Source organism: Lolium perenne, chromosome 3, assembly GCF_019359855.2.
Source record: "Lolium perenne isolate Kyuss_39 chromosome 3, Kyuss_2.0, whole genome shotgun sequence".
Classification (NCBI taxonomy): domain Eukaryota; kingdom Viridiplantae; phylum Streptophyta; class Magnoliopsida; order Poales; family Poaceae; genus Lolium; species Lolium perenne.
The window spans coordinates 324,376,444-324,448,532 of NC_067246.2; the positions used below are offsets into that span (position 1 = coordinate 324,376,444).

The following is a 72,089-nucleotide window of genomic DNA, read 5'->3' on the forward strand; positions in this document are numbered from 1 at the left end:
CTAAACTATTGCAAATATATGTTGTAGAGATGGCGTCCCCAATCAATTTTAATCAGTTCCTAGAGAAAGAGAAACTTAAGAGCAACGGTAGCAACTTCACCGACTGGTTCCGTCATGTGAGGATCTTCCTCTCTGGCGGAAATCTGCAATTTGTGCTTGATGCACCGCTAGGTGACCCTCCTGCAGAAGATGAATCCGATGAAGTAAAAGCTGTTTACGCAACTCGGAAAACTCGGTACTCTCAAGTTCAGTGTGCCATCTGTGCGATCTGGAATCCGATCTTCAAAAACATTTTGAGCACCATGATCCTCATGAGTTGATGAATGAGCTGAAAGCTATATTCGAGACTCATGCGGCGATGGAATGCTATGAAGCATCGAAACATTTCTTCATTGTATGATGGAAGAAGGCAGCTCCGTTAGTGAGCACATGCTCGCCATGACCGGGCATGCGAAGAAACTCGATGACTTGGGAATAGTGATTCCTAACAGACTGGGGATTAATCGTGTCCTTCAATCACTTCCACCAAGTTACAAGAACTTTGTGATGAACTACAATATGCAGAACATGAACAAGGAGTTACCTGAACTCTTTGGCATGCTAAAAGCTGCTGAGATTGAGATCAAGAAAGAGCACCAAGTGTTGATGGTCAACAAGACCACCAGTTTCAAGAAACAGGGCAAGTCTAAGGGAAAATTCAAGAAGGGTGGCAAGAAAGCTGCCACGCCTCCTTTGAAACCTAAGAACGGCCCTAAGCACGATGCTTGAGTGCTATTATCGCAAGGAGAAGGGACACCGGAAGCGTAATTGCTCCAAGTATCCGGCTGATCTGAAGAGCGGCCTTGTCAAGAAGAAGAAAGAAGGTATATACGATATACATGTTATAGATGTTTATCTCACCGGTTCTCGTTCTAGTACTGGGTATTTGATACTGGTTCGGTTGCTCATATTTGTAACTCGAAACAGGAACTAAAGAATAAACGAAGACTACTGAAAGATGAAGTGACGATGCGCGTTGGAAATGGATCCAAAGTCGATGTGATCGCTGTCGGCACACTTCCTCTACATCTACCTTCGGGATTAGTTTTAAGCCTAAATAATTGCTATTTTGTACCTGCGTTGAGCATGAACATTATATCTGGATCTTGTTTAATGCAAGACGGTTATTCATTCAAGTCTGAGAATAATGGTTGTTCTATTTTTATGAATAATATCTTTTATGGTCGAGCACCACAAAAGAATGGCTTATTTCTATTAGATCTCGATAGTAGTGATACGCATATACATAACATTGATGCTAAGCGAATTAAACTTAATGATAATTCTACTTATATGTGGCACTGTCGTCTTGGTCATATTGGAGTGAAACGCATGAAGAAACTCCATAATGATGGATTACTTGAATCACTTGACTTTGAGTCACTTGATAGATGCGAAGCATGTCTAATGGGAAAAATGACAAAGACTCCATTTTCTGGTATGATGGAGCGAGCTACTGACTTATTGGAAATCATACATACCGATGTATGTGGACCAATGAGTGTAGCATCGCGCGGTGGTTATCGTTATGTTCTAACCTTCACAGATGATCTGAGTAGATATGGGTATATCTATTTCATGAAACATAAATCCGAAACTTTCGAGAAGTTTAAGGAATTTCAAAGTGAAGTAGAAAATCAACGTAACAAGAAGATCAAATTTCTACGATCTGATCGTGGAGGTGAATATCTGAGTTATGAATTTGGCATGCATTTAAAGAAATGCGGAATACTTTCACAATTGACACCGCCGGGAACACCACAACGAAATGGTGTGTCCGAACGTCGTAATCGAACTCTCTTAGATATGGTTCGTAGTATGATGTCTCTTACTGATTTGCCGTTATCATTTTGGAGTTATGCATTAGAGACAGCCGCATTCACTTTAAATAGAGCACCATCAAAATCCGTAGAAACGACACCGTATGAATTATGGTTTAATAAGAAACCTAAGCTGTCGTTCCTGAAAGTTTGGGGTTGCGAAGCCTATGTAAAGAAGTTACAACCGGACAAGCTAGAACCCAAAGCGGAGAAATGCGTCTTCATAGGATACCCTAAGGAAACTATAGGGTACACTTTCTATCACAAATCCGAAGGCAAAATCTTTGTTGCTAAGAACGGAACCTTTCTTGAGAAAGAATTTCTCACTAAAGAAGTATTTGGAAGAAAAGTAGAACTCGATGAGATTGATGAATCTATACTCGTTGATCAGAGTAGCGCGATGCGGAAGTTGTACCTGTACCGCCTACACCGGCAACAGAGGAAGCTAATGATAATGATCATGAAACTTCGAACGAGGAAACTACTGAACCTCGCAGATCGACAAGGGAACGTGCCACTCCTGATTGGTATGATGCTTGTCTAAATGTCATGATTGTAGATAACAATGATGAGGACCCTGCGACGTATGAAGAAGCGATGATGAGCCCAGATTCCAACAAATGGCAAGAAGCCATGAAATCCGAAATGGGATCCATGTATGATAACAAAGTATGGACTTTGGTAGACTTACCTGATAGCCGAAAGGCTGTCGAGAATAAATGGATCTTCAAGAGAAAAACAGATGCTGATGGTAATATTACTGTCTATAAAGCTCGACTTGTCGCAAAGGGTTTCCGACAAATTCAAGGAGTTGACTACGATGAGACTTTCTCACCTGTAGCGAAGCTAAAATCTGTGAGGATTTTGTTAGCAATAGCTACATTTTTCGATTATGAGATTTGGCAGATGGATGTCAAAACGGCGTTCCTTAATGGAGACATTGAGGAAGAGTTGTATATGGTACAACCCAAAGGTTTTGTCGATCCTAAAAATGCTGACAAAGTATGCAAACTTCAGCGTTCAATCTATGGACTGAAGCAAGCATCAAGAAGTTGGAACCGACGCTTTGATAAGGTGATCAAAGACTTCGGGTTTATACGGTGTCATGGAGAGGCTGTATTTACAAGAAAGTGAGTGGGAGCTACGTAGCATTCCTGATATTATATGTAGATGACATATTATTGATCGGGAATGATATAGAACTATTAAGCGATGTTAAGGGTTATTTGAATAATAGTTTTTCAATGAAAGACCTTGGTGAAGCATCGTATATATTAGGCATCAAGATTTATAGAGATAGATCAAGACGCCTAATAGGGCTATCACAGAGTACATATCTGGACAAGATTCTAAAGAAGTTTAGAATGGACGAAAGTAAGAAAGGGTTCTTACCTATGTTACCAGGCAAGGTATTGAGTAAAACTCAAGGACCGGCTACGGCAGAAGAAAGAGAAAGGATGAGTAACATCCCCTATGCCTCGGTAGTAGGATCTATCATGTATGCCATGCTATGTACTAGACCGGATATAGCACATGCTGTTAGTTTGACTAGCAGATATCAAAGTGATCCAGGAATGGAACACTGGACAGCGGTCAAGAATATCCTGAAGTACTTGAAAAAAACTAAGGATATGTTTCTTTGTTATGGAGGTGACCAAGAGCTCGTTGTAAACGGTTACACCGATGCAAGTTGGAACACTGATCCTGATGACTCTAAGTCACAATCTGGGTAAGTGTTTATATTGCATGGTGCTGCGATAAGCTGGGCAAGCTCGAAGCAGTGCACGGTGGCGAAGTCTTCAACAGAATCAGAGTACATAGCGGCTTCAGAGGCTTCATCAGAAGCGGTATGGATGAAGAGGTTCATTGTAGAGCTCGGTGTGGTTCCTAGTGCATTGGACCCATTAATCATTTACTGTGATAACATGGGTGCCATCGCCAATGCACAAGAGCCAAGGTCACACAAGAGGCTGAAGCATATCAAGCTGCGTTACCACTCGATTCGCGAGTACATCGAAGATGGAGAAGTAAAGATTTGCAAAGTACACACTGATCTGAATGTAGCAGATCCGTTGACTAAAGCTCTCCCTAGGGCAAAGCATGACCAACACCAGAATGCCATGGGTGTTAGGTATATTACAATGTAATCTAGATTATTGACTCTAGTGCAAGTGGGAGACTGAAGGAGATATGCCCTAGAGGCAATAATAAAGTGGTTATTATTTATATCTTTATGTTTATGATAAATGTTTATATATCATGCTAGAATTGTATTAACCGAAACATTAGTACATGTGTGATATGTAGACAAACAAGAAGTCCCTAGTATGCCTCTTAAACTAGCTTGTTGATTAATGGATGATTAGTTTCATAATCATGAACATTGGATGTTATTAATAACAAGGTTATGTCATTGTGTGAATGATATAATGGACACACCCAATTAAGCGTAGCATAAGATCTCGTCATTAAGTTATTTGCTATAAGCTTTCGATACATAGTTACCTAGTCCTTATGACCATGAGATCATGTAAATCACTTATACCGGAAAGGTACTTTGATTACACCAAACACCACTTTGCGTAAATGGGTGGCTATAAAGGTGGGATTAAGTATCCGGAAAGTATGAGTTGAGGCATATGGATCAACGGTGGGATTTGTCCATCCCGATGACGGATAGATATACTACGGGCCCTCTCGGTGGAATGTCGTCTAATGTCTTGCAAGCATATGAATGAGTTCATAAGAGACCACATACCACGGTACGAGTAAAGAGTACTTGTCAGGAGACGAGGTTGAACAAGGTATAGAGTGATACCGAAGATCGAACCTCGGACAAGTAAAATATCGCGAGACAAAGGGAATTGGTAATATATGTGTATGGTTCATTCGATCACTAAAGTCATCGTTGAATATGTGGGAGCCATTATGGATCTCATGATCCCGCTATTGGTTATTGGTCGGAGTGAGTACTCAACCATGTCCGCATAGTTCTCGAACCGTAGGGTGACACACTTAAAGTTGGATGTTGAAATGGTAGCACTTGAAATATGGAATGGAGTTCGAATATTTGTTCGGAGTCCCGGATGAGATCCCGGACATCACGAGGAGTTCCGGAATGGTCCGGAGAATAAGATTCATATATAGGATGTCATTTTATGTGAAATAAAATGTCACGGAAGGTTCTATGGAAGGTTCTAGAAGGTTCTAGAAAAGTCCGGAAGAAACCACCAAGGAAGGTGGAGTCCACATGGGACTCCACCACCATGGCCGGCCAGCCCTAGATGGGGTGGAGTCCCAAGTGGACTCCACCATAGGGGGCCGGCCACCCCCCACATGGGAGGTGGGAATCCCACCTTTGGGTGGGAGTCCTAGTTGGGCTAGGTTTCCCCCTCCTATGGAAGGTTTTGGTTTCGGGTCTTATTCGAAGACTTGGACACCAACACTTGGGATCCACCTATATAATGAGGGGCCAAGGGAGGGGGCCGGCCACCCCAAGACCACAAGCTGGCCGCCCCCCATAGAGTGGCCGGCCACCCCTCCCAAACCCTAGCCAAGCTCCTCCACTCCATATTGCCCGCGTAGCTTAGCGAAGCTCCGCCGGACTTCTACACCGCCACCGACACCACGCCGTCGTGCTGTCGGATTCAAGAGGAGCTACTACTTCCGCTGCCCGCTGGAACGGGGAGGTGGACGTCGTCTTCATCAACAACCGAACGTGTGACCGAGTACGGAGGTGCTGCCCGTTCGTGGCGCCGGAACCGATCGTGATCAAGATCTTCTACGCGCTTTTGCAAGCGGCAAGTGATCGTCTACCGCAGCAACAAGAGCCTCATCTTGTAGGCTTTGGAATCTCTTCAAGGGTGAGACTCGATACCCCCTCGTTGCTACCGTCTTCTAGATTGCATCTTGGCTTGGATTGCGTGTTCGCCGTAGGAAAATTTTTGTTTTCTATGCAACGTTATCCTACACCTCCGCAGTAATTCTGCTCTGCCGGATGCATCCTGGACGAATAAGATGTCCAAATTGTTCTATTTGAAATTCTCTACAACTTTGTAGTTTACGACTTTTCCATTGGACGTCGTTTTGATAGAGTTTCGAAGCGATCTTTGAAAAGTATTCAGCAGGGACAGATTCCGGGAAATTCCAGATTTCACCATAATGAGTTATTTCCTTCCATATTTGCCTATTTCCTGCACAACAAAGTTGAAACCAAGAACTTGTGCACTTTTGCAACTATTAATAGGTTAGTCCCTTAAAACATATAGTAATTGGTGTAAAACAAGCATGGAACATCAAAAATTATAGATACGTTTGCGACGTATCACGGCATAAGATCGAAAGAAAAATGCAAGTGACAAAATATCAGGAGCCAAAAATAATCCAAGAAAAGGAACTTTTATTGTACATAGAGGATGACATGCAGATCCTATTTTGCAGCAGCGGTCTCAACGTTTCAAAGGCGGCATGAGATCGAAAGAAAAAGACAAGTGACAAAATATCAGGATCCAAAAATAATCCAAGAAACAAACTGTTATTGTACATAGAGGATGACATGCAAGTCTCATTTTGCAGCAGCGGTCTCAACGTTTCAAAGGCGGCACGGGATCGAAAGAAAAAGGTAAGTGATCAAATATTAGGAGCCAAAAATAATCTAAGAAAAGAAACTTTTATTGTACATATAGGATGACATGTGGGTCCCATTTAGCAGCAGTGGCCTCAACGTTTCCAAGGGGGCACGAGATCGAGAAAAACAAGTGACCAAATATCAGGTGCCAAAAATAACTAAAGAAAGGAAAGGTTTATTATTCATAGAGGATGATATGCGGGTCCCATTTGCAGCATCGGTCTCAACATTTCCTAGGTGGCATGGGACCGAAAGAAAAAGGCAAGTAGCCAGAAATCAGGGGGTCAAAAAAATCAAAGAAAAGGAAGAATTTCCGTTCATAGAGGATGACATGCGGGACCCATGATCATGCATCGTAAACGGCTCGATCAGAGAACGTTGAACGAGATGGCGCGATCGAGAAAAAAACAATGCTAGAGAGTCTCTCATATGCAACATTTTCCACTTTTACGTCGGGCTAGATGGACTAAAAAACGAGAATTTTTTTTGACATGCACCACGGAGAGAGAGAAAATCGTCGGGCATGGTGCATCAGCAACCACGACATGACTTTCAGTTTGGCGGCCATGACAACTTTTCTTGTAGTGCTATTTGGAACTCCTCCCATACATATGCATAACAGAATGACTAAAACATTGTAATCTCTAACACTCCAAACATTAGTAGTGACCCCAAGATTCCCTAAGAACTCCTTAGCCTGAAGTCTCAAACACCTTTACAACACATTGTTATCCTTTCCATTAATTACATTAAACACTTTACTTTTACTGTTCAAAACAATCAATTGAATCCTTTTCACCTTTTACTTGGAATTATGTGCATCCTTGTGCAACCTTAAATAAGTTATAACAAAGAACAAACTGCTGACCATAGCCAATAGTCTCTTCGGGGACCGATACTCTTATCTCGAACCTAGCTACATCAACTTGTGCACTTGCAGTTATCAGCGCCATGGTTTGAACCATGCATGGTGACGAAGTTATGTGTCCAAGATTCCACCGCCACCATGAGGTGATTCTCTAGATCTTGTTCTCGTTTTTTGTTAGTTCGACTTTCCTCCATAAGTTCTACATAGTATGCCAAAAAAAATTTGTAAAACATTTATACCATTTGATTTATTCTCTGCGTAGAAACTATATCCTGTATTTCTAGGTGTACTTGTATGTAACTAGTAGTTTATAGTCAATTAATCAGATCAATATATGTTAGGTAAGATGTCAACAAGATCATATCGGTGGAGTAATATCTAAGCATCTAATTGTATCCTAACTATCCTTAAACTAAACTGATTCTATATGCTTCACTGATCACAAGACGATTAAGATTGTGTTTATATCAGTCTATGACTTGCTTGGTTACTAGCATTGTAAACACATCAACAATCTAGTCCTCCATAGAAATGAAACAAACATCTAGAGATTTCGAAGAGATTTTTCTTTGACACGAAGTGAAAGTCGACCTTGGTATGTTATGTGCAAGCATGAAATATTGAATTACGATCTAAGTATGTAGCTCCTAAAGTGCCACTCCAGGAAAAACTGCCAAACTCTACACAACGTAGTTCTCTATCAGAATAGGTTGTACCCATATTACTACGACCGTTCCATTTGACAAGGACTTATTGTGCTTCAATGTTGGATCTCAATACGTAATTTGCTTATTCGAACTTCGTGGCACAAGATTAGGGACATTAAAAAGTAAGAAAAGTCCACATGGGCTATGATCGTCAAAGCAACCCTCCCAGCTGACATTGAAAAAATAGCAAAAGTCACTAGGGCTACGGTCATAAAAAAAACTGGCCCAATTAACATCAGTTAACACACTAACACATGTGGACAAGGATCTCCTAATCTTCAAGACAATATCTTCAAAATATGGAGGTTGCCCCACATATACATTGCAGGAACACATTACTGACGCCAACTTGACAAAGACACCATCTCCAAGATACTTCGAAAGACAAGGCCAAGCATATGGTAGTTAGCTTCACAACCAGAATGAAAGTGTCCATGCAATCGATGCCATATTGTTGCGTAAATCCTCGGGAACCAAGACATCCTTTATGCTTGTTAATAGAGCCGTTAGTTTGTGCTTGGTCTTGAAAATCCACTTGCTTACTACATATTTTGTGACAAAAAGAAAGGCAGAAGAGTCCATGTTTGCTTCTTGCAAAGTGTGTCATATGGAGAGTGGCGTCGATTAGAACGTCCTCCCTTGTCATGTTATCTCAGAGATGTCTCGTCATCGTGTGTGCGAGATCATAAGCTCATGTCGAGGAATACACCATCAAGGTATAAACTGAGGTAGCAAGGCGATGACACAAGGTGATGCGGAAGGAAAGCTAAAATGGGACGACCCATGTATGGTGGAATATAAGGGCAAACCAGTTGTAGCCTCTGTGAGCTCAACCAGCCGAGGTGGTTACAGGGGAGGGAGGAGGGGCTCTAAAGCTCTAGAGGGAGCACTTCCTTGCATCCTATATACATCTATAAGCTAGGCCGAGAAGGGTATGGAGATCGGTGTTGTTCGGGCGTCCTATACATGTATAAAAATTGTTTTGAAATATGTTTGGGAATTTAAATAGACATATTGTAAATACGCACAAGACTCATATCCAGTTCATTGAGAGGAAAGCACATTTTATCTATAATTGAGATAAATTGGCTTGTACTATGGGTGTGGAATAGTGGAAAATTTCTCGTAAAAAACAACACCATGTGATATGTAGCCTCCTCTCCACTTATCCCTTTTCCAACCTTACGTGACTAGGCCATGCATGTCTCACCGGCACCACCCTAAATGTGGTCGCCGCCATCACTATTCTAACAAAGGCCTTCTCAATAGTATTTTTGTGTCCAAGTGCACTTAGGGGTGGAATCAAGCCGAGCCGGCTCGAGGCTCGGCTTGTGAAAATTCTTATGATAATAATGATACCATGTCCGGGGAAGAAGGATTTGGCGATGGTCATATTGAGATATCCGATCATGGAAATGATGGTGTAGCTTCTCAGAGAGGAAGAAGAGAAAAAAGGGAATGAAAGTTGGTCCGAAGGTTTCCGTTCAACCGAGTGACTAGTCAGGTTCGAAAGTTTGGGATCACTTTGGGAAGGTTTCGATCCCATCCACCACATAGTCTGGTGCCACAATGATTATGGCACAATGCAATTAATGCAAGAAGTTCTTATCCTAAGTACAAAACAAATCAAGGGGGTACCTGAACCACTACACATCTCACAAGACATTACACAAAATAATGTGCAGATTACAAGATCGCAGTGGCAAAGGTGGCTTCTCAAACTCTTCTCAACTTCCAGCCCTCTAATGCAAATGATACCGGTATTCCAGTCTTGCAATCTTCTAGGTAGTATAGTCAAAAGGAAGCTAAAAAGTTAATTTCTAAAATGGTGATATGTCATGATTATCCATTTAAGATGGTAGAGCACACATGGTTCACAATAGTGGTTCTTTTGTGGTTGAACGATCGAGGGAGACGTGACGATGGAGGGATGGTTCTTTTGACGTATGACACTATCTATTGAACGTTCGTCTTTAGAACTTGTGATGTATGCTATTATTCTCGTTATTGGTACTTTTTAAAACTCAGTAATGGATGTATGAACGTTCAATTGTTGTTTATAATTGTGAAACGTTACATTATTAGCAAAGTTCATGGCAATTTTTTTTATCACATCGAGACTTTGAGCCGGCTTGCGAGCTTCATCGAGTGGGCTTGTCAAACTTCGAGCCTTGATCGGAAGGTTTAGGCTTGGCTTTTCGGACCTTCGAGCCGAGTCGAGCATGAACCGAGCCTCGAGCTTCGAGCTTTGTGTGCACCCCTAGGTGCACTTAACTGTTGTTGATGAGGCTGTCATAATGCACCACCACTACTAGTGTGCCTCAATCCGTATTTTTTCCACGTGATTGCCTAATAGAAAGTTCAAAATCCTCACGCAGAAAGTATTCCTTGAGTCTACAATTGGAGCTGATTTAGTTTGGAAGTTTGAGAAATTTAATTCGGAAGTTCAAATTATGCATTAATTGTTCGTGGTATTTTGTTAAAAATATTGTCCCTATTAATCACAGAGAAACACCAGGTTGCAACGTCTAGAATATAAATGCACAACCAACCATCTATTAGTGTCTCCACGAATTACTTTAAGATCTGTAAAATTTCACGGCATGAAGCTATACTCTTATGTTTAGTTCTCTGCCGAAGTTTTAAATGACATTTTATGAATGTCGCATATCAAATGTATTTCCAACATATTTATGTTTCTTGATAGGAGATGTGACCATTGATAAATAGCAAATTAAATCTTCGAAAACCAATCCTGGGTCACCAAATTAAGTACTAGCATTTACCATCGTTCAAATCCATTTCCGTCCTGAGGTGGCAGTCTCCAAATGAACATTTTTTGAGGTGCCACATACTAGTATCAAATATATTTCCACTACATTTATGTTTCGAAATAGAATATGTAACCATAAATACAGAGCAAAATCTTCTAAAACTAATTCCAGGACCGCCAAATTAAGTAAAACCATTTACCACGTTCCATTAATGTAGAAGAGCCATGTCACCATTAATTTAGAGTATATACTAGTAGTAGATGAACTTGGAATTAATTAAGAGATAGAGTCAATCAAGGTAGAATGACAATTTTGACCTACGAACTGTGCGCCCTACACTAGTGTTTGTGTACTCTATCGTAATTTCCCGTATTGAGCATGAGTATAAATAGAGGGGTGCCGGCCGGTTGGTGATGTAGCACTGGTTGGATCAAATAGGTCTAATTGCTAACAAACCAAAAAAGAGCAGTTCAGGACCCTAGGATAGGATGCCGAGAATGCGAGACTTTGCTCTGGTGCATGCAGTGGCGTTGCTTTTCGGAGTCTTGATCGTCTCCGCCCCTGCAGGTACGGATGTATCGGTGTTTTTTCAGATGTATGCACAGTTTAATTTTGCCAATTTTGAGGGCAGAGGTTTCCTGGAAAAATATTTTGAAAATGTTCTGAATGATTATTTTTTGCATAGCGATGTATAAAGTCTGTAAAGCTTAGTTTTTTCGTTGGGTAATGTATCTCTGTTTTGTTTGTAAAATGGGGTTTCTTTTCGTTGAATTTTTTTAGATTCATTATTCTTGACGAACAGAGCATAAAATAATGTCTTGCTTCTGTCGAAACGAAACGGAGCATGTCTACGGGTGGCCTTTCAGTAACTTACTATAATTTTTTAATGCTCTTCAACTCCGCTATGCAAAAACGAAACGAAACGAAACGGAGTATATGTGTATCGGCTACATTAATGACCGAGCATCGGTTTTTCTTATACTACTCGTACTCCGTATTAACTAGTACTACCGATGCATGTAGACACCTAATTACGATACTTACTAATGTTAGATATTACTGCACCTTATTAATTGTTATATGGTGCATGCAGGCGTGCAGTCCATTGGCGTGTGCTACGGGATCATCGGCAGCAACCTCCCTTCGCCGCTTGACGTGGTGCAGCTCTACCGCACCTTCGGGATCTCGGGCATGCGCGTCTACTCCGTCGTGCCCCCTACCCTCAACTTGCTCCGCAACACCGGCATCGGCCTCATCCTCGGCACCACCAACGACGATGTTATTCGCCTCGCCGCCAGCGGCTCCAACGCGGCCTCCTGGGTCCAAACCAACGTCAAGCCCTACTACCCGGGAGTCCAAATCAAGTACATCGCCGTCGGCAATGAGCTCACGGGCGGCGCCACACAGAGCATCATCGCCGCCATGCGGAACCTCAACAACGCCCTCGGTGCCGCGGGGTTAGGCGCTATCAAGGTGTCCACGGCGGTGAGGATGGACGTGCTCGCCAACTCCTTCCCGCCCTCCGCCGCCGTGTTCGCGCAGTCCTATATGATCGACGTGGCGCACCTCCTGGCCACCACTGGCGCACCCCTTCTGGCCAATGTGTACCCCTACTTTGCGTATAAGGGCAACCTGGGCGACATCGACCTCCGGTACGCAACGTTCCAGCCCGGCGCGCGGCCGGTGAAGGACAGCGGGAATGGGCTCGTGTACAACAACCTCTTCCACGCTATGGTGGATGCCATGTACGCCGCACTGGAGAAGGCTGGGGCGCCGACGGTGAGGGTGGTCGTGTCTGAGAGCGGATGGCCGTCGGCGGGAGGGGTGGCGGCAACGATTGGGAACGCAAGGGCGTACAATCAAGGACTGATTGACCATGTAGCACACGGTACGCCCAAGAAACCTGGACCAATCGAGGCGTATCTGTTCGCCATGTTTAACGAGAACCAGAAGCCAGGGGACGCGACGGAGAGGAACTTTGGTCTCTTTAACCCGACCAACAAAGCGCCGGTGTATCCCATTACTTTTGCAGGATCAATGGCAGCGAACCGCACACGCTCGCATGTACTACTATCTGGTACTGGTACACATGGTTAGATTGATGTGTATGGATCTCAATCTGAAATGAAATCTGAATAATTTTTTATCTGTGTTTGTGCGTTGTACGTATAGGTTGATCCGTTGCAATATAATCCTGTACATAAATGCACAATATATGTGATGTCAAATGAGAGTATATATAAGATTTGTTGTATGATTAAATTTAAGGTTATGCTTCCATACATCCCCACACACCCACACCCCCAAGCTTAAAAGGTAATTTAGTCTTTTACCTATTAATTAGATAATTAATTATCTATTTTTAATTAGGCTGACTCTCTGAGATCCACATTCTATGTCATCACTTATAATTTTGATCCCAAGTGCATATGCTTCATTTACCCAAAAACGAATTTTAAATATTAAACAAATTGGAGTTTTTTAGCTTGTATATCTCCACATTCTATGTCATTACTTATACTTTCATAGTAAAATAATAATTTTTATGGCCTGTAAAAAAAGACAAACAAATACCTAGTAAAAAGCCTTATTTTACCATCGATTTTTGCACTTTTTTCTGAAAGGACTTCATGAACATGATGTTGAGATACACGGAACATTTTGTTTTGATTTTTTTTGATATTTCTTAATATTTTTTTAAATATATTTTAAGTAATATATAGGGGCGGCTCTCTTTCAGCTTTTGTACCGACTAGCAAAAGCACCATTTCCGCTCCTCTCTTTCAGCTTTTGTACGCCATATATATATATATATATATATGTACCTACTGCACCTATAAACGTATAACTTATAACTACTATATTAATCCTTAACAAACATCTTTTTTCTCCTAATTTTGGTTTTTTTTTTTGGATTAACCTGCAGCTGACACGTGGTGATTTTGTGGCTCAGTTTTTGTGTATGTACATTCCGGGTGCCATGTAGAAATTAAGTAAAGATGATTACTGATGTGTTGTTTTTGCACTGGTGAAGTTCTAGGTGCATGTAGCAAGTTGTTTCTGACAACACCACCACTTTGACTACTTCAGCCAGATACGAAGAATTTTCCTCGCCCTTCCGGAAGGCTCTATCTCCTCTTCCCAACCTTTTTTGGCGTTTCATCTCTCCTCCCCGCCTACCAATGCCTTCGCCGCCGGCCGGTGCACCGCCTGTGCGGTCGCCCTAGCAGAATCCCCATCCGTCATACCAACCCCGTGTCCCCAATCGCGATTTTGTGTTGGAAGTCTGGAACCCTACCGCCGCTTCTCCTGCCTGCGTCCCTCGGCAGCTGGTCTACGTCTGTCCGCTCCTACTCGCCGGCGGCAAGATTCGTCAATACTCGGGAGCGGCATCTCTTCGTTTGTGATGGTCAGGGGATCTACGCCTGGGCGTAGTTCGCTTGGTGGTTATCCAGGAAAAAGTAGAGGAGAGGCGGCGGCCGGAAGCGTTCTCAGCGACAACAAGACATCACCGGCGGGGCGGCCGTCCGCCACCGTGGAGGATATGCACCTCCACCGGCCTCCCTGCCCCCGTATGAGCTCCTCTTTGCTCGACCACCCTCTGCCCGAGCTCTCCCCGGCCGACCCCTTCCCTGCCGCGGGATGCCCTTTCCAAGCTCCTCTGTGCGCGGCGGCTGTGGCGGTGGTCAATCCTCCTCCAGTGTTGCGCCCATCTCAGAGATGCTCCGGCTCCCGTACACATCCTAACCTGGGCGGCGGCCCACCCTCTCCATGGTCTCCGTGCACGGCTCTTCACGCCGGCGCGAGTTGCAGCAGGCCGCTGACCCGGTTCTGGAGCTTGACGATGCAGACATCATATGGGGCGCAGGAGGGGCGGTGGCATACCGTGGGGGTGCTATTGGAGCTATGCCTGCTTGCCATCTTGCCGACGCTAGACGAAGACGGCATCGATTGGATCGACCAAGGTTCCGTACTCCATCCCCTCCCAGGTCCCAGCAACCAGCATGTTCTTTTACTTCCTACTAGAGGCGAGGTAACTCAATTTTCTCATATTTTACATTGATGATTTAAACTGAAATCGAATGCACATCTATGTGCTGTGCTGCTGCTACGATTTTTTTGACCACTTCAACTTTTAGTTCCCAAGTCAATATTGAGAGAGACTAACAAATAATCTGTCTCAGTTACGTACACTGACGAAGGGCTGATACATATATATATATATAAACTGTATTGAGGTTCTGGACAGTATAATTTTCAGTCTTATGTACATGCAATTTCTTGGACCTCAGAAGTGCGGCCATGTATGCACATTCTCATTAACAATGCTCTCAGAATTATGATGCAAAAAAAAGTTTTTTTTGTATTAGTTTACGCCATGACATGCTTTCCTTTGACAAATGACATGCTTTTCTTTGGTTAATTTGTCTCGATGCCGATCAAATCTTGGGCACGGGATGTGATGCATACATTGCTCTTCAGTGTTTTTTATGAGAAAGAGGATGCCACATTATGTGCCCGTATGTTGTTGTTTGCAGGACATGACTTCATTTGGTCTGAACTAGAGATGCACTTTGGAATTGGTCGACAGCTATGTATAATATATACAGCCTAAGTACATTTCTTAATTTTTAAATCTGGCCGCATGCTGATGGTCCATACAGTTCGGTACTCCTGCGGTCCTGCCATATTAACTATTTCAGTTTTCATTTATTTCCTAGACTTCTTCTGCCATGTTATTTTCGAACTTTTTACTTCATTTCAAACAATTGCTTGCTTAGTATATATTAGGATGAAGCTGTGGAGGTAGGTTTATTATCATGCTATTTAAATATGCTTCTTTCTTGATATATTTGTTCCTACATAACGGAGGATATGCAGAGCTAGCTTGATATTGCAGGTATATAAGGAGCACAATCAGTTTGATGGTGTAAAAGTTAAAGCAGGTTACCTCTGTATTTCTGTGTCCTGATAGGTCCTGAGTTCGAATCGTGGGTGTTATTTTTAGGAAACATGCTAATAGAGGTATGCTAATCAGGGCTTCTCACTTTTAAGCAGCGATTTTTGCGGCGCTCATCTGCTATTCTATCTGGTGCCCGATTGTAGTAATATAATAGGGTGTTGAGTGCAAATTGATAGATATTTCCGGTCTGAAGTTTATTTCATGCCTGTTTGCTAATATTTCTGTTTCGTCATTAACTCATTTTTGGAGCTAGGAAATGTGAGCCCAGATACAAGTTTTGCTTGCTTCCATGAATATCGTTGTGCGGGTGAGTACAACTGCAGTCAGGTATACTGCATACCATGCCTCCTCTTTTTCCGATTATACTTCTACTTGGTTATAAATTAAAGGTATATAGTTCATTTGTTTTGCTGCTATTCGGATCTTAATTAAAGAATAGATAGTGCACTCAAATTCTTATTCTGATTTTTGTGTTTAAGAATTGGCAATTTACATATGAACAATTTCATAATCCCCTAGGAAAAGTTGAGATCATAGTGATTGTCCTTTGATAACTACCAATGTTCTGGGTTTCATCTAACCAACATGTCCTTTATTTTTCACTTGGTTCCTCGCTTTATGTTGGATTCTTCCTACCACATTAGCTTGCTAATTCTCAATACACATTTTTCCTGAAATGGGTACTTAGTGCAAAATTGAAGATTAAAGTATGTTTCTAATCTTGGCATTTCTGTCAAAATGCTACTCTGCCACTCTGCTTTTAAGTTGACCAAGTAATCTGGCAACCTGCCACTCCTCTTGCGAGTTGTATGTTCAAAAACCAGCCTACTGTCTATCAAGATAATGCTTGCATCCAACTGCACGTGAAGTAGACAAACATAATACGCAATTTCTTTTATGCACGTTTGTTCAAAAGAAAGTTTATATGCTTCAGAGAAAATAAAATAAGGTAATCAAAAAGTGAATGGGGCATGCATTAGGACCAAATCGTATGTACTGTTTTTGTTGACATGTATGGAGAAAATAAAATCGTATGTACTGTTTCTTTTATGGGGCATGTATGGAGAAAATAAAATCGTACGTACTGTTTCTTTTATGCACGTTTGTTCAAAAGAAAGTCTAATTGCATAATTGTATGTACTGTTTTTGTTGACTTCATGTCCATTCTTTCTTACCACAGGGTCCATTCACATCAAAGGTGGGATATTAGGATCGATGAATATTGGTCTTTCCGGCAAAGTTTGTATACTTTATAAATTGCTTAGGTTAAAGGATAATGCCAACTAAGATCATCAGGTACCATTATCAGCAACTGCAAATGCAACAAAATGGAAATTACATGATTGCTCTCACAGTCTCACTTGAATACAAGAAAATGTAAGGCAAATAATGTAGGATAACGTTGCATAGAAAACAAAAAATTTCCTACGGCGAACACGCAATCCAAGCCAAGATGCAATCTAGAAGACGGTAGCAACGAGGGGGGTATCGAGTCTTACCCTTGAAGAGATTCCAAAGCCTACAAGATGAGGCTCTTGTTGCTGCGGTAGACGATCACTTGCCGCTTGCAAAAGCGCGTAGAAGATCTTGATCACGATCGGTTCCGGCGCCACGAACGGGCAGCACCTCCGTACTCGGTCACACGTTCGGTTGTTGATGAAGACGACGTCCACCTCCCCGTTCCAGCGGGCAGCGGAAGTAGTAGCTCCTCTTGAATCCGACAGCACGACGGCGTGGTGTCGGTGGCGGTGTAGAAGTCCGGCGGAGCTTCGCTAAGCTACGCGGGCAATATGGAGTGGAGGAGCTTGGCTAGGGTTTGGGAGGGGTGGCCGGCCACTCTATGGGGGGCGGCCAGCTTGTGGTCTTGGAGTCTTGTGGTCTTGTGGTGGCCGGCCCCCTCCCTTGGCCCCTCATTATATAGGTGGATCCCAAGTGTTGGTGTCCAAGTCTTCGAATAAGACCCGAAACCAAAACCTTCCATAGGAGGGGGAAACCTAGCCCAACTAGGACTCCCACCCAAAGGTGGGATTCCCACCTCCCATGTGGGGGGTGGCCGGCCCCCTATGGTGGAGTCCACTTGGGACTCCATCCCATCTATGGCTGGCCGGCCATGGTGGTGGAGTCCCATGTGGACTCCACCTTCCTTGGTGGTTTCTTCCGGACTTTTCTAGAACCTTCTAGAACCTTCCATAGAACCTTCCGCGACATTTTATTTCACATAAAATGACATCCTATATATGAATCTTATTCTCCGGACCATTCCGGAACTCCTCGTGATGTCCGGGATCTCATCCGGGACTCCGAACAAATATTCGAACTCCATTCCATAATTCAAGTGCTACCATTTCAACATCCAACTTTAAGTGTGTCACCCTACGGTTCGAGAACTATGCGGACATGGTTGAGTACTCACTCCGACCAATAACCAATAGCGGGATACGGAGATCCATAATGGCTCCCACATATTCAACAATGACTTTAGTGATCGAATGAACCATACACATATATTACCAATTCCCTTTGTCTCGCGATATTTTACTTGTCCGAGGTTCGATCTTCGGTATCACTCTATACCTTGTTCAACCTCGTCTCCTGACAAGTACTCTTTACTCGTACCGTGGTATGTGGTCTCTTATGAACTCATTCATATGCTTGCAAGACATTAGACGACATTCCACCGAGAGGGCCCAGAGTATATCTATCCGTCATCGGGATGGACAAATCCCACTGTTGATCCATATGCCTCAACTCATACTTTCCGGATACTTAATCCCACCTTTATAGCCACCCATTTACGCAGTGGTGTTTGGTGTAATCAAAGTACCTTTCCGGTATAAGTGATTTACATGATCTCATGGTCATAAGGACTAGGTAACTATGTATCGAAAGCTTATAGCAAATAACTTAATGACGAGATCTTATGCTACGCTTAATTGGGTGTGTCCATTATATCATTCACACAATGACATAACCTTGTTATTAATAACATCCAATGTTCATGATTATGAAACTAATCATCCATTAATCAACAAGCTAGTTTAAGAGGCATACTAGGGACTTCTTGTTTGTCTACATATCACACATGTACTAATGTTTCGGTTAATACAATTCTAGCATGATATATAAACATTTATCATAAACATAAAGATATAAATAATAACCACTTTATTATTGCCTCTAGGGCATATCTCCTTCAGTCTCCCACTTGCACTAGAGTCAATAATCTAGATTACATTGTAATATACCTAACACCCATGGCATTCTGGTGTTGGTCATGCTTTGCCCTAGGGAGAGCTTTAGTCAACGGATCTGCTACATTCAGTTCTGTGTGTACTTTGCTATTCTTTACTTCTCCATCTTCGATGTACTCGCGAATCGAGTGGTTAAGCAGCTTGATATGCTTCAGCCTCTTGTGTGACCTTGGCTCTTGTGCATTGGCGTTGGCACCCATGTTATCACGATAAATGATTAATGGGTCCAATGCACTAGGAACCACACCGAGCTCTACAATGAACCTCTTCATCCATACCGCTTCCGATGAAGCCTACTGAAGCCGCTATGTACTCGATTCTGTTGAAGACTTCGCCACCGTGCCTTTGCTTCGAGCTTGCCCAGCTATGCGGCACCATTCAATATAAACACGTACCAGATTGTGACTTAGAGTCATCGGGATCGGTGTTCCAACTTGCATCGGTGTAACCGCTTACAACGAGCTCTTGGTCACCTCCATAACAAAGAAACATATCCTTAGTTCTTTTCAAGTACTTCAGGATATTCTTGACCGCTGTCCAGTGTTCCATTCTGGATCACTTTGATATCTGCTAGTCAAACTAACGACATGTGCTATATCCGGTCTAGTACATAGCATGGCATACATGATAGATCCCATCGCCGAGGCATAGGGGATGTTACTCATCCTTTCTCTTTCTTCTGCCGTAGCCGGTCCTTGAGTTTTACTCAATACCTTGCATGGTAACATAGGTAAGAACCCTTTCTTACTTTCGTCCATTCTAAACTTCTTTAGAATCTTGTCCAGATATGTACTCTGTGATAGCCCTATTAGGCGTCTTGATCTATCTCTATAAATCTTGATGCCTAATATATATGATGCTTCACCAAGGTCTTTCATTGAAAAACTATTATTCAAATAACCCTTAACACTGCTTAATAGTTCTATATCATTCCCGATCAATAATATGTCATCTACATATAATATCAGGAATGCTACAGGTGCTCCCACTCACTTTCTTGTAAATACGAGGCCTCTCCATGACATTTGTATAAACCCGAAGTCTTTGATCACCTTATCAAAGCGTCGGTTCCAACTTCTTGATGCTTGCTTCAGTCCATAGATTGAACGCTGAAGTTTGCATACTTTGTCAGCATTTTTAGGATCGACAAAACCTTTGGGTTGTACCATATACAACTCTTCCTCAATGTCTCCATTAAGGAACGCCGTTTTGACATCCATATGCCAAATCTCATAATCGAAAAATGCAGCTATTGCTAACAAAATCCTCACAGATTTTAGCTTCGCTACAGGTGAGAAAGTCTCATCGTAGTCAACTCCTTGAATTTGTCGGAAACCCTTTGCGACAAGTCGAGCTTTATAGACAGTAATATTACCATCAGCATCTGTTTTTCTCTTGAAGATCCATTTATTCTCGACAGCCTTTCGGCTATCAGGTAAGTCTACCAAAGTCCATACTTTGTTATCATACATGGATCCCATTTCGGATTTCATGGCTTCTTGCCATTTGTTGGAATCTGGGCTCATCATCGCTTCTTCATACGTCGCAGGGTCCTCATCATTGTTATCTACAATCATGACATTTAGACAAGGATCATACCAATCAGGAGTGGCACGTTCCCTTGTCGATCTGCGAGGTTCAGTAGTTTCCTCGTTCGAAGTTTCATGATCATTATCATTAGCTTCCTCTCTTGCCGGTGTAGGCGATGCAGGTACAACTTCGATCGCGCTACTCTGATCAACGAGTATAGATTCATCAATCTCATCGAGTTCTACTTTTCTTCCAGTCACTTCTTTAGTGAGAAATTCTTTCTCAAGAAAGGTTCCGTTCTTAGCAACAAAGATTTTGCCTTCGGATTTGTGATAGAAAGTGTACCCTATAGTTTCCTTAGGGTATCCTATGAAGACGCATTTCTCCGCTTTGGGTTCTAGCTTGTCCGGTTGTAACTTCTTTACATAGGCTTCGCAACCCCAAACTTTCAGAACGATGACTTAGGTTTCTTATTAAACCATAATTCATACGGTGTCGTTTCTACGGATTTTGATGGTGCTCTATTTAAAGTGAATGCGGCTGTCTCTAATGCATAACTCCAAAATGATAACGGCAAATCAGTAAGAGACATCATACTACGAACCATATCTAAGAGAGTTCGATTACGACGTTCGGACACACAATTTCGTTGTGGTGTTCCCGGCGGTGTCAATTGTGAAAGTATTCCGCATTTCTTTAAATGCATGCCAAATTCATAACTCAGATATTCACCTCCACGATCAGATCGTAGAAATTTGATCTTCTTGTTACGTTGATTTTCTACTTCACTTTGAAATTCCTTAAACTTCTCGAAAGTTTCGGATTTATGTTTCATGAAATAGATATACCCATATCTACTCAGATCATCTGTGAAGGTTAGAACATAACGATAACCACCGCGCGATGCTACACTCATTGGTCCACATACATCGGTATGTATGATTTCCAATAAGTCAGTAGCTCGCTCCATCATACCAGAAAATGGAGTCTTAGTCATTTTTCCCATTAGACATGCTTCGCATCTATCAAGTGACTCAAAGTCAAGTGATTCAAGTAATCCATCAGTATGGAGTTTCTTCATGCGTTTCACTCCAATATGACCAAGACGACAGTGCCACATATAAGTAGAATTATCATTAAGTTTAATTCGCTTAGCATCAATGTTATGTATATGCGTATCACTACTATCGAGATCTAATAGAAATAAGCCATTCTTTTGTGGTGCTCGACCATAAAAGATATTATTCATAAAAATAGAACAACCATTATTCTCAGACGTGAATGAATAACCGTCTTGCATTAAACAAGATCCAGATATAATGTTCATGCTCAACGCAGGTACAAAACAGCAATTATTTAGGCTTAAAACTAATCCCGAAGGTAGATGTAGAGGAAGTGTGCCGACAGCGATCACATCGACTTTGGATCCATTTCCAACGCGCATCGTCACTTCATCTTTCAGTAGTCTTCGTTTATTCTTTAGTTCCTGTTTCGAGTTACAAATATGAGCAACCGAACCAGTATCAAATACCCAGGTACTAGAACGAGAACCAGTGAGATAAACATCTATAACATGTATATCAGATATACCTTCTTTCTTCTTCTTGACAAGGCCGCTCTTCAGATCAGCCAGATACTTGGAGCAATTACGCTTCCAGTGTCCCTTCTCCTTGCAGTAATAGCACTCAGCATCAGGTTTAGGGCCGTTCTTAGGTTTCATAGGAGGCGTGGCAGCTTTCTTGCCACCCTTCTTGAATTTTCCCTTAGACTTGCCCTGTTTCTTGAAACTGGTGGTCTTGTTGACCATCAACACTTGGTGCTCTTTCTTGATCTCAATCTCAGCAGCTTTTAGCATGCCAAAGAGTTCAGGTAACTCCTTGTTCATGTTCTGCACATTGTAGTTCATCACAAAGTTCTTGTAACTTGGTGGCAGTGATTGAAGGACACGATTAATCCCCAGTCTGTTAGGAATCACTATTCCCAAGTCACTGAGTTTCTTCGCATGCCCGGTCATGGCGAGCATGTGCTCACTAACGGAGCTGCCTTCTTCCATCATACAAGTTTGAAGAAATGTTTCGATGCTTCATAGCATTCCACGGCCGCATGAGTCTCGAATATAGCTTTCAGCTCATTCATCAACTCATGAGGATCATGGTGCTCAAAACGTTTTTGAAGATCGGATTCCAGACTGCACAGGATGGCACACTGAACTTGAGAGTACCGAGTTTTTCGAGTTGCGTAAACAGCTTTTACTTCATCGGATTCATCTTCTGCAGGAGGGTCACCTAGCGGTGCATCAAGCACAAATTGCAGATTTCCGCCAGAGAGGAAGATCCTCACATGACGGAACCGATCGGTGAAGTTGCTACCGTTGCTCTTAAGTTTCTCTTTCTCTAGGAACTGATTAAAATTGATTGGGGACGCCATCTCTACAACATATATTTGCAATAGTTTAGACTAAGTTTATGACAAATTGAGTTCAAATTTTAATTCAACATAATTAAAACCCTAGGTGAACTCCCACTCAAAACAATATCCCTCGCATTGTCTTAGTGATCACACGAACAAAATTCACCGCACCTTTGTCCGATCATCACGAGACAAGGTGTGATTTCAATGGCGAACACTCAAAGTGTTCATCATATCAACCATATGATTCATGCTCTACCTTTCGGTATCACGTGTTCCGAGACCATGTCTGTACATGCTAGGCTCGTCAAGGCCACCTTAGTATCCGCATGTGCAAAACTGTCTTGCACCCGTTGTATGCACTTGTTGATTCTATCACACCCGATCATCACGAGATGCTTCGAAACGACAAGTCTTGGCAACGGTGCTACTAAGGATGAACACTTTATTATCTTGAGATTTTAGTGAGGGATCATCTTACAATGCTACCGTCGCGATCTAAGCAAAATAAGATGCATAAAAGGATTAACATCACATGCAGTTCATATGTGATATGATATGGCCCTTTTGTCTTTGCGCCTTTGATCTTCATCTCCAAAGCACGGACATGATCTCCATCATCTTCGGGCATGATCTCCATCATCGTCGGCGTAGCACCAAGGTCAATGGCGCCGTCTTCATGATTGTCCTCCATGTAGCAACTATTACAACTACTTTGAAATACTACTCAACATGAAATATAAAGACAACCATAAGGCTCCTGCCGGTTGCCACAATACAATAATGATCATCTCATACATATTCATCATCACATTATGGCCATATCACATCACCAAACCCTGCAAAAACAAGTTAGACGTCTCTAATTTGGTTTGCATATTTTACGTGGTTTAGGGTTTTCGAGAGAGATCTAATCTACCTACGAACATGAACCACAACGTTGATACTAATGTTTTCAATAGAAGAGTAAATTGAATCTCTACTATAGTAGGAGAGACAGACACCCGCAAAGCCTCTTATGCAATACAAGTTGCATGTCGAACGAGGAACAAGTCTCATGAACGCGGTCATGTAAAGTTAGTCCGAGCCGCTTCATCCCACTATGCCATAAAGATGCAAAGTACTCAAACTAAAGATAACAAGAGCATCAACGCCCACAAACCATTGTGTTCTACTCGTGCAACCATCTATGCATAGACACGGCTCTGATACCACTGTAGGATAACGTTGCATAGAAAACAAAAATTTTCCTACGGCGAACACGCAATCCAAGCCAAGATGCAATCTAGAAGACGGTAGCAACGAGGGGGGTATCGAGTCTTACCCTTGAAGAGATTCCAAAGCCTACAAGATGAGGCTCTTGTTGCTGCGGTAGACGATCACTTGCCGCTTGCAAAAGCGCGTAGAAGATCTTGATCACGATCGGTTCCGGCGCCACGAACGGGCAGCACCTCCGTACTCGGTCACACGTTCGGTTGTTGATGAAGACGACGTCCACCTCCCCGTTCCAGCGGGCAGCGGAAGTAGTAGCTCCTCTTGAATCCGACAGCACGACGGCGTGGTGTCGGTGGCGGTGTAGAAGTCCGGCGGAGCTTCGCTAAGCTACGCGGGCAATATGGAGTGGAGGAGCTTGGCTAGGGTTTGGGAGGGGTGGCCGGCCACTCTATGGGGGGCGGCCAGCTTGTGGTCTTGGAGTCTTGTGGTCTTGTGGTGGCCGGCCCCCTCCCTTGGCCCCTCATTATATAGGTGGATCCCAAGTGTTGGTGTCCAAGTCTTCGAATAAGACCCGAAACCAAAACCTTCCATAGGAGGGGGAAACCTAGCCCAACTAGGACTCCCACCCAAAGGTGGGATTCCCACCTCCCATGTGGGGGGTGGCCGGCCCCCTATGGTGGAGTCCACTTGGGACTCCATCCCATCTATGGCTGGCCGGCCATGGTGGTGGAGTCCCATGTGGACTCCACCTTCCTTGGTGGTTTCTTCCGGACTTTTCTAGAACCTTCTAGAACCTTCCATAGAACCTTCCGCGACATTTTATTTCACATAAAATGACATCCTATATATGAATCTTATTCTCCGGACCATTCCGGAACTCCTCGTGATGTCCGGGATCTCATCCGGGACTCCGAACAAATATTCGAACTCCATTCCATAATTCAAGTGCTACCATTTCAACATCCAACTTTAAGTGTGTCACCCTACGGTTCGAGAACTATGCGGACATGGTTGAGTACTCACTCCGACCAATAACCAATAGCGGGATCTGGAGATCCATAATGGCTCCCACATATTCAACGATGACTTTAGTGATCGAATGAACCATACACATATATTACCAATTCCCTTTGTCTCGCGATATTTTACTTGTCCGAGGTTCGATCTTCGGTATCACTCTATACCTTGTTCAACCTCGTCTCCTGACAAGTACTCTTTACTCGTACCGTGGTATGTGGTCTCTTATGAACTCATTCATATGCTTGCAAGACATTAGACGACATTCCACCGAGAGGGCCCAGAGTATATCTATCCGTCATCGGGATGGACAAATCCCACTGTTGATCCATATGCCTCAACTCATACTTTCCGGATACTTAATCCCACCTTTATAGCCACCCATTTACGCAGTGGTGTTTGGTGTAATCAAAGTACCTTTCCGGTATAAGTGATTTACATGATCTCATGGTCATAAGGACTAGGTAACTATGTATCGAAAGCTTATAGCAAATAACTTAATGACGAGATCTTATGCTACGCTTAATTGGGTGTGTCCATTATATCATTCACACAATGACATAACCTTGTTATTAATAACATCCAATGTTCATGATTATGAAACTAATCATCCATTAATCAACAAGCTAGTTTAAGAGGCATACTAGGGACTTCTTGTTTGTCTACATATCACACATGTACTAATGTTTCGGTTAATACAATTCTAGCATGATATATAAACATTTATCATAAACATAAAGATATAAATAATAACCACTTTATTATTGCCTCTAGGGCATATCTCCTTCAAATAAGATGAAATGTGTAGTTTGTCCACTGTACCATGAATATTTCTGATTGCTTTGTTTATTTTCTACACTAGGCATGGGTGTCTAGGTGAAAAGAGAGTCCGTATTTGAGTCATAGTTGAAGTGAAATTTGTTCATTGTACCACTAAGTACATTTGTTTACTTTAGTGTCGTGGGCCAGCTAGGTATTGTTAGTTTCTGCACATAAAGTGCCGGCTTAGAGGAGAGTGTGATAATTCAACTGTTGGCATCTTCTTCAGCGATGGAGATCCGGATTGAGCCGAGTAACAATAGATGAAGCCTCTGTCCGGATTATATACTAGGAATGCTCCGCCACCTGTAGAGATATACACTGCAATTTATAGTTTCAAGTAGGAGTATGTTATATTAAGTGCCATGCCATGCTTCCATTATATGTATGCTGCACATCCAGTTAGTTACTTATGCTTTATGCTTAATTGTTTTGAGGATGCATTTTCGTATTGCTGAGATCAGATAGTCCAGGTCTTCTTTTTCTATTTATTTGTGGCTTGCACTGAACCAGAGTTATCGGTGGTATAAGATGAAGCCTCTGTCCAGATTATACAATAGGAATGCTCCGCCACCTGTAGAGATATACAATGCAATTTACAGTTTCAAGTAGGAGTATGTTATATGAAGTGTCATGCCATGCTTCTAGTATATGTATGTTGCACATCCAGTTAGTTACTGATGCTTTATGCTTAATTGTTTTCAGGGTGCATTTTCGTATTGCGGAGATCAGATGGTCCATGTCTTCTTTTGCTATTTATTTGTGGCTTGCACTGAACCTTAATGTGATAGCGATGGTTGATGTAGAGTTATCGGTGGTATATGATGGAAGCTAGCTTCGGAACACACACACTTTGTACTCTGTACCGAAGGTTTTTGTAATGGCATGTTTAGTTTGTACATGCATAACATTATGTAATGAGTTTGTGTTGTTTAATCGTTCATTACTGCACAGACGGTGCAACCAATGGAGCTAACTTGAAGAATAATGATGTTTGCTTCCAATTATTACATCTACAGGATGAACCGCCTTCTTTTCCGTAAAGTTTGCAGCCGCCTCTTCCCCAAGTTCATGCTGGATGGCCGTGCTTGCCTGCCCCCTGCGTCACACTCGCCTACCACCCTACTGCGGGTCTAGCTTGACCACAAGCTAGAGCGGCAAGTTGTAGGGGCTCAACGACGACTATGAGGGGTGAGCTACCTCTCCCCTGATATGCATATTCAACAGCAAACATGAATCATCGGCCACCGGGTGAGTACGGTGGTCGGTGGATGTCGACGGCCATCAGTGCTCTACTGACATTATTATTCTCTTTCCCTCTTTATTGCAGGTATCGCAAAGGGGTCATGCCCTCTCACTTTGCCAAGGTGGGACACCAGGCGCGTGGAGGGAGATGGCCAGTTTCCATGGGAAGCGACACCACCGCCATTGCATCACATGCTAAAACACCTGCAAGTGTCGGAATTTTCATTGATTACTTTCACAAGAAACATTACAGCATTGATTGCAAAAGTTATAGTAAATAACTACATATGGTGGTAGGCCTAGGCAAAAGTGGTTTCTACATTTACACTAAAAATTTATAACTAGGCAATGTATTCGATCTTGTGTTTCTTGCTAAAACATCAGCTCCATAGTTTATCTACCATTGGACATGCTTGAACATCAGGTTTCCGCCTCTTGCATCTTCTTTGGTCAGCAACTCCATAGGACTGATCTGCCAGTATACATTTGCATTCTGTGTTATGGAAGTTGAGATCTTGGATGGCATTCATTGTTAGATATGAACATTCAGTGTCATAGCTGAAGCATGGTTATAGGATTTAACTACTAAAACAGGGTCTACAGGCCTCATCATCAGCTAATAAATAATACACCTCATTTTTCAGTTTGCAGTGAAGGAAGGGGAAGTTTGCCTGTATGTATATGAAACAGGAGGCATCGGAGAAGAAGAAAATTAGAGGGTTGATTGTCCCGGTCATAGTTCTCGAAGAAATGTATTCTCATGTGGGGATTTGATACCCTGCAATACACAATTTAGTTACGAGTTTTTAACACGACCAGATGTAGTTTTCTTCTTAGTATTTTGTTTATATATAGATTACTCACCTAGAAGTTACAAGTGAATTTTTTATCATCCTAACTGTCTTATTGGACCATGTCGCACCTGGTTTTAGGTACTACTGTATGGACTCTCATAACTCTCATAATTGCATCAGAACACAAAATAAATTAGCAGGAGTCATTTTTGAGTGTCAGGCATATCTTTAAGGATAACTCTTTGAGCATTACAAAGTTTCTTCTATATTATCTATTCTCTTTGCTTCAGTGCATATTCTCCTTCAGGTGACAAAGGAATTTTTGTCTCACTTTACGCTAATCTATTCAGTTAAAGTTGACGATGATAACCTTCTGTAGGTTTGAAACAGATAATCTACGGAGAAGTAGAAACAACTAAGTGAATGTAAATTGTAGACAATCCCCTTTGGGATCTGAGTGCTTAGTATAAATTTCAATCAGTATAGATGTGGTGTGATGATCCAATAATAATATGAGCTAAACTGGCGTCATTGCAATTTGGAGTCGTTGGTGTTGGTTGCCGGTTACCAAGTGTGTGTCGAGTTCTTGAATCCAGGATTTTTATCATTTCGTTTAGGTTCATTGGTATAATGAAATTTGACAAAGATCACCCATACATGTACAACGTGTATCTACGCTTGGTAGATTATTTCTCTGGCAATTACATCCGAATGATACCGAGAACAACAAATAAGCCTTGAGGAGGCAGCTATTCTTCAAGTCAATGTACCCATACTGTACCACATCCACAACTACATGTATATACACTTTTGCCCTGTAGATGATTTCGCTGAAAATCACGAGTCCAAGTTATATTGAAACTGATAAATTAACATTCAGGAAAACTATGCAATACACTTGAATAATACCTATCTTACATTCTTCAACTTGCAACCACTTTATGGGCACGGCTAGGCGTGGCGTGCCGCCGCGCCATCTCTTGCTAGTATCTACTATATTAAAGGTGAACCACCTCAATTTTTCTCAGAATTTTGAGGGCTGCTGGGAATTAACGTGAGGTATGCTGTTTGGATAGTTTGGCTTTTGCTGGATTTTGACTGTGTGCAACTTCGGTGCTCTCTAGCAATTTTAAGGCTTGTGTGTGCTTCGTGCGGTGTTGGCTCTCTAGCAATTTCAGTTTCAGTTTTGCCTGGCACCGCTTTGACCTCTCTTTTGCATCTTTCTCTCCTCATTAATTCTCTAGGCGCGTGTCCCGGTTCGCTCTAGAAAACTCCCATCGAGTCTCACGTGCCACGCTCTCGCTCATCTTCCTTTTCGAGACCTCATATCAATCAGCCTCGCCTCCTCCGCACGAGCCCAGTGGTCACCGTCATATGATCAATGAGAGAGAAGAGAAGAAACATGGTCGGGGGCGTCGCCGGCCGCCAAGTTGACCATATAGCCGGCGTCTTCATCCCCACACCAAGATTTTGAGAATCAAATCTGCAACTTGCCAATAAAATAGAGCGCCACCGCCAGAGCCCCAGACCTCCATCTTCCCCCACCAGCTCCAACCCCCGCCCTCCAGCACCATTGAGTTTCCTATGTGCGCCGCCACCAACAAAAGAGACTCCCCCGGCCTCTCTCTTTGTGCCCCCATCTCGAGTTTCTCCTGCGGCGGGAGCGGCAGCCGCTGCACCGGCGGCGGTAGGGAGGCGGGTCTCCTCGATAGAGGAAAGGTCGGTGGGCTTCCTCCTGGAGTCGATAACTAAGGACGAGCTGACGACACCTGCGCCCTGCTCTCCTCAGCCTCGCTGCAGGGCAGGCTTCTTGGGGTTCTCGCACACGACCTGCGCGGAGACTGCGTCGATGTCGCTATTGGCCGGTACGTCTATGCGTCGAGGTCCTCGCCGTTCCCGCGTGGATGTTTCGCCTCCAGTACGTAGCTACACCAAGGTCATCACTTCTCTGCTTCAAGGTCGATGCAATCCGTGCGTCTGTTTCCCCCAGCGCAGTACGAGGTAAGCTCCACCCATTCAGTCATCTACAGATCGTACATAGGTTATGTGGGTTGGATCTGACGCGTGCAACGGCAACAAGAAAAGCAAGCAAGTTGCTGCCCGATCTTTTCTCTGATGGATCACTGTAATAGTCCAAGGATGTTAGATATAATCCAAGTTGTGGCATTTTGACTGAGTAGTGTGAACCGGCTGTTGTAGTATGTGAATGTGTACGAGACAAAATTTCTGAAAACAGTCCATATTTGCTGAATAAGGCGACTCCTCTCTGAACTTCTATGCACTTTGAATCTCTTTCAGGGCGAATCCAGGGTCACACGCACATGGAGCACTAGCTTGGGAGAGAATCTGGCAACCACTGGTGCGGGAACTTTGGCTTCCAGGTGAACCATTCCTCTCCCTGCCTTCTTTTACTTCCCTTAATCTGATAATTTATCACATATTTTCTTTTCTTTTTTCAGTTGAATCAAGTCAAGCCATCACTGGTTCACCACATTGCACGGTGGGGACTAGGTGTGTGGAACTGTGGAAGTACTTGCCGGTTGCCACCCATCATGGAGGTGTTGGTCAAGGCCAAGGCAACATGCTCCTTGCTATTGGAGTTCATGGCGCAGATCTCCTATAGTGCATATCCGTTCAGCGACAGACTTATTCAACTTTCTCAAGCTATTCCTACACTTTGATTTCATTCAGGTACATAGCCTACCAAATTCCAGTTGTTTGTAGTGTATGTACACTTATGGGAAATATTGGTAGCTGAATACAACCAATTGTTTTAGTCCAGTTGTGCATATTTTGTATTCATCTACTACCTATGTGTACTTAAGGCCTTCTCATCTTAAATCCCATCCTACAAATTTTCTGCAAATAAATATGCAATTGACTATGTAGGTATGAAAGAGTGTATATAATTTTTATAGAGTAGCCAAGTAGGGATTAACTGGTTTATAACAAATTTTGCAAAAGGCAACTATTTCACCAATCAAGCACTAAAGTGTATTGATGCAATTTATATTCCAGTTGTTTGCAGTATTCTGAGTAAACTGAACTTATATACAATTGAAGCACGTGGAGCTACTACTGTGATTTATATTTCGATTCCAACTGCTTGCACTACTATGATAAATATTCCATACTTCCCAATTCTAGCTGCTTGCAATATTCTAAGATATGTTTCCTCACTACCAGGTCAATGCTCTCATATGAATCTCTCATGCCAGCCAATTCGCAACAGTTGAGATATTTTAATGACCAATTGATAAAGAAAGAAATAATTTCTATCACCTTGCTAACTGCTGGCAAATCCACGGCCAATATTAGAGAGGAAATCTTTCCGGCACCAGGGTATGAGCGGGGGAATTGCCCCATTTGCCACACTTTTTTTTCCACTTTGCATATTTGCCACACCATGTGTCACTCACATGTGGTGGTTGGGAAAATATGCAATAAAAAATGTAAAGTGTGGCAAATGTGCAAATATTCCGGGTATGAGAAGACCATGTAGTGCATCTGCCACCACGTAGTTCGTCCTCTTTAATGGGAATGCAAAATAAACTTAGTAAGAACAGTAAGAAGTTACCTACTTCACTGTGAGTTTTTACAGCCGATGACCCTTTCATATTATTCATTTTATATTTGTACATGCATATAACCTGCCAGGCTGATGCTCTTAATTCATGTGTTCTTTGGATAAATGGACTTTTGACACAGATACATGAAAGGAAATCTTCTGAATATTGGACGATCAGGTAATTATATTTGTCTTAAATGCCCCTCCTTATTGATAATTGCAGCCCTGTTCTCTTATTTTCATAGGGTCATATCTCTATTCTAACAAAAGTGCATATCAGATTTGAAATATAACATGTTCACTAATATATCAGATTCGAAATGCTAATCCTTTGTTTTTTTTGGGAAACCCCTCTTTTCATCTATTAGTATTTAGTTAGCCGAATTTTATCACCTTTCAAAGATAGAAGGCTAAGTTTTTTTCCTTAAAAATGATGTGATAGGTATATGGAAATAAGCAAAATTTTGTTTCACCTTAATTTTCATGCAATTGTCTTAATATTTCTTTTGCATGATTACCTTCTTGATACTAAATTTATAGAAAGTTATCATCAAAGATACTTAAGGATTGCTTCAAATTTTTGCCGTGAATTTGTCATCATTCGTGAAATACAGATGTCTTTTCATGTTTGTTGAATTGTGTCTTATAGTTTCTTATAGTGTGCAGTTTCTTCCACTACCAGTTTGCTGAAACTATGCTTGCTCAGACAAGTTCCAGCTTTGACTGATGGTAAGGTGGTAATAATTAAACTTGCTAATGCGATGTAGTCTTGCAAGTAATGGTGTACTCACATCGTGCGATGTAATCTTGCAAGTAAGGTGGCCTCTTTACTGAGAGGTGTTGTGGGGCTGGGTCATTGTTGGCTATAAGGTGATGCTCCTATGTCACATTATTCATCAGTGCGGTCATATTTTTCCCATGAGGCAACTAGAAAATGCCTGGAAAAGACACACTTGCACACACTAATGTTAATAGGGACCGAGTTACCAAATGACCATTGTATGTGAGCATTTTTTTTCCGTATTGCAGCAACGAAAAACTGGCTACGGTTTTATTAGCTTATTATTCATTTCGTACTATGCAGAGATATACTACAACAAGATGTGTTCTCCTAATCATTTTGCCCAGATCCCATGTATGGTAACTTCCTATTATTTGAATTTTGAAGATATCAATGTTGATTATGCCCAGCTTTGATGTTTTTCTTTTGGAAATATACCAGCTTAAATCTGTTACTGTCCATGCTACTTAGGAATACCATAACTGCCTTCAGTTTATGATATTATTTCCACAAGCATGCATATCTACATACTCTATATTTGGGGAGTGCTGTTTTTCAGATTCATGAGACTTCTAGACAAAATGGATACACATCAGCATCAGCTCCACCAGATGGCATTATCCTTGGAATAGACACACCTGAAGCTATTGTTAAAATTTGGAATGTAAAATGTCAGGTGAAGAAACAAAAATATCACTCAGATTTGCATCCATGCCATGCTCTTCTAATGCCTCTACTATTAAATTAAACTAAATCTTTCTATAATATTGGGGAAGTGCATTGTAAATGGATTGGCTGCGTTGCGTTCCTATTTAGTGTTTTACAGTTAATTAGGTTCCTTCTCTACATAAGTACTTATCAGGTGGATATATAATTTGTTGGGAACATATATACTAACGATATTTGCATATAAAATTTCATAAAATTGCTACCTATCTGAACCAGTAACCATTTCTACGGTTCCTAAAATGCAACTTTGATGCAGTAAAGGAGGTGATCGAAGATTTAATTGAGTCAGGGGATGAGATTACGGAAGCTAGGCCCACAAAGAGGAGGAGCTCGACTGGTTGGACCAAGATGACACCACCAACGAAGAACCTAAGGGAACCAAGATGACACCACCAACGAAGAACCTGAGGGTACATCCAGTGACGTCGTGTCCTCTTCTCTGAGGACGAACACAACGCGAGCTAGCGATGGCAAGAGGCTGGAATAATCAGAGCACTAGCTTGCCTGGGCATAGTGATCTACCCTACTGCTTAAGTTTAGTTTAAGTTCAGTTTACTGAACGTATGACTTAATCTACCATCAGTTATATAGTCATTGCTCAGCGTGCTGTTAGTGTTTAGTTCCTAATGAGGTATGCAATGCAAGCTCGCTTCTAAATGTTTTTACGCTGATGTAACTTAAAATAGAAGCATATTTCACTCTTTACTCATGGCTTTCTCGAGGGCGCGGCGTGCCGCCGCGCCAGTCCTTGCTAGTTACTATATTAAAGGGCAACACACTTCTTTTTTCTCATAATTTTGGGAAGGGCTGGGGATTACACCTAAGGTGTTTGATTGTCTTTTGTGTGTAGTTTCAGTGGTCTGTAACATTTCCAGGGAAGCGCAAAGTTAATGTAGTCTTGGCACGTGTGTGTTTTATCTATTTTCCTTTTCTTTTGCTTCGATCTTAGTACATACTCTGTGTGCCTGTAGCTGCTAGGTGTTTGGGCCGGGCTCGCACGTGACTCCCCCACGATACCACCGCTTAGATTAGTTTTGGTCTCGCTAGGATTTTCTGGAAAATTCTCGTGTGCCTACACTCCTCCAGCGATAGGAGGCGGCGATGGAGAGGATCCCGGCGGCCTCCTTCATGGACTGGAGCATCGACCTCGGCAGGAGCCTTCGCTCCCACCACCTAGCTAAATCCTCTAGACCACCAACTCCCTTGTATTCTCCCCTAATGCCGGCCTCACCTCTATCCACCCCTCCAAGAACGCACCACCAAGCCCTCTCGATGCCGACGCCCCAAGAATTCGCGAGCTGGCATCTTGCCCTACCGTCCCGGCATGGGTGGCCTCCGCATCCAGCATCATGCCCGCCGAGTCCCGTGTCTTTGCCAAGACCATGCTCTTCTGCCTCGCCGCGGAGTTCAGGGCCGCCGTCGACGACTCCATCTGGACCTGCATCATCCGCTCCCTCCTCCCGAACGAGGTCGGCGGTGGATCCCGAGAAGATCCTCCATAGGGTCACGGCGGCGCACGGCGCAGGGGCGGCCCTGAGGACTAGGGCGCTCGCGCTTAGGATGTTCGGTTGCCTCGCTGACCAAGGTGAGTTCCAAATGGACCCTCTATGATAAGGCAAATTTATAGATTACCTTTTATGTTCATATTGTGTGCCATGATTTGTAACCTTAATTACTCCTCTTGCGTTTTTCAATTTTCATCCCACTGATGATTTAGAATCTCAGGCTGAAGGTTCATAGAGATGGAAGCACCCCTCAATCCTCCATCGCCAGTTGCGACTTAACCGGCACCGCCACACTCTCCTTCAGGGCCACCAGTAAGTTCAGTGGAAAATGCAGCCTTTGCCTCATCCTTGCACCGTGTGCTTTCAGTTCTGTCAGATCAGTCAATTTCTTTCGAGTGCTAGGTACATATAGCTTCAGTTTTCATGCTTCACGGCTACACAAGCAGAGATGTTTCAGGTTTCAGTGTTGTCACAAACATGGAAGCTTTGGTAGAAGCCAATAGGTTTCATGGATCTTTTGCATGCCACATTTTCATACCTAAAAGAAAATTAGAAGTTTCTCCTATTTGAGGCCATCACATTGTATACTCGGAGGTAGAGTAGCACACGAGTAAACGTTTGATTAGTGTACGTGTTCCATAGATGAATATACACCCTCATTTTCATAAGCACAAAAGTCGTATGTGCACTTTTTTTTTTAGTATAATCAGGTCTTCTGGATAGTGATTGATAAATCCATGCAAGCTTTGTTGTTATATGTCTCAATGTGGATAGTGTCAATGTTATGCCAAGTTTACATCAAGTTCAGTTTCTGATGCCAAAGACAATAGATGTGCTTACAAATCTATCCTGCTTGCTTACTGTTTTTTTCTCTGCATTGCCTGCTTCTCTGCTCCTTTTGATGCCATATTCTATCTATTTTCCTCATATGGTGTTTGCTTATTTTTCTCTGGTATTCGTCGTTTAATGGCGATGATTGATTCTAGCATGTGGCTTGCTGGAACTAGATTGGGCAGGAAAGAAATCCCCCCTTGCGCTCTTTGTTGTAGCTCTGTGTTAACTACTAAACAAGGCTACGGTAGGATCATTCTTCCTCAGCCTCCATCTCGGGCATGCCTCCCTCTTCATGAGCAGACTCCACCTCAATCACGCCTCCCTCTTTTTGATCTTGAGTTCGCATCCATGCTCCGAGGGGTTTGATCTTTGTTGTGTTGCCACAAATCTTGCAGGTTGTGTTGCCACAAATCTTGCAAGTTTGAGTGCCATTTGTGTTCCTCTTAGAAGGATTGAGGATATGCTAGCAGGTATTCAATCATATTAGTTGGCACGCCATGCACTAGACTGAATGAACTATTGAGAACAAGTAATACAGTATCCGTTATGCCGGCATAGAGTTGTAGCATCTGGACTGAATAATATTGTGCAGGCCTGCCTATAGAATTTTCATATAATCTGTAGTCAGTATTGTGAACATGCCATCTGATTTGCTTGAATGTACATCTGACTGGTGGTAAAACCCCCATGACAGGCCAACTGGATTTGGACATTACTTTGACTACTAGAAGATTAGGATGGTAAGATCGCTTTCGGCAAAGCTCCTCTGACATGAGTTCTTATATTTTCAGAGCATTGGATCTGGGCATTACTATTATGTTTGAGAAATCAATTTCTCAGTGATTACGCGCGGCAGCGATGGTGAAAGTATGTTCTGTAGCTCCTTCATTGTCTGCAAATACTAGACTTTTCAATCTGAGCAGGTATATGATCGTAATTAAGTCAGAGCGGTGATCTTTGAATGTAACATGGTGCCTATTTCTCTGAACATCTGTCTCATTGATTTTTATTATAGATTTTTGTAAATGAATTATTCTCTGTAGGGCTAATTGAGTATTATGCAAAAAATAATTGTAGCCCGTACCCTTCTTTTCATGGATGTTCATGTCATATCTCACTAAAAGAATTCCTATTGTGACTGAAGCTGGTTTATTTTGTACATATATAATTTCCAATGTATAAATAGAAATATCCACATCGTAATGGCAATTCATCATCTAGATAGATTGATAGGATGGTCTACTATTTATAACTGAGAAGAACTATCAATACTTTCTTCTATACTTATTTGCATTTTTATTTTTTGTTGTCACTAAATTTGTTGTGGGTGTATCGTTCTTTCCAAGGAAAATTGATACATAACTGAGAAGAGCAACATAGTTGTATTGTCTATGCAGATATACTCATGAATTTTACAGGGCATTCAAGCATATCAGATGTAAGTTTACAAACATGGATTCTATATGATGATGCAGGTAGTTGATTCACTCCTAAATGCTACGAAGCCTTATGGAAAACCTCAGAATACTATGATACTAGAGCTTCCATTGATTTTACTATTTTGCGTATTTGGTAAAGTCAGTGTTATGTGTTCACCAGGTATGTCCCGCTGAATGATTCTTCCGTGTGTTATTTCAGTTTACTCCAGCGAGTTGTTCTAGCAATGGCATTGTTAGTACTATTAGCCACAACCACCAGAATATGAAAAGTAGCTTTAGTAGTGCATTTGCGACCAAACTAATGACAAACTGTTGAGACACATGATTGTATCCCAACATAGTGTTATGAGTAATGATAGGCTATGTGCATGAATTTCGATTTATCAACTCATGGGTAGTAATATTTTGGACTCTGTTGTGCTAAAGTGAGCTCTTGGATTCGATTTTATTAAAATTTAATGGTGCTTATTAGGTTCCTATTGGTAATTTTTGGGCAAGTAAAATCTATCCTCACACCATTGGATGCATAATTTAGTTCAAGTGTTTGTCAGCTTGATCTTACGAGTGCATATCTCAAACGAGTGAGTCAAGACAAACTTTTGCGGCTGGTTGTATACATCTGAATGTAAAATTTAGGTTCTTAATCTCAGTTATACAGTATTGTTCATATTCAGCGCCATGACAATGATTCTGATATATCTACTATTATAACTAATAATGTTGTATGTTTTTTTTTTCCAGGATACATCTCACACAGATGACATCAGAAGGTCCAAGTCATTATTTTGCTATGTATATGTGGCTTACGCTCAAACTTTTGCTCATAATGAGTGTTGTTGTGTGAATTTATCAGTGGTTTATGTTGGGAGCTAGCGAGTTCTTTGATAACTTCTCTAAAAGTTGACTTTTGGATCAAGTTACTCCAATGCGAGAACTGAGCTAAATTTCATGTTGTACTCATTGACATCAGAGCCGTGTTAGAAGCCTGATAATTGGCATTAAAAATACCATTTTTCTTTGAAAGTCAAATCTACAATAAAATTTCCTCTGTGTAGGTACTGTATATCTTTTCCTCTTTACATGACCAACTGCGCAAAAAAAGTGATTTTTTTGTTGAGTGAGCTGGGTACTCACACCCAGATTTTTATGTTGGTCATGATGGCTCTTCCATGTTGCTGTCTTGATTCCTGGACTCATGATGCGGTCATGCATCCACTAAGCAAGCAACATCTTTTCTGCCAAGGCCCTCCTTTTGTAGAGTTTGTCTCACTGTGCCAACTTACTGTCTTACTGTTCAAACTTAGTGAAATATGAGACAATACTATGATTTTACATTTTTAAACATCTTCTAATTGCACACCACACATTTATTTACAAAAACATTGAGTGTCCTTATTGAGTTATTGTACTGCATTTTTTTACTATTCCACCATGGATCCTCTCGCATGGTATATACAGTTAGCATTACCATATGTACACATACCAAATGAGCTTGAGATCATCCCAACTTGATTTCTTTTTTGTTGTACATCGTTAGTTAGTAGTCATTTTTCGTACACGGCTTATTAGGACTCCATTGTAATGAAAACTGATGTGTTTCACTTCTGTATCAATTTCTCACGATCTACTGAATTCTGCTTTTCTCTTTAGGTGATCAGAGTTTTGAATGAGCTGGCTGGCTCCAGATTTGTAGTTCGCCGACTTGGTCACCCGGCGAGCCACCAACCGTTGTCCTCACGACGAGGTCCCATTTGCACCTGGGAGTGGATGTAGGTAATTATTCTTGTGCATTACCTCCCGTCTTGTGTGAATAAGGTTGTTCTATGTTCGCAATGATTTATGTGGAGTTGCAAAATATGGTACATACTAATTCTTATTTTGCTTAACATGTCCTGTCATGTCGTGAGTTTAATTCGGCGTACCACGCGGGCTAGAAGAGGCCCCCAAGGTAGCTTATTTTTTGACAAGGCGTCATGGCCTTTTTATTCTGTTATATCGAAATGGTATATGAGTTCGAAGCTAAAATGTTAGTTGCAATCAGCATGGCGATGGGAAAATTTCTCTGGAATGCTCGGTAAATTTCCTATCTATTTATGTTGATTCTCCTTTTGGCAAACAACAGGGAGCTGGCCCAGAAGGCAAAAAGGAGGTGGATTTGGGCTGCACTTGAAATCTACAACCTTCAGCGTACCAGAACTGTGGCCACATCAGAAGACCCATATCACCCCAGCTTGGAAGCCACCTCCTGAAGGTTTTATAAAGGTTAACATCGATGCTTCCTTCATTCCTAAATCTGGGGTTGGTAGCGCTGGAGTGGTCGGGCGGGATCACCTCGGTAGCGCCATCTTCTCTGCAGCCTGTCCGACTAGACTGCAGAGCATTGTGGTGGGATCTGGACGCTGATCAATTCCAGGTCGCATAACCTCTGCGCCTCATTTCTAATTGTCACTGTTGATTTCCTATATAGACTTCTAATAATTATTTTTTTATGAAATGGGGAGCTTGGCCCCAGCCTAGATAATGCTTCATGTCGTGTGAACTTTCATTAAGAAAAAGTTCAGAAGATACTGAAGTTTTTTCATCGAATACAGTCTTTTAATTATATCGTTTTTTCATACTAAAGCTTCCTGCTGAATTGTGATGAGCTTTGCATAACCAACTAGATATATATTTTTTGCTTGCCGTTTTGAAAAAAAACTAATAAAGATACATGCCAAATCATGAGGTTGAGCCTTATGTCAGCCAATTATAATGTGTTGATCCAAGTAAGACAAGTACAATTGTAAGGTTTAGTAACTTAGTTTGTATGAATTGGGACTTGTGATTTTGCATTTTGCAACTTATAGTACTCAGGTTTGCCGTAGATGTTCTAGAGAAAATCTAGCATTAAAGCATATTAATCTCTTCCCTTTATGAATCTAAACATCAGAATCTTGAACGAAATGTACAATCCAATTTAGGAATAGAAAAGAACAATAATATTGTTGTTGTCTTAGTTTACTGCATGATCATGATAATTTGCTTAGTATGGTGCTCTACTTTGAAATTACTTTCTTTTTGTCATCCAATGTACTTTGTTCTGTCATCTGTAGCTGAATTGTTGTAGGCCTAGGTTAGAAGAAACAAAAGACTGTAGTCCTCGTGATTGTTTGCTTGTATTTATCAGCTGAACTAATTGTTGGTCCTCAATAGCAAGCTCTTGGTCAGTTCATTGGAAATAAATTCTGTTGAAACCAGTAATACATGAGGATATAGCTTTTTTGCTGTGCACGGCCTTGTTTTTGCCATATTAAACTCGATGATTGCTGCTCATCGTCTTAGCCGCTGGTGACCTTGTGCTTTTGCGAAGTATCTGATCATGTCATGCCTCAGCTTGAGAAAGGTGATGCTGACACCTGCCTCTGCACCTACTCGCCCTAGCTGACAAGTTACCAATTCTTTCTCCCCATTTTGCTGGCTTTATCCTACGAGCCGAGAGGAAAATATGAAGAAAGTCAATTCTATTTTTGTATGCTGGTTTTCACTGCACTTTGTACAGTTATTTGAACAAAGTTCAAGAAAAATAGGTGGTACTGTGAATAGGGGAAGAACCGAGATTCCCTCTTGTTGGCACCACGAGGCTAAAGGATGACACTCAACACCTGAAAGACAATTAGTTTCCACAAACAGTTTGACAGAGTTTTAGTTACCATATGATGAAAATATTTACCACCACCAAAAAGTTACTACCAATAACCACTATATGGCACGGCGTGCCGCCGTGCCGGTCATTGCTAGTGTAATTAAATACTCAGCAGCTCGTCTGGTAAAAATATGCCGCCGACAAACTCACGTCAATCTGTCGTCCCGCTGCACCTACTTATGGTTTACGTGTGTGTGCATGAATCGAGACTCAACGTCCTCATTAACGTTTACTTAAGCTTGTTGGTCGATTTATGCATGGGTACGCATATGACGGTGCATATAACTAGATGGGTTATCTGGACCTGTTTGGTAGCATGAGCTCTTCTTGGCTCGCATAGAGAGCGTTTTTTTTGGCATGTTTAGTTTTCTGGGCTCCTCCGCGTTGTCTAAAGCATCCTCGGGTCAAGCCCTGAAGGAATGTCCGAATCGGTTGTTTCCAGTAAGTCACCCTCGTCTCTGCAAAATGGGACAACACCACGTTCCCACAGAGCCACCGATGGGGATATGGCGCGAGCTCGCGCGGAACGACGAAAAATCGGTGGGATGAATTCGGTCACTGCCCTCCAAGTTTTGCCACCGTATATAGGGCAGCTCTCTCACTGCCAAATACAAATCCTCCGTTCCCCATGATCTAGCGACATGTCCGACTTTTCCTCACCCGCACGACCGGCGAGGCTGGCGGTGGCAACATTAGTTGCGGTGGTGGCTATTGGCCATGGCTTGTCGTCTTCCCCCTCTGCGTCGATCACTCCGGTTGTTGTAAGCTTCTTCAAACCCCGAGCTTTAGATCTAGATCTTTTGGCTATACATGGTGATATGATAGAATTCATTGTAGGCTATTCCTTCGTCATCGGTCGTGGTTGGATCTGACTCTGCCTCTGGGATGGTTTTCGAGGTTGCATTTGACTCTACCACGGGGACAATTGTCGACATTACACCTGACTCTTCCACGGGGATGGTTGTGCTATCTGCTTCTTCACCAGGGTCTCCTATTTCCTCGACCTCGGTGCTGCGTGTGGCTCCTCTGACTAAACCTCGGTGTTGCGTGTGGCTCCTCTTACTATAAGGCATGTCTTTCTTTTCTTGTTGTTCATTGATGTGCTAAAGCTTAAGGATATGGTAGTGGTTGTTCATTTATGTGCTAAAACTTAAGGATATGGTAGTGGTTGTTCATTGATGTGCTAAAGCTTAAGGATATGATAATGGTAGTTTATTGATCTGCTAAAGCTTAAGGATGTGGTAGTGATAGTTCATTGATGTGCTAATTAATGCATAAGGATGTGGATGTGGTAGTAGTAGTGGTAGGTCATTGATATGCTAACGCTTAGCTACGTTCCTCTGGTACTTGTCATGTAGGCAATCATAACATTGAGCTCCCCTGATCTTTCTGCTCCAACTGTCAATGCCCATTGTTATCTGTTTGCAAAAAAACCTAGCATGGTTTGGCAACCTAAGATCTCAGAGTTTGTGCCAAACTGCTCGGTTGAGCCCGTCCAAAGCGGCGCCTGCTTTAACCTGGGAGTCAAAGAGGCACATATGAAGAAGGTAGTTGTAGATGTTCTTGCATTCGCTGACATACATGTGAGCACTATTCAGGTCTACAACCACATCAGAAAGTGGAGGACCAAGTGTACCGTCATAAGCAAGATTAAATATGATCGTACACTCGAGTGGAGCGAAGATGGTTATTGCTTCTATCTGGCTGATGCAGAGATGATGCATGAGTACATGAAGGTAGTAAGCTTCATTGAGTTCCTTCATAGATCTGAAAGTATGTCATTGTCATTTACACTAATACTTGTTCCTTTTGGATTGCAGCGCTACATGAAGACGGTCTTCACGCCCCAGTTTGTCTGCAAGCTGCAGCTGTTCCAACCTAACTTGCTGGTCAGAGCAATCAACTCCATTGCAGATAACGAAGAAGAATATACCGAGTATCGTCATCTGCAGCCATCAGAGAAGGCGACCTGGTTTAGGACCTAGCTACGCAACTAGATTCCTGCTTAGTACTTCTGCGTTTGCAAACGTATCTATAATTTTTGTTGCTTCATTCTTCTTTTACACCAGTTGCTATATATTTTTTTTACACTTCGTAGCATTTTTATGCATTTTTTGGAACTAACCTATTAACAAGATGTCACACTGCCAGTTCCTATTTTTTGCTATTTTTGTATTTCGGAAAAGTTGTTCTGGAAATATTCTCGGAATTGGGTGAAACAAAAGCCGAAGTTCCTATTATTCTGTCACGAAGACGGAGTCCAAAGGGGAGACGGAGAAGAGTCGGGAGGTGGCCACACCACCCCTAGGCGCGGGCATCCCCCTGGCCGCGCCTGGGCATGGTGTGGCTCCCCCCCGGCCACCCACCGATATCGCCCTTTCGCCTATATATTGCTCCCGGCGCGAAAACCCTAAATCAATCAGCCTCCATCCATGAAAAGTTCCGTAGCTACGACGCCACTGAAGACAAGTTTCGGGGGACATAAATCTCTGTTCTGGCACACTGTCGGGACAGGTAATTGCCCCCGGAGCCATCTCCATCGACTCCACCTCCATCTTCATCGCTGTTGCTGACTCCCATGATGAGAAGGGAGTAGTTCTCCCCCGAGGCTGAGGGCTTTACCGATAGCTATGTGGTTTATCTCTCTCTCCCATGGTGTGATCTTTATGTGATCATGAGCTTTGTAATCTAGTTAAATAAGTAGAATTTACTCAAGTGGTTTTATTAATGTGATCTCCGGAGACACCTTGTCCCATGGTGTGAAGGTGACAGTGTGCGCACCATGTGCGGCTCTTAGGCTAAAGATTACATATATACTTATCATGAGTTATAATTTGAGTTGGATGTCTCTATGAAATTATGGTATTTGTTAGTACTATCTTTGGATGCTCAAAGTGACAAAGTGAGGTGTCCCTAGTGTGGAATGCGAACTTTAAGGAGTGCTTTTATGGCCCTACGCAGTGAATTGGTGTTCGTTATCCAACCGAAGAGTAGTTCATAGTAACATAGTGAAGAGATGATATTTATGTATTCAATTATGATATAATTGTTGAGAGTGTCCACTAGTGAAAGTAAGATCCATAGGGCTTTTCTGTAAGCATTGAAACACCGTTTACAACCAGTTTTGCTACATGTTTGCTTGCTGCCATTTTTATTTCAGATTGCAATTATCACTTATAATCATCCATATTACTTGTATTTCACTATCTCTTCGCCGAACTAGTGCACCTATACACTTGACAAGTGTATTGGGTGTGTTCGGGACACAAGAGACTTCTTGTATGTTAATTATAGGGTTGCCTGGGAGGGATAACTTTGACCTCTACCTCCCTGAGTTCGACAAACCTTGGATGATTCACTTAAGGAAAACTTGCTGCTGTTCTACAAACCTCTACACTGGGAGACCCAACACTTTCTACAAGAATAGAAGTGTGTGTAGACATCAAGCTCTTTTCTAGCGCCGTTGCCGGGGAGGTAAGGTAAAAGGTACTCACATCCTCTGGCTACTAATCTATCTTCTAGTACTGTTGGTGGTGTGTGAGTGCTCGAAGTTATTTCCTTTAGATTCTGCAATTGTATGTTTTTATTTTTTATTTTTTTATTTTCACTAGTTAGGCTTAATGGATAACAACAACAAAATAGAGAGCTTTATTGTATTTATCTTGAGTTAGGACATGAGGTGTTTGAAGAGAAAATTTAAAAACCTATGGAACTTTATTTGCATGCTAATAGCAATGTTATTAGTATGAATTCTTTGAACACCATTATTGCTAATGCTATAGAAAATTTGCTATGATGATACTATGCCTCCAATATATGATGATTACAATGATGAATATGATATTTTCAGTCCACCTACTATTGAGGAGAAAATTAATTATGATTACAATATGCCTCCTATATTTGATGATTATGGTGATGAGAATAATAATGATAGATATTTTGTTAAATTTGCTCCCACTACAATTAATAAGAATGACCATGCTTATGTGAAGAGTAATAATTATTTTATGCATGTGTCTCATGATAAGAATGTTTGATGTGATAGTTATATTGTAAATTTTATTCATGATGCTACTGAAAGTTATTATGAGAGAGGGAAGCATGGTTTCATGTATCTCAACAATATTAAGTTTCACCTCTTTATATATGTTGAAAATTTTAAAGTTGCACTTGTTTTGCTTTCCTATCACTACTAGGAAAAAGCCTATAGGTGGAGGCAAGTGGTACCGGCGCACCACCTTGGGCATGCGCCGGTGGAAAGAGGTGCCGGCGCACCACCTTGCCGCCGCGCCGGTGATGCAGGCCTACTACCGACGCACCACAGGAATAGACGCGCCTGGGACAAATCCTGGCATGGGCTCGCCCGATTCGGGCCAGGCCCAAGAATCATTGCCGGCGCACCAGCCCAGGGCACGCGACGGAAATTTACTATTGCCGGCGCGCCCCTAGGCTGGTGCGCCGGCAATGATTCTTGGGCCTGGCCCGGAGCAGATATAGCCGAATGGGCTATGTGCTGCTGGCGCACCCATGCCCTGGTGCGCTGGCAGTAACCTGGGCAGTTATTTCTGCTCAACAACCACTCCCCCACTACCATTACTCCACTCCTCCACACTAACCCGAGCCTTCTCCCAACCCAGCTCATTTTTGCCCATTTGTATCCCTGATGTCTACGGGTGCTTCTATTCTTGTAGACAGTGTTGGGCCTCCAAGAGCAGAGGTTTGTAGAACAGCAGCAAGTTTCCCTTAAGTGGATCACCCAAGGTTTATCGAACTCAGGGAGGAAGAGGTCCAAGATATCCCTCTCAAGCAACCCTGCAATCACGATACAAGAAGTCTCTTGTGTCCCCAACACACCTAATACACTTGTCAGATGTATAGGTGCACTAGTTCGGCGAAGAGATAGTGAAATACAAGTAGTATGGATGAATATGAGCAGTAGTAACGGCGCCAGAAAATAGCTTGCTGGCGTGCAGTTGATGGTAGTAATATTGCAGGAAGTAAAGATGCAGTAAAACAGTAAACAAGCGATGATTGCAGTATTTGGAAACAAGGCCTAGGGATCATACTTTCACTAGTGGACACTCTCAACATTGCAATCATAATGGAATATAAATAAGCACTTCACTATGCTATTCCGAATTACTCTCTGGCAAGATAACGAACTCTAATTCATCATGTAGGCAAACCTTAAAGATGTATTCCAAAGTACTAGTGAACACCCCACGCTGTCACTTTGAGCATTCATAGGAGGTACTAACACACCACAATTTCATAGAGACATCCAACTCAAATCATAACTCAGTGAATAAGTATTCTGTGAAATATAGCCTAAGAGACCCACACGGTGCACACACTGTCACCTTTACACACGTGGGACAAGGAGTCTCCGGAGATCACATAAGTAAAATCCACTTGAATAGCATAACGACATCTAGATTACAAAGCTCATCATATGGATCTCAATCATGCAAAGCAACTCATGAGATCATTGTATTGAAGTACATGGGAGAGAGATTAACCACATAGCTACCGGTACAGCCCTTAGCCTCGAGGGAGAACTACTCCCTCCTCATGGGAGACAGCAGCGGTGATGAAGATGGCGGTGGTGTCGATGGAGAAGCCTTCCGGGGCACTTCCCCGTCCCGGCAACGTGCCGGAACAGAGACTCCTGTCCCCCAGATCTTGGCTTCGCGATGGCGGCGGCTCTGGAAGGTTTCTCCTACCGTGGCTTTTCCGTATCGAAGATTTAGGTCAGGGACCTTTAAATAGGCGAAGAGGCGGAGTCGGAAGGGCTACGGAGCCGCCACACAATAGGGGGGCGCCCCCCCCCTTTGGCCGCGCCGCCCTACTGTCTGGTGGCCCTGTGGCTCTCCTCTGACCCCTCTCCGGTGTTCTGGAAGCTTCGTGCAATTATAAGATGCTGGGCGTTGATTTCGTCCAATTCCGAGAATATTTCCTTACTAGGATTTCTGAAACCAAAAACAGCAGAAAACAGGAACTGGCACTTCGGCATCTTGTCAATAGGTTAGTTTCGGAAAATGCATCATAATGACATAAAGTGTGAACAAAACATGTAGGTATTGTCATAAAACTAGCATGGAACATAAGAAATTATAGATACGTTTGAGACGTATCAAGCATCCCCAAGCTTAGTTCCTACTCGCCCTCGAGTAGGTAAACGATAACAATGATAATTTCTCAAGTGACATGCTACCAACATGATCTTGATCAATACTATTGTAAAGCATATGAGATGAATGCAGCGATTCGAAGTAATGATGAAGACAATGAGTAAACAACTGAATCATATAGCAAAGACTTTTCATGAATAGTACTTTCAAGACAAGCATCAATAAGTCTTGCATAAGAGTTAACTCATAAAGCAATAGATTCAAAGTAAAAGGCATTGAAGCAACACAAAGGATGATTAAGTTTCAGCAATTGCTTTCAACTTGTAACATGTATATCTCATGGATAATTGTCAACATAAAGCAATATAACAAGTGCAATAAGTAAACATGTAAGAATCAATGCACACAGTTGACACAAGTGTTTGCTTCTAAGATAGAAAGAAGTGGGTAAACTGACTCAACATAAAGTAAAAGAAAGGCCCTTCGCAGAGGGAAGCAGGGATTAAATCATGTGCTAGAGCTTTTTAAGTTTTGAAATCATATAGAGAGCATACAAATAAAGTTTTGGGAGGTGTTTGTTGTTGTCAACGAATGGTAGCGGGTACTCTAACCACCTCATCAACCAGACTTTCAAGAGCGGCTCCCATGAAGGACGTTATCTCTACCAGCAAGGTAGATCATCCCTCTTCTCTTTTGTTTACACATGTATTTTAGTTTCATTATTGATGACACTCCTCCCAACCTTTTGCTTACACAAGCCATGGCTAACCGAATCCTCGGGTGCCTTCCAACATTCACATACCATGTAGGAGTGTCTATTTGCAAAATTAAGTTGCTTACTGATAGATCAGGGCAAAGCATGTGAAGAGAATTATTAATGCAAGTTAATTAATTGGGGCTGGGAACCCCATTGCTAGCTCTTTTTGCAAAATTATTGGATAAGCGGATGAAGCCACTAGTCCATTGTGAAAGTCTGTCAAAAGTAAATGACAAGATCGAAAGATAAAACACCACATACTTCCTCATGAGCTATAAAACATTGACACAAATAAGAGATAATAGCTTTTGAATTGTTTAAAGGTAGCACATGAAGTATTTGCTTGGAATGGCAGAGAAATACCATGTAGTAGGTAGGTATGGTGGACACAAATGGCATAGTTTTTGGCTCAAGGATTTGGATGCACGAGAAGAATTCCTCTCAATACAAGGCTAGGCTAGCAAGGTTGTTTGAAGCAAACTCAAGTATAAAACGGTGCAGCAAGACTCACATATGAACATATTGTAAGCATTATAAGACTTTACATCGTCTTCCTTGTTGTTCAAACACCTTAACCAGAAAATATCTAGACTTAGAGAGACCAATCATGCAAACCAAATTTTAACAAGCTCTATGTACTTCTTCATTAATAGGTGCAAAGTACATGATGCAAGAGTTTAAACATGATCTATATGAGCACAACAATTGCCAAGTATCAAATTATTCAAGACATTATACCAATTACCACATGCAGCATTTTCTGTTTCCAACCATATATCAATGAACGAAGCAGTTTCAACCTTCGCCATGAACATTAAGAGTAAAGCTAAGAACACATGTGTTCATACGCAACAGCGGAGCGTGTCTCTCTCCCACACAAGCATGAATTTATTCAAACAAAACAAAAACAAACAGACGCTCCAAGTAAAGTACATAAGATGTGACCGAATAAAAATATAGTTTCAAGAGAAGAAACCTGATAAATTGTTGATGAAGAAGGGGATGCCTTGGGCATCCCCAAGCTTAGACGCTTGAGTCTTCTTGAAATATGCAGGGATGAACCACCGGGGCATCCCCAAGCTTAGACTTTTCACTCTTCTTGATCATAGTATATCATCCTCCTCTCTTGACCCTTGAAAACTTCCTCCACACCAAACTCGAAACAACTCATTAGAGGGTTAGTGCATAATCAAAATTTCACATGTTCAGAGGTGACACAATCATTTTTAACACTTCTGGACATTGCCCAAAGCTACTGGAAGTCAATGGAACAAAGAAATCCATCCAACACAGCAAAAGAGGCAATGCGAAATAAAAGGCAGAATCTGTCAAAACAGAACAGTCCGTAAAGACGAATTTTTTGAGGCACCAGACTTGCTCAGATGAAAATGCCCAAATTGAATGAAAGTTGCGTACATATCTGAGGATCACGCACGTAAATTGGCAGATTTTTCTGAGTTACCTACAGAGAACCCTGCCCAAATTCGTGATAGACAGAAATCTGTTTCTGCGCAGTAATCCAAATCTAGTATCAACATTACTATCAAAGACTTTACTTGGCACAACAATGCAATAAAATAAGATAAGGAGAGGTTGCTACAGTAGTAACAACTTCCAAGACACAACAAAACAGTAACAAAATAAACACATGGGTTATCTCCCAAGAAGTTCTTTCTTTATAGCCATTAAGATGGGCTCAGTAATTTCAATGATGCACTCGCAAAAAATAAGAGTTGAAGCAAAAGAGAGCATCAAGAAGCAAATTCAAAACAAATTTAAGCCTAACATGCTTCCTATGCATAGGAATCTTGTAAATAAACAAATTCATGAAGCATAATGCAACAAGCATAGAAAGATAAAACAAGTGTAAATTCAAAAATTTCATTATATAGAGAGGTGTTTTAGTAACATGAAAATTTCTACAACCATATTTTCCTCTCTCATAATAACTTTCAGTGGCATCATGAACAAACTCAACAATATAAGTATCACATAAAGCATTCTTATTCACATGCATAAAAGTATCATTACTCTCCACATAAGCATAATCAATTTTATTAGTTGTAGTGGGAGCAAATTCAACAAAGTAGCTATCATTATTATTCTCATCAAGTGTAGGAGGCATAGTATAATCATAATAAACTTTATCCTCCATAGTAGGCGGCACCAGAAGACCACTATCATTATAATCATCATAAATAGGAGGCAAAGTATCATCAAAGAAAATTTTCTCCTCAATGCTTGGGGGACTAAAAATGTCATGCTCTTCAAAACTAGCTTCCCCAAGCTTAGAATTTTCCATATCATTAGCAACAATGGTGTTCAAAGCGTTCATACTAATATCATTGCTACTAGCATGCAAATAAGATTCCATAGGTTTTTTAATTTTCGCATCAAACCATCCATGTCTTAACTCAGGAAATAGAATAAAAAGCTCACAGTTGTTTTCCATTATGCCTTACTAGTGTAAAACAAGAAACCAAAAGATGCAATTGCAGGATCTAAAGGAAATAGCTTCGAGCACACACACAACGGCAACAGAAAGGTACTTAGTTACCTGGGACCGGAGTATGAGTGCCTTTTACCTTACCTCCCCGGCAACGGCGCCAGAGAAGTGCTTGATGTCTACGGGTGCTTCTATTCTTGTAGACAGTGTTGGGCCTCCAAGAGCAGAGGTTTGTAGAACAGCAGCAAGTTTCCCTTAAGAGGATCACCCAAGGTTTATCGAACTCGGGGAGGAAGAGGTCAAAGATATCCCTCTCAAGCAACCCTGCAATCATGATACAAGAAGTCTCTTGTGTCCCCAACACACCTAATACACTTGTCAGATGTATAGGTGCACTAGTTCGGCGAAGAAATAGTGAAATACAAGTAGTATGGATGAATATGAGCACGGTGCCAGAAAATAGCTTGCTGGCGTGCAGTTGATGGTAGTAATATTGCAGGAAGTAAAGATGTAGTAAAACAGTAAACAAGCGATGATTGCAGTATTTGGAAACAAGGCCTAGGGATCATACTTTCACTAGTGGACACTCTCAACATTGCAATCATAATGGAATATAAATAAGCACTTCACTATGCTATTCCGAATTACTCTCTGGCAAGATAACGAACTCTAATTCATCATGTAGGCAAACCTTAAAGATGTATTCCCAAGTACTAGTGAACACCCCACGCTGTCACTTTGAGCATTCATAGGAGGTACTAACACACCACAATTTCATAGAGACATCCAACTCAAATCATAACTCAGTGAATAAGTATTCTGTGAAATATAGCCTAAGAGACCCACACGGTGCACACACTGTCACCTTTACACACGTGGGACAAGGAGTCTCCGGAGATCACATAAGTAAAATCCACTTGAATAGCATAACGACATCTAGATTACAAAGCTCATCATATGGATCTCAATCATGCAAAGCAACTCATGAGATCATTGTATTGAAGTACATGGGAGAGAGATTAACCACATAGCTACCGGTACAGCCCTTAGCCTCGAGGGAGAACTACTCCCTCCTCATGGGAGACAGCAGCGGTGATGAAGATGGCGGTGGTGTCGATGGAGAAGCCTTCCGGGGGCACTTCCCCGTCCCGGCAGCGTGTCGGAACAGAGACTCCTGTCCCCTAGATCTTGGCTTCGCGATGGCGGCGGCTCTGGAAGGTTTCTCCTACCGTGGCTTTTCCGTATCGAAGATTTAGGTCAGGGACCTTTAAATAGGCAAAGAGGCGGAGTCGGAAGGGCTACGGAGCCGCCACACAATAGGGGGGCGCGCCCCCTGATACGTCTCCGACGTATCGATAATTTCTTATGTTCCATGCCACATTATTGATGTTATCTACATGTTTTATGCACACTTTATGTCATATTCGTGCATTTTCTGGAACTAACCTATTAACAAGATGCCGAAGTGCCAGTTGTTGTTTTCTGCTGTTTTTGGTTTCAGAAATCCTAGTAAGGAAATATTCTCGGAATTGGACGAAATCAAAGCCCAGGGGCCTATTTTCTCACGAAGCTTCCAGAAGTCCGAAGGAGAGACGAAGAGGGGCCACGGAGGGGCCACACCATAGGGCGGCGCGGCCCCCCCCTTGGCCGCGCCGGCCTGTAGTGTGGGGCCTCCGTGCCGCCTCTTGACCTTCCCTTCCGCCTATAAAAAGTCTCCGTGACGAAACCCCCAGTACCGAGAGCCACGATACGGAAAACCTTCCAGAGACGCCGCCGCCGCCGATCCCATCTCGGGGGATCCAGGAGATCGCCTCCGGCACCCTGCCGGAGAGGGGAATCATCTCCCGGAGGACTCTACGCCGCCATGGTCGCCTCCGGTGTGATGTGTGAGTAGTCTACCCCTGGACTATGGGTCCATAGCAGTAGCTAGATGGTTGTCTTCTCCCCATTGTGCTATCATTGTCGGATCTTGTGAGCTGCCTAACATGATCAAGATCATCTATCTGTAATTCTATATGTTGCGTTTGTTGGGATCCGATGAATAGAGAATACTTGTTATGTTGATTATCAAAGTTATATCTATGTGTTGTTTATGATCTTGCATGCTCTCCGTTATTAGTAGATGCTCTGGCCAAGTTGATGCTAGTAACTCCAAGAGGGAGTATTTATGCTCGATAGTGGGTTCATGTCTCCGTGAATCTGGAGGAGTGACAAGAACCACTAAGGTTACGGATGTGCTGTTGCCACTAGGGATAAAACATTAGTGCTATGTTCAAGGATGTAGTCACTAGAAACATTACGCACCATACTTAAAGCAATTGTCTGTTGTTTGCAACTAAATACTGGAGTGTGTTCGGATGATAAACTGAAGGTGGACTTTTTAGGCATAGATGCAGTTGGATGACGGTCTATGTACTTTGTCGTAATGCCCAATTAAATCTCACTATACTCATCATGATATGTATGTGCATGGTCATGCTCTCTTTATTTGTCAATTGCCCAACTGTAATTTGTTCACCCAACATGCTGTTCGTCTTATGGGAGAGACACCTCTAGTGAACTGTGGACCCCGGTCCAATTCTCTTTACTGAAATACAATCTACTGCAATACTTGTTCTACTGTTTTCTGCAAACAATCATCTTCCACACAATACGGTTAACTCTTTGTTACAGCAAGCCGGTGAGATTGACAACCTCACTGTTTCGTTGGGGCAAAGTACTTTGGTTGTGTTGTGCAGGTTCCACGTTGGCGCCGGAATCCCTGGTGTTGCGCCGCACTACATCCCGCCGCCATCAACCTTCAACGTGCTTCTTGGCTCCTCCTGGTTCGATAAACCTTGGTTTCTTTCTGAGGGAAAACTTGCTGCTGTGCGCATCATACCTTCCTCTTGGGGTTGCCCAACGAACGTGTGAAATACACGCCATCAACCTCTTTTTCTGGCGCCGTTGCCGGGGAGATCAAGACACGCTGCAAGGGGAGTCTCCACTTCTCAATCTCTTTACTTTGTTTTTGTCTTGCTTAGTTCTATTTACTACTTTGTTTGCTGCACTAAATCAAAATACAAAAAAATTAGTTGCTAGTTTTACTTTATTTGCTATCTTGTTTGCTATATCAAAAACACAAAAAAATTAGTTACTTGTTTTACTTTACTTAATATCATGCATGTTTTTATTTCACTAGTTAAGCATAATGGAAAACAACAAAAATATGAGAGATCTTTATGAACTTTATCTTGAATTAGGACATGATGTGTTTGAAGAGAGAATTAAAAAACCCATGGAACTTTATATGCATGCTAATGGGAATGTTATTACTATGAATGCTTTGAACACCATTGTTGCTAATGCTATGGAAAATTCTAAGCTTGGGGAAGCTGGCTTTGATGAGCATGATCTTTTTAGTCCCCCAAGCATTGAGGAGAAAATTTTCTTTTATGATTACAATATGCCTCCTATATATGATGATAGCCACTTTGTTGAATTTGCTCCCACTACAACTAATAAAATTGATTATGCTTATGTGGAGAGTAATAATTTTATGCATGAGACTCATGATAAGAATGCTTTATGTGATAGTTATATTGTTGAGTTTGCTCATGATGCTACTGAAAGTTATTATGAGAGAGGAAAATATGGTTGTAGAAATTTTCATGTTACTAAAACACCTCTCTATGTGCTGAAATTTTTGAAGCTACACTTGTTTTATCTTTCTACGCTTGTTGCATTATGCTTCTGGAACTTGTTTATTTACAAGATTCCTCTTCATAGGAAGCATGTTAGACTTAAATGTGTTTTGAATTTGCCTCTTGAAGCTCTCTTTTGCTTCAAATATTATTTCTTGCGAGTGCATCATCAAAACTGCTGAGCCCATCTTAATGGCTATAAAGAAAGAACTTCTTGGGAGATAACCCATGTGTTATTTTACTACAGTACTTTGTCTTTTATTTTGTGTCTTGGAAGTTGTTTACTACTGTAGCAACCTCTCCTTATCTTAGTTTTGTGTTTTGTTGTGCCAAGTTAAGCCGTTGATAGAAAAGTAAGTACTAGATTTGGATTACTGCACAGTTCCAGATTTCTTTGCTGTCACGAATCTGGGTCCACCTCCCTGTAGGTAGCTCAGAAAATTAAGCCAATTTACGTGCATGATCCTCAGATATGTACGCCACTTTCATTCAATTTGAGCATTTTCATTTGAGCAAGTCTGGTGCCATTTTAAAATTCGTCAATACGAACTGTTCTGTTTTGACAGATTCTGCCTTTTATTTCGCATTGCCTCTTTCGCTATGTTGGATGAATTTCTTTGATCCATTAATGTCCAGTAGCATTATGCAATGTCCAGAAGTGTTAAGAATGATTGTGTCACCTCTGAATATGTCAATTTATATTGTGCACTAACCCTCTAATGAGTTGTTTCGAGTTTGGTGTGGAGGAAGTTTTCAAGGATCAAGAGAGGAGTATGATGCAACATGATCAAGGAGAGTGAAAGCTCTGAGCTTGGGGATGCACCCGGTGGTTCACCCCTGCATATATCAAGAAGACTCAAGCGTCTAAGCTTGGGGATGCCCAAGGCATCCCCTTCTTCATCGACAACATTATCAGGTTCCTCCCCTGAAACTATATTTTTATTCCATCACATCTTATGTGCTTTTTCTTGGAGCATCGGTTTGTTTTTGTTTTTTGTTTTGTTTGAATAAAATGGATCCAAGCATTCACTTTATGGGAGAGAGACACGCTCCGCTGTAGCATATGGACAAGTATGTCCTTGGTTTCTACTCATAGTATTCATGGCGAAGTTTCTTCTTCGTTAAATTGTTATATGGTTGGAATTGGAAAATGATACATGTAGTAATTGCTATAAATGTCTTGGGTAATGTGATACTTGGCAATTATTGTGCTCATGATTAAGCTCTTGCATCATATGCTTTGCACCCATTAATGAAGAAATACATAGAGCATGCTAAAATTTGGTTTGCATATTTGGTTTCTCTAAGGTCTAGATAATTTCTAGTATTGAGTTTGAACAACAAGGAAGACGGTGTAGAGTCTTATAATGTTTTCAATATGTCTTTTATGTGAGTTTTGCTGCACCGGTTCATCCTTGTGTTTGTTTCAAATAAGCCTTGCTAGCCTAAACCTTGTATCGAGAGGGAATACTTCTCATGCATCCAAAATACTTGAGCCAACCACTATGCCGTTTGTGTCCACCATACCTACCTATACTACATGGTATTTTTCCGCCATTCCAAAGTAAATTGCTTGAGTGCTACCTTTAAAATTCCATCATTCACCTTTGCAATATATAGCTCATGGGACAAATAGCTTAAAAACTATTGTGGTATTGAATATGTAATTATGCACTTTATCTCTTATTAAGTTGCTTGTTGTGCGATAACCATGTTCACTGGGGACGCCATCAACTTTTCATTGTTGAATTTCATGTGAGTTGCTATGCATGTTCGTCTTGTCTAAAGTAAGAGAGATCTACCACCATATGGTTAAGCATGCATATGTTAGAGAAGAACATTGGGCCGCTAACTAAAGCCATGCTCCATGGTGGAAGTTTCAGTTTTGGACAACAATCCTCAAATCTCAAATGAGAAAATTATTAATTGTTGGTATATGCTTATGCATAAAAGAGGAGTCCATTATCTGTTGTCTATGTTGTCCCGGTATGGATGTCTAAGTTGAAGAATAATCAATAGCGAGAAATCCAATGCGAGCTTTCTCCTTAGACCTTTGTACAGGCGGCATAGAGGTACCCCTTTCTGACACTTGGTAAAAACAATGCATTGTGATGACCCGGTAGTCCAAGCTAATTAGGGCAAGGTGCGGGCACTATTAGTACGCTATGCATGAGGCTTGCAACTTATAAGATATAATTTACATGATGCATATGCTTTATTACTACCGTTGACAAAATTGTTTCATGTTTTCAAAATCAAAGCTCTAGCACAAATATAGCAATCGATGTTTTTTCTCTATGGAGGACCATTCTTTTACTTTCAATGTTGAGTTAGTTCACCTATCTCTCTCCACCTCAAGAAGCAAACACTTGTGTGAACTGTGCATTGATTCCTACATACTTGCTTATTGCACTTATTATATTACTCTATGTTGACAATATCCATGAGATATACATGTTACAAGTTGAAAGCAACCGCTGAAACTTAATCTTCTTTTGTGTTGCTTCAATATCTCTACTTTGAATTATTGCTTTATGAGTTAACTCTTATGCAAGACTTATTGATGCTTGTCTTGAAGTGCTATTCATGAAAAGTCTTTGCTATATGATTCACTTGTTTACTCATGTCATATACATTGTTTCGATCGCTGCATTCACTACATATGCTTTACAAATAGTATGATCAAGATTATGATGGCATGTCACTCCAGAAATTATCTGTGTTATCGTTTTACCTGCTCGGGACGAGCAGAACTAAGCTTGGGGATGCTGATACGTCTCCGACGTATCGATAATTTCTTATGTTCCATGCCACATTATTGATGTTATCTACATGTTTTATGCACACTTTATGTCATATTCGTGCATTTTCTGGAACTAACCTATTAACAAGATGCCGAAGTGCCGATTCTGTTTTCTGCTGTTTTTGGTTTCAGAAATCCTAGTAAGGAAATATTCTCGGAATTGGACGAAATCAAAGCCCAGGGGCCTATTTTCTCACGAAGCTTCCAGAAGTCCGAAGGAGAGACGAAGAGGGGCCACGGAGGGGCCACACCATAGGGCGGCGCGGCCCCCCCTTGGCCGCGCCGGCCTGTAGTGTGGGGCCTCCGTGCCGCCTCTTGACCTTCCCTTCCGCCTATAAAAAGTCTCCGTGATGAAACCCCCGATGCATCGAGAGCCACGATACGGAAAACCTTCCCGAGAGACGCCGCCGCCGCCGATCCCATCTCGGGGGATCCAGGAGATCGCCTCCGGCACCCTGCCGGAGAGGGGAATCATCTCCCGGAGGACTCTACGCCGCCATGGTCGCCTCCGGTGTGATGTGTGAGTAGTCTACCCCTGGACTATGGGTCCATAGCAGTAGCTAGATGGTTGTCTTCTCCCCATTGTGCTATCATTGTCGGATCTTGTGAGCTGCCTAACATGATCAAGATCATCTATCTGTAATTCTATATGTTGCGTTTGTTGGGATCCGATGAATAGAGAATACTTGTTATGTTGATTATCAAAGTTATATCTATGTGTTGTTTATGATCTTGCATGCTCTCCGTTATTAGTAGATGCTCTGGCCAAGTTGATGCTAGTAACTCCAAGAGGGAGTATTTATGCTCGATAGTGGGTTCATGTCTCCGTGAATCTGGAGGAGTGACAAGAACCACTAAGGTTACGGATGTGCTGTTGCCACTAGGGATAAAACATTAGTGCTATGTTCAAGGATGTAGTCACTAGTTACATTACGCACCATACTTAATGCAATTGTCTGTTGTTTGCAACTTAATACTGGAGGGGGTTCGGATGATAACCTGAAGGTGGACTTTTTAGGCATAGATGCAGTTGGATGACGGTCTATGTACTTTGTCGTAATGCCCAATTAAATCTCACTATACTCATCATGATATGTATGTGCATGGTCATGCTCTCTTTATTTGTCAATTGCCCAACCGTAATTTGTTCACCCAACATGCTGTTCGTCTTATGGGAGAGACACCTCTAGTGAACTGTGGACCCCGGTCCAATTCTCTTTACTGAAATACAATCTACTGCAATACTTGTTCTACTGTTTTTTGCAAACAATCATCTTCCACACAATACGGTTAACTCTTTGTTACAGCAAGCCAGTGAGATTGACAACCTCACTGTTTCGTTGGGGCAAAGTACTTTGGTTGTGTTGTGCAGGTTCCACGTTGGCGCCGGAATCCCTGGTGTTGCGCCGCACTACATCCCGCCGCCATCAACCTTCAACGTGCTTCTTGGCTCCTCCTGGTTCGATAAACCTTGGTTTCTTTCTGAGGGAAAACTTGCTGCTGTGCGCATCATACCTTCCTCTTGGGGTTGCCCAACGAACGTGTGAAATACACGCCATCACCCCCCCCTTTGGCCGCGCCGCCCTACTCTCTGGTGGCCCTATGGCTCTCCTCTGACCCCTCTCCGGTGCTCTGGAAGCTTCGTGCAATTATAAGATGCTGGGCGTTGATTTCGTCCAATTCCGAGAATATTTCCTTACTAGGATTTATGAAACCAAAAACAGTAGAAAACAGGAACTGGCACTTCGGCATCTTGTCAATAGGTTAGTTCCGGAAAATGCATCATAATGACATAAAGTGTGAACAAAACATGTAGGTATTGTCATAAAACTAGCATGGAACATAAGAAATTATAGATACGTTTGAGACGTATCAATCCCCAATTTAGCCAATTTGACCAAACAAAATCATATTTTTTGAGCAAATCTTCCCTTCCTACATGCATCTCCCACATCCCCGTATGTAGATCTAGATCTACTATCCCGCATTGACCGCTCAATCTAGATCTAGATCTAGATCTAGAAAGTCGACTTCCATACGCCGTGGTCGCGGTGCGACGTCTCGATCTCGTTGACGAATATATCAAACAAATAGGTGATTAATGAAAAAATTGAGGAATGAAATCGATGTATATTGGACATTTGAAGCAAAGCTCGTGTGTGGCATATATATATATATATATATGTTGTGTTTGTGCTTGTGTGTGTTGGCGTTAAAAATGAGTTGCCAACGTTGCGCCAAAATGTTGATTCGTTAAGTTTCCGTTTCGGCACATTTCTGGCGCTCCTATGTCCTACCATGTAGGAAGGTCATGCCGAAATTTTCCGTGAAAACTACCGACGGATGCATGGTTCTAATCAATTATATAATCTTACCGTGCAGGCGATAATGGTTATCTAGATGAGTGAAAGCGTCGTGATGAGATATCTGAAACACGCGATCATCGACATGTATGAAAATAACCGCACGGAGGTATTGTGTCCGTGCCGAAGATGCAAACGAGTGAAATGGTTTGACCCCTATTCAGGCAAATTGTAGGGGCGCCTGCTCAGTAATGGTTTCATGAATGGACACACTCAATGGATGAGTGATGATTGTGCGAAGGTCAATGGGGCGACGGCAGCAGGTGGTAATGGCCGACAAGAAGGAGGGCATCATGATATTGATGACGATGAAGAGTTTGTCGCACAGGACGATAACCTTGACGACGACGAAGAGGTCCCGCTAGCTTCAGTCATGCGGGACCCTCATCTTCAAGATCTGCTTCTCGAAAAGACGAAAGGCGCCAAGCGGAAATCAAAGCTTGAGCAACTGGAGATAGACTCGAATAGTCTGTTGTACGACTCAGGTCGCGGGTTGGGGGAGTCCCGCTTGAGAGTAGCGCTCGATGTGCTGCAGATGAAGGCAAAACACGGATGGATGGACACAAGCGTCGACGACATGCTGGAATACGTGAAAGATCTCCTTCCTACCGGGAACACGTGTCCTGGTAGTCTAGCCGAGGCCAAGAGAATCACGTGCCGTCTCGACCTACCCCACGAAAAGTATCACGCCTGCATCAACGACTGTATCATGTATCGCAAGGAGCACGTGGACAAGACCAAATGTCCTGTGTGTGATGCTGAACGGTACAAGAAAGGGAAGAAGAAAGCTCCTCGGAAAGCTGTGTGGTACTTCCCGCTCGCCCCCCGGCTTCAACGGTTCTACGCGGACCGCAAGGAAGCAAAGCTCATGCGCTGGCACGCTGAAAGAAAGGAGGCAGTGTTGAATGATGAAGAGCGGATTGAGCACCCAGTGCTGACGCACCCTTTGGATGCAAGACAGTGGAAAGCATTAGACAATGAATTCGGAAGTTTTGGGGCAGATCCCAGAAACATCAGGTTGGGTGCGAGCACGGACAGATTCAATCCGTTCAGAAACCAGAGCAGCACACATAGCACATGGCCCGTGTTTGTATGGATCTACAACCTCCCGCCCTGGCTGTGCATGAAGAGGAAATACATACAGATGAGTATGCTAATTCAAGGGCCGACACAGCCAGGAAACAATATCAACATGTATCTCGAACTATTAAAGGAGGAGCTTGAAACGTTGTGGGCAGAGGAAGGGGTAGATACATGGGACGCCGTCGCGGAAGAATATTTCCCTTTGAGAGCCGCGTTGATCACGACGGTGCAGGACTACCTCGGATACGGTTATATTTCGTGCCAGGTGTGCCATGGACACAAGGCATGTGTCAGGTGAATGGAAGAGACGATGTTTTTGCAGCTTGGTAAGGATCCCAGCTCTTCGAAAACAGTTTACATGGGGCATCGAAGGTGGCTACACAGGACTGACTCGTGGAGAAAGCGTGGAGATTTGTTCGATGGTACAAATGAACCCCGAGGACCTCCACGTAAGAAGAGCGGCAAAGAGATCGATACATTACTGAAAGGTTGGAAGGAGTGCCCTGCGCCGGGAAAGATTCGTCAAAAGCCTGGGGAGAAGAAGAAAAAGGAAACGACGCCGCTCATTGGTGTATGGAAAAGGAGGTCCGTGTTTTGGGACTTGCCGTACTGGAAAATTCTCGATACACCTCACTGCCTTGATGTCATGCATATTACAAAGAACGTGTGCGGGAGCTTGCTTGGCACTCTTCTCAATATGCCGGACCGGACAAAAGATGGGCCGAAAGCAAGACACGACCTGAAAGTTTTGGGCATCAGGGAAGAGCTTTAGATCCCGTCGACCGAAGACGGACAGTCGGAGGAGGATACGGACGACGGTCAGAAGCGCAAAAGGATTAAGCAGCCAGACTATTACTGCCCTCCCTCTTGCTTCACTTTTAGTCCAGCTAAGGTCGATCAATTTTTCAATTGCCTTCTAGGAGTCAGAGTGCCCTTCGGTTACTCCGGGCTAATAAGCAGATACATGGACCTCAAGAAACGAAACCTCAGCGGCATGAAGTCTCATGACTGTCACGTGATGATGACGCAGATTCTTCCGGTTGCAATCCGAGGTATAATGGATGACCATGTCCGTGCAACGCTGACTGGGCTCTGTAACTTCTTCGACGTCATAACTCGGAAGTTGATAAGCGTGAAGAAACTCGCAAGGCTCCAGGAAGAGATCGTGGTGATCCTATGTGAGCTTTAGATGTACTTCCCGCCTGCATTCTTTGACGTGATGGTCCATCTGTTGGTCCATATCATGGATGATATCATCAATCTAGGGCCGGCATTCCTACACAACATGATGCCGTTTGAAAGAATGAATGGGGTCATTAAAGGATACGTTCGTAACCGGTCACATCCGGATGGAAGCATCGTCCAGGGTTGGCTCACCGAAGAGTGCATCTCTTTATGCACGAATTATCTAGACATCGAGGACCCTGTTGGTTTGCCTCAAAACAAGCGCCTCCGCAGGTTCGAGGGAGTAGGCCACAAAAATGGAAGGAAGGAACTGCACGTGCACATGTCTGGTCGGACTTCCGACTTTGACAGGGCCAACTTAGTAGCGCTACAACACATTGACTTGATCGATCCTTGGTTGAAAGAGCACAAAACCATGATAGAGAACATTGGCAAGCCGATGATGATGGAAGCAGAAATATTCAGAGAGCACAACTCCTCTTTCGCGCGCTGGTTCAAAGACCACATTGATGCTAATCCCCCACCAATGGATTCTGACAAGGATAAAGTAGTATTGGCCTTGTCACATGGCCCCGCCCCCAACATCATGACTTACCAAGCGTACGATATCAACGGGTACACATTCTACACGGAAGAAAAAGACAAGAAAAGTGTTTACCAGAACTCAGGGGTAACAATGGATTCCTGGACGGGTGACGTAAAGACTAGATACTACGAAAGGATCGAGGAAATCTGGGAGCTTAGCTACGCTGGGGAGAAAGTGCCGATGTTCCGTCTCAGATGGGCTAAGAGCGTCACAAAAGAAGACCGGTATTTCACCACCATGTTTCTACCCGAAGCAACCAAATCAAAGTCCACGAACGCCACCGCACAGAATGAGCCATGGGTACTGGCAGAACACGTGCACCAATGCTTCTTCATAACCGACCCTAGCCGTGTTATCGTGAGGAGAGGCAAGGGGACCATCGTCGGAATGGTTGGAGTCGCCAACGAGGAAGACTTCGAAGGACAAGTCGGAGACCCAATGATGGAAGAACCCGAGGACAAAGACACAACATACACCACAAGAAGAAGCAGGACCACGCTATCGAGGTCAGGTCGACCCTTCAAAAGAAGAAGTCACAACACGGGGCTAAATTATTCAACGACGAGCAAGAAAAGCAAGAAGAAAGTGAAACACTCTTCTCGATCGATGATGTAAAACTTTATTTCCAATGTATTACTCATATTTTGTGTAATTCATAACTACTCATATGGTCATGGCCAATATTTTATGTATAACTAATTAATATTGTGTTGGTCAATATTTTGTGTGTATGTAACTCACATATCTTTTTGTTTTTGCATAATAATACTCATGCATATTTGCTTTGTTTTCCTATAACTCAAATATAACAGTCATGTATGTATAACTCACATATGTGAATAAAGAAACATAAAACAAAGAAAAATAAAAGAAAAAGGAAATAAAAGAATAACCAGAGCCTAGCTAACATTGTTCCCGGCGAACCAATACCCTGGTGCGCCGGCAATAAGACTAGTCATATGACTTAGTCGTTTCGGCCGAAACCCATCTCTTCCACTGTTGGGGGGATGACCCCTGGTATGCCAAAGGCATGCCAAACCGGATGGTTTAAGCCATCAAGATACCGGTTTAATGTTCATGCCGGAGCACAAAGATAAGAGTTTGGCTAAGTAAAGCTAAGCCGGTATCCCCAAGAGGGGTATACCGGAACCGGGTAAAGAAGACACCGGGATACCGGAAAGAAGAGCATGTCGGCAGGACTGGTCAAAGATTCTCTCCAGAGCTAGAGGACAAAGATGAGCTAAGCAAAGTAGCTTTAAACGAAGGCCTGACGATAAAGAGGAGGATGACGATGAAAGAAGCCGGAGGACGTCAGCCTCCCTGATTAAAGAAGACCCCGGTGTCATCTATGATTAAAGTAACTTTGTAAAGTAGTTTGTCTAGTCAAAGATGCCATTAGGGTTTCTTCCCCTGTAAGCCACCCTCTCCCCTATATAAGGAGAGGGAGCACACCTGTACTCGGGAGCGATGAGCAGAGAGAGAAATCATGTAAGCACAAACTTGTAACCTGTGGAGATCAATAAAGAAGATGATCTAGAGCGAGTTCTTCCTTGTGTCTTTCTTCTTCAACCTCTAGCCTTGGCTAGGTTCTTGAGGAAACCATCCGGAAGTTCATCCCATCTAATCACAAACCCTCCCCCGAATCCTCTAGCGTCCATTCGGCCCCAACTTAAGCCATCCTATGGCATCTGTCTGTTCACCACGACGACAGTTGGCGCCCACCGAGGGGCATGAAGTGGCGCTTGCAGGAGTTCATATTCGGGCGGCCATCCTCGAGGTCGCCGGCGAGCGGATGGTGTCTGCGCTCGTCCAACGCCTCTACTCCATGGACTTCATCAACGACAACGCGGGCTGCTTCGCCAACGGCGGCATCTTCCCCAAGAACGGCCGCATCATCGACTTCGGCAGCCACCGCGTCTACTTCGGCACCGTCCCCGTGCGCCAGCGCCTCTCGCCGGTGCTGGTGGCACCGGACCCGCCAAGGTGGCTCTATGCTGGCCGCGCCGCCGGCAGCGTCGAGGTAATGATGACCGGCGTGGTTGGTGCAGGCAAGGAAGCTGCGGATGAAGGTGCTGGTCGTGCGGCTTCGACCCGTGCGGCCAAGCCACCGCTGGAGCACGATGCTGGTGCTGCGGGAGCATCTTCCGCACCACCGGAAACACCACTCCAAGCGGCGATGAATGTGCTGGCAACGCCCATCGCGCAGAACATCGACCCGACAGCGGCTCAGGCGGAGCTAGAGGCACAACGCCAGAAGCTGCTCGCGAACGGCGCCGACATCGTCCGGGCGCAGCGCGAGCTGAACCTAACCCTACGTGAGTACAACGTTGCCCATGGCTTTGCTTCTGTTAGCGCTCATGCTGCTAGGATACCGGAGAACCGGCTTAAAGCTCGTAATCTAGATCAGGATTTGCGCAAGGAAGTTCTTGCCGGCAAAAGTACCTCTGCATCTGTTAGCATTGTGGAAAAACCTAAGTACAGTAGCCCGGATAAAACTATAAAAGCTGCTAAAGCTGCAGTAGAGCTATGTGAATCGCTTTCCAGAGATGCTTTGGCAAAACAGCAAGAGCGTGTTAGAGAGCTGCTGGAAACTATCGAGCAGCAGAATGCTGAGCAGCTGGCTAAGCTGAACAAGGCTGCAGCCTCAAAATCCGCGCGTTCAACATAGAATGCCGGAAGCAAGTCCCATGGGCAGGCTTCGTCCCCCCATCCAGACAGAAGGAGAGAAAAAGAGATGAACGCACAGCAGATGACTGTGTACGATCCGGTTCTTGCCGGAAAACAACAAGCCGGGCAACACGATGCCGGTAGAAAAAGCCAAGGGGCAGATCGAGGCTACGCCAAAGGAGGCTATGCCGGAAACAATCATGCTGGTAGATATGAAACCGGGAAAAACTATCAAGCTGCAAGGGCAGCGTATGATGAGGAGGAGATGCCTCCACCAAGGTACCGGCAGGCAAGGGCCGCGGTACCGGAACGCTACGATGAAGCTGACTCGACAAGATTCACCGCTTACCGAAATCCTTTGGGAGACCGCGTGGGAGAAAGACACCTGCCAGAACGGGATGCGAGGCACCGTCTGGATAGAGTGTACCTGTCTGAAATGATAGAAGCAGAGGGTCCTCCGGGTCCAAAGTGTTTTGGCCCAAGGATCATGAAAGAGCAACCACCGGTTCGCAACTTCCAGTTGCCCCGTGACACCAAAACTTATGATGGCACCACTAAGTCGGAAGATTGGCTCGCGGATTATGTGACCGCGGTATACGTCGCTGGCAGCGGAGGATGTGTAGCCGGAGGAGGAAACCGGCGTTGGGCCGTGAGAATTGTGCCAACGTTTTTAGTGGGACCGGCAAGAATCTGGTTGAACAACTTGCCGGCAGGAAGCATAAATGGCTGGTTGGACTTTGAGGAAGCCTTTGTGAGTAACTTCAGTAGCACCTACCGAAGGCCCAACAGGCCTCAGCAGCTCGCTTTGTGCGTGCAGCGCCCACAGGAAACAGACCGGGATTACCTGACCCGGTGGAACTCCATTAGAAACTCTTGTGAAGGAGTGATAGAAGCACAAGCCATTGCTTGGTTTAGCCAGGGATGTCGGCGAGGTTCGCCTTTGTGGCAAAAGCTGCAGCGAAACATGCCAACAACTTTGGCGGAGATGATATGTGTGGCGGATAACTATGCGTTGGGAGACCCAATGCAACCGGCGGTGCAAGCTGAGCCGGAACAGTCAAACCCGCCTCAGCAGCTGCAGGAACAATACCGGGACAACCGGAATAACAAAAGAAGGGAAGATTTCCCGGATCGAAGGTACGCTCCGCATCAAGTTGATGCTGTGCAAGAAAACTCTGATGCGGCAGCCAGAGGCAGAAAACCGGATCGCAGCCATGGGCGGGTCCTAAGAAGCAATGGGTCGAAAAGAAATCCTGGGGCCAGAAAAAGAATTGGCAAGAACCCGTAAAATACACCATGGAAGCCACCATGGATCAACCTTGCCGGTGGCACACGCCGAACCCGGCTCACCCATCAAACCACCTGACGAAGGATTGTTCTTGGACCAAGTACTTGATGCAAAAGGGAGCAGTAAAGGATGCGCAAGCACAAGGGTGCACCACAATGTTGCCACCGTCACAAGATATGCTGCGCCAGCAACAACTACCACCACCACCACCACTTACTGGAGCAAATGCTTTACCGGTAAAGCCTCAGCCAAACAGGCAGCAGTACCAGCAAGTCAATCAGGTGGGAGAGGACCACGGCCAACCACCTCCACCGGCACCTTTGGGCCGGAATGTTTACGAGGACCCACATTTGTGCTGTGTTGCCTTTGTCACTGAGCCAACAGACAGGCAAAGTGTGCATCGCCGCTCCATGGAAGTAAACGCCGTGATGCCGGCGGTTCCCAAGTACATGCTGTGGTCAGATCAGGAAATCACCTGGTCGTTCAAGGATCACCCCAAAATCATGCCGAATCCGGGAGGTTACTCTCTCGTGGTGGACCCAATCATGAAAGGGCCAACGACTCGCGTCAAATTCAGCAAAGTGTTGATAGACAATGGGAGTAGTATAAACATAATGTACCAGCACACCATGCATACGCTGGGCATAACAGAAAACATGCTTCAGCCAACTCGTACAACGTTCCACGGAATCGTTCCGGGTTTGTCTTGCGCACCGGTAGGAAAAGTTCGGGTGGACGTATCGTTTGGAGGACGTGACAATTGCCGGGTTGAAAACATTGAGTTCGAGGTGGTGGACCTAGATAGCCCGTACCATGCACTGTTGGGAAGACCGGCATTGGCAGCTTTCATGGCTACAACTCATACGGCTTACCTCAAGATGAAGATGCCGGCACCTCGTGGACCCCTAACTGTGGTGGGAAACTACAAAGTCTCACTGGAAACATCGTCTGCCGGATCAAACCTAGCGGAATCGCTGGTGATCGCAGAGGAAAAAAGAAGGATGCAAACTGCGGTTGCGCTGGCTCAGTCCTCACAGTTGAGTTTAGCGGCAATGAGTGGAAACTTGGGCTCACCGGCATTTAAGCCGACGAACGAAACAAAAGACATTGTGCTGGATCCGGCTTACCCAGAGCGCACCGTTCGTATCGGTGCCGGCCTCGATCAAGCATAGGAAAGCGCGCTCGTCAGCTTCCTTCGTGAGAATCGGAATATCTTTGCCTGGTCTACTGATGACTTGGTGGGTGTTCCGAGGGAGCTGGCTGAGCACTCTCTAAACGTCCGGAAGGATGCCAAGCCGGTGCGACAACCTTTGCGCCGGTTCGCTGAAGATAGGAGGAAGATTATTGGAGAAGAAGTGACAAAACTGCTGGTTGCCGGATTCATTGTGGAAGTCACGCACACTGAGTGGCTGGCCAATCCGGTAATGGTCAAAAAGAAAAAAGATGAGAACCTGGAGGCAAAAGCTCCAAAGGTGTGGCGCATGTGCATCGACTATACCAACCTCAACAAGGCTTGCCCAAGAGATCCTTTCCCTCTGCCCCGGATCGATCAAGTGATTGATTCTACTGCTGGGTGTGAGTTGTTGTCTTTTCTGGATGCGTATTCCGGTTTCCACCAAATCCCCTTGAAAAAGGAAGATCAAATAAAAACTGCGTTCATTAACCGCACAGGGCTTATTGCTATGTCACTATGCCTTTTGGTTTGCGCAACGCTGGTGCAACGTACCAGCGCTGTATGCAAAAATGCTTGTTTGATCAAATTGGAAAGAATGTGCAAGTCTATGTGGATGACATTGTGATAAAAACTAAGGTAAAAGATACCCTAATTGACGATATCTGGCAAACATTTGATAATTTAAGAAGGTTCCGGATGAAACTTAATCTGGCGAAATGTACTTTTGGTGTCCCTGCCGGCAAACTGCTTGGCTTTCTCGTCTCAAGCCGGGGCATTGAAGTCAATCCGGTAAAAATCCGGGCAATAGAAAGAATGACCGTCCCACGGGAACTAAAAGATGTGCAAAAGTTTACCGGAAGCTTGGCATCGCTAAGCCGGTTCATAAGCAGGCTAGGAGAAAAGGCTTTGCCGCTCTATGCCTTAATGAAAAAGTCGGATACTTTCGTCTGGACCTCACAGGCAGACGCAGCGTTCAAAGAGCTGAAAACGATGCTAGCCACTGCACCAATACTGGCTTCGCCACTGGAAAGAGAGCCCATGTTGTTATACATAGCAGCAACTAACCGGGTTGTCAGTGTTGTTGTGGTAGTAGAAAGAGAAGAAGAAGGAAAAACCGTCCAGAGGCCGGTATACTACCTGAGCGAGGTGCTCTCCCTCTCAAAGCAAAACTACCCACACTTCCAGAAAATGACTTATGGCGTGTTCATGGCCGCCACGAAGCTCAAGCACTACTTTGAGGAGCACCCCATGAAGGTGGTGAGTGAGGCACCCATCTCCGATATCATGTGCAACAAAGATGCTAGCGGCAGGATTGCAAAATGGGCGATTCAGATATCACCATATGTACCGGTGTATGAAAGAAGAGATGCCATAAAATCACAAGGTTTAGCTGATTTCTTGGTTGATTGGGCAGAAATGCAATACAAGCCCCCAGACCAGAAAATAGAGTACTGGAAAATGCACTTTGACGGATCCAAACTCAAAGAGGGTCTAGGTGCCGGTGTGGTGCTCACCTCACCAAAGGGAGATCATCTCCGGTATGTTTTACAAGTGCATTTCAGGGCATCAAACAATGTCGCTGAATACGAGGCTTTGATCCATGGGCTTAAGGTCGCAAAAGAAATCGGTGCACACCGGATCATTTGCTACAGAGATTCAGATCTTGTGGTACAACAATGTTTCGGAGATTGGGATGCAAAGATGCCAACATGGCCTCGTACCGGTTTCACGTGCAAAAGATTGCCAGATTCTTCGAAGGGTGTGAGTTTCACCATGTGCCGCATGCAGAAAATGAAGCCGCCGATGCTTTGTCCAAGCTGGGCTCGTCCAGGCAAGAAATTCCACCCGGAATAGCCTTGGCACACTTAAGAGTACCATCGATCAAACCGAGTCCGGAGTCGGAGTCAATTTTTGTACCGGAATCACATGTTGTACCAATGGATATCGACGAAGGAAACCCGGGGACTGTTCCGGTAAGCTCGGGGACTGTTCCGGTAAGCTCGGGAACTGCTGTGTCTATACCTGAAGAAACAATGCTGGTGGATAGCATGGACATAGACGTACCGGTGTTCCTGGTTCGGGAGGCACCCTCATGGGTTAAACCTATTAAGGAATTCCTGATCAATGGCACCTTGCCGGTTGACGAAAATGAGTCCAGAAGGATCCAGAGGAGGTCCAAAGCTTACACCATCATCAATGGCGAGGTGTACAAGAGAAGTGTTACCGGTGTCCTCCAAAGGTGTGTGGAACCGGAAGAGGGAAAAGAAATGCTCGAGGAAATTCACCGAGGAGAATGTGGGCATCACCCTTCATCGAGGGCGCTAGTGGCAAAAGTGTTCCGGCATGGGTTCTATTGGCCAATGGCTTTGGAAAATGCGGAGGATCTGGTAAGAAAATGCAATGGGTGCCAGAGGTACGCCAAGCAAAACCATACCCCAGCATCCGGTTTAAAGACCATACCGCTAACTTGGCCGTTTGCCGTTTGGTGCCTAGACATGGTTGGCCCATTCAAAACCGCAAGGGGAAACATGACCCACATCTTGGTTATGGTGGATAAATTCACCAAGTGGCTAGAGGTGAAACCCATTGCAAAATGTGACGGGCGCACATCGATGAAGTTCTTGAAAGATGTAATTTTGCGGTATGGCTACCCACATAGCATTATCACTGACAATGGCACAAACTTTGCTCAAGGTGAGTTCAAAAGATTTTTTGAGGACAACAATATCCGGTTGGATTTGTGCTCAGTGGCACACCCACAAGGCAATGGCCAAGTTGAAAGAACAAACGCTTTGGTACTTTCCGGTATCAAACCAAGACTCATCGATGCGGTGGAAAAATCGCCGGGGTGTTGGCTCGATGAGCTACCATCCGTACTGTGGAGTATAAGAACAACTCCAAACCGGTCTACCGGATACACTCCATTCTTTATGGTTTATGGAGCAGAAGCGGTCATACCAACTGACATTCTCCATGATTCACCAAGGGTGCAACTCTATACCGAAGAAGAGGTAAAGGAGGCCCGAGAAAACGATGTGGACTTGCTAGAAGAAGCAAGAGAATTAGCTTTGGCAAGAACAGCCATTTACCAGCAAAACCTTAGACGCTATCACAGCCGGAAGGTAAACCCGAGGGTATTCCGGGAAGGAGACCTAGTGCTACGCCTAGTGCAGTGCACGGAAGGCCGGCACAAGCTTTCCCCCCCATGGGAAGGACCTTTTATTGTGAGCAAGGCTCTCCACAATGATGCCTATTACCTGATTGATGCACAGGAATGGAAGAAAGGAAAGGCGGACAGGTCCGGAGAGGAGACCAAGCGTCTGTGGAATGTAGCTCTGTTGCGTCCTTTCTACTCTTGAAGTTGTGGTGTAAGAAGTTCCTTTTTGTACCTTATTTTCTATGAATAAAAGATGTCGGAACCTCGAATGAGTCTCGGGGACTACCCTTGCTAAAGTTGTATGTAACATGTTTATTTTTTCTGTTTACCGGTTGCTTATTGAATGTTTTTTCTTTCCGGTTTAGTAGTGTGCTAGACCCTACCGGAGTCTTCGACTCTGCTGTTGTTCGCAACTCGGCTTCATGGCAAGCAAGATAAACCGGTAGGGGATAAGCACATGAACTGCGAATAGGGAGAGCGGGAAAGAACAATCCGGAAAAATTTAACTAACCCTGGTTATACCGGTTTTTTGCAAAAATTTCGAGTTATTTCTAAGTTCAAGAAAGTGCTTGCTTGGTAAAAGAACTTTGTGCTCATACGCCAAAAACGCCCAGAGAAGGTAGGCAGAGCCAAAGCAAAAGAGCCAAGTATGCATCAAATTGGATGTGGAAACAATTTCGGAATCATTGCAGTGCAAGAAAAAACAAATCAACAAGCAAATATGCTAAGGCAAGCATAAGTTAATTAACTACCGGTATAGCGTACCGGCATAAACTGTTGTACCACAACCAAAATAGAGATTAAGTATTATCTTACATCATAGACCCCGACATACCGGGGTAGAATTTAACGGGCAGTGTTTCCAAGTTGAACAGGGCAAGCATATCACACGCAATCAGATAACAGGCAACATTCAGGCAACAGGGGCTTCGGGAGGAGCGTCGTTGGCATCAGAACCCTCTGGAGGTGCGTCACCGGCTCCGGCCTCATCAGCGTCTTCACCCTCCTCCTCGTCGCTCAGATAGTCCTTGACGTCTGCAGGAGGGGGGATGAAGGTGCGCATTTCAGCGTACTCCGCGATGTGGTACGCTCGATCCTTCCGCTTAGCGGTGAGGACCGGGTCCAGGTTGGTTTCAGCCCCTTCGCGCACGCCGGTGAAGGCGTCTAGGTCCAGCTCCGGGTACCAGGAGCAGGCAACGCGAAGCGCTGAGTCTGCTCCGGCACGGGCAGCAAAGCACTGCCACTCCCGGATCCTTCGGCCGGCACCCTTGAGGCGGTCGCTGATGAGGGAGAAGGTGTCTGGCACTTCTTCTCCAGGCCAAAGAGTCCTGTAGAGCTGGGTGGCCACCTGCGGAATGTCAGAGAGGTTCCGATCCACGCAGCGCATGTGGGAGACCCGCGCGTTCAGCGCAACCAGGTGGTCATAGGGATCCCAGGGCGCACCCAGGTTCTTGTATGCCTATAGCACCCGGCGCTCTCCAACCTTCTTTACAGCAAACGCCTGGGAGTCCGGGAAGAGCCCTGCAAGACAAAGAAAAGAAGCTAAGCACATGCTACCGGAACAGATAAGCTTATAAGCAGGAACCGGAAAGGAAAAAAGAGGAACTTACGGAGAGCAAGCACGTCAGTCTGCGTAACCAGAAGGTCATACTCCTTCTGTTCCGCCTCCAGCCGTGCGGCCTTGTCCTCGGCTGCCTTCCGCGCCTTGGCGGCCTCTTCCAGCTTAGCCTGCAACACCACGTTGGCATTGCCAGCATCCTCCAGCGCCTCATGCAGCTTGGCCTCCGCAGCGGATTTAGCAGCCTTCAGTGCCTTGGCATGGTCAAGACCAAGCTGGATAAGCTGGTCCTTGAGCTCCTTGTAGCTGGCTTTCTGGGCGCTCAAATCCTCCTGATGCTGCCTGATAAGTTGGTCCTTCTTCTCTGGAACCCGGAAAGAGAGTGTTAGCAAAGTTGTACTGATACAATGGAGAGAAAGCAAGTTAACTGGAAAACAGGAAGCTGTACCTTGGGCGGCGGCAAGCTGCGTCCTGAGGGCCTCAATAGAAGCTTCCGGGATGGCTGTTGAAACAGAAAATCATAAGTGTTAAGAATTGAGAGAAAGAAAGCTTTCTGGTAAAAGATGCCGGAGGCGCAGAGATTTACCTT

The 72,089-nt window shown here is 43.6% G+C and overlaps 1 protein-coding gene and 2 long non-coding RNA genes across 11 annotated transcripts; all 3 read left to right on the forward strand.

The window, feature by feature from the left end:
• Nucleotides 1–11,272: 11,272 nt before the first annotated feature.
• Nucleotides 11,273–12,932, forward strand: LOC127340379 (glucan endo-1,3-beta-glucosidase GIV-like). Its single transcript, XM_051366139.2, has 2 exons — nt 11,273–11,402; nt 11,929–12,932. The coding sequence occupies exons 1-2, from the start codon at nt 11,324–11,326 to the stop codon at nt 12,930–12,932; spliced, it is 1,083 nt and encodes a 360-aa protein (XP_051222099.1). The 5' UTR covers nt 11,273–11,323.
• Nucleotides 12,933–14,240: 1,308 nt separating this feature from the next.
• LOC127345712 (uncharacterized) lies at nt 14,241–27,593 on the forward strand. Of its 3 annotated transcripts, none has more exons than XR_007878862.2 (5): nt 14,241–14,868; nt 15,374–16,125; nt 16,979–17,175; nt 26,745–27,230; nt 27,370–27,593. It is a non-coding gene; the product is annotated as an uncharacterized lncRNA (long non-coding RNA). The 3 variants fall into 3 exon arrangements; XR_007878864.2 differs by having other exon boundaries at nt 16,979–17,094; XR_011756279.1 differs by having other exon boundaries at nt 16,979–16,996.
• A 6,596-nt stretch (nt 27,594–34,189) lies between these two features.
• Nucleotides 34,190–39,536, forward strand: LOC127345714 (uncharacterized). Of its 7 annotated transcripts, XR_007878868.2 has the most exons (9): nt 34,190–34,741; nt 34,882–34,973; nt 35,648–35,739; nt 35,891–35,965; nt 36,287–36,418; nt 36,971–37,094; nt 37,676–37,704; nt 38,585–38,707; nt 39,057–39,536. It is a non-coding gene; the product is annotated as an uncharacterized lncRNA (long non-coding RNA). The 7 variants fall into 7 exon arrangements; XR_007878871.2 differs by having other exon boundaries at nt 35,648–35,965; nt 37,676–37,726; XR_007878865.2 differs by having other exon boundaries at nt 35,648–35,965.
• Nucleotides 39,537–72,089: the final 32,553 nt, after the last annotated feature.

What these genes read in the sequence shown, in the direction of transcription:
- LOC127340379 (XM_051366139.2), top strand. Translation starts at nt 11,324, where the DNA reads ATGCCGAGAATGCGAGACTTTGCTCTGGTGCATGCAGTGGCGTTGCTT. An exon ending in GATCGTCTCCGCCCCTGCAG is followed by an intron (nt 11,403 to 11,928) that starts GTACGGATGTAT and finishes TGGTGCATGCAG; the next exon opens with GCGTGCAGTCCATTGGCGTG.